The 72089-nt window shown below is 37.0% G+C and overlaps 1 protein-coding gene across 2 annotated transcripts; it reads right to left on the reverse strand.

Moving 5' to 3' along the window:
* Positions 1–6095: 6095 nt before the first annotated feature.
* LOC149805980 (2-oxoglutarate and iron-dependent oxygenase domain-containing protein 3-like) lies at positions 6096–50138 on the reverse strand. Of its 2 annotated transcripts, none has more exons than XM_089950782.1 (9): positions 49988–50138; positions 41885–42114; positions 29897–29972; positions 29211–29253; positions 27204–27268; positions 18443–18499; positions 14662–14815; positions 11898–12021; positions 6096–8041 (listed from the first exon to the last, which is right to left on the reverse strand). In XM_089950782.1, exons 1-9 carry the CDS (start codon positions 50047–50049, stop codon positions 7908–7910), a joined length of 945 nt encoding a protein of 314 aa, XP_089806908.1. In that variant the 5' UTR covers positions 50050–50138; the 3' UTR covers positions 6096–7907. The 2 variants fall into 2 exon arrangements, with proteins under 2 accessions (XP_089806908.1, XP_089806909.1); XM_089950783.1 differs by having other exon boundaries at positions 49915–50124.
* Between the last annotated feature and the right edge of the window lie 21951 nt (positions 50139–72089).

Here is a 72089-nt window from a genome sequence, read left to right on the forward strand (position 1 = left end):
TCTTAGAAACTAAAAAAGAATGCCATAGCAAACAAAAAAAACAGCCCTTTTCAGGGCTACCCCAATACTCTAGAAAAGAATTAACGATCGATTTGCCAATGTGTGTAGGTAGAGTAGTGTGAAAATAAACACTAACTCTTTATTAATAGTGGAAGTGTATGTGTTTGTGTGTTTGTGTGTTTGTAAGTGATAAAGTAGGTTGGTGTGGATAGTAGATTAAAATGATGTTTTTTGCTGTTTGAGGTGTATATTTGGGGTTAGATTGGATTGCCTTGTGTATGTGGATAGTCTATTGAAGTGATTTATAAAAAATTTTAAATAGTAATGGGTAGCATAAAAAGTGAGTGAGTGTTTCTTTTAGGTCCGCGCGTTGTTGTTTTTTTGGTCATGATCTAGGTAAGATGAATTTTATGTTATTAGGGGGATGTTTTCCTTCACGTCCGCGCTTTCAGTATAAATTGAAACTCGTTCGGCAGTCCAGCTACCCTTGTTGATTGATCAACACCAAAAAATGAACACGAGACTTGAGAAACTGTTGGAGCTTCATGTGCATCTGGAATATGCCAGGCGCATATTAAATGAACTGGCCGCGGAAGCCATTGTCGAGGAGGGAAGGATAAGAGAGGAGGAAAGAAGAAACAAAGAAGAGGAGGAGAGAAGATATAAAGAAGAAGAAGAAGAAAGAAGATATAAAGAGGAAAGAAGAAACAAAGAAGAGGAGGAGGAAAAGGAGAGAAGAAATTTCAAAATCCCAGAGAGCGAAAATTGGGATTCTGAAGCGACATATCCTGCCTCTGCTCTCTCCCCCCAAAAGGTAAAAAGTAACTGGGGGATAAGATGTGTATGTGGCGCTAGGCCTGGAAGGTGCCACCATTAACCAGGTGTCCATGAAGTTCCAAACAAAACAGCCCTTTTCAGGGCTACCCAATACTCTAGAAAAGAAATAACGATCGATTTGCCAATGTGTGTAGGTAGAGTAGTGTGAATATAAACACTAACTCTTTATTAATAGTGAAAGTGTATGTGATTGTGTGTTTGTGTTTGTGTTAGTAACTAATAAAGTAAGTTTGTGTGAATAGTAGATTATGGGTTTCTTTATTGTTTCTTAGCGTATGTGGAGAGTATAGTTTGGGTTATATTATATGAAATGAGAAAAGTGGGGATGTTTTCCTTCACGTCCGCGCGATGTTAGTCATGATCTAGGTAAGATCAAATTTATGTTATTAGGGGGATGTTTTCCTTCACGTCCGCGCTTTCACTATAAGAACCCACAGTGTTCGTTGTTCAAACCATTCTGCAAAGAATAAAAAGAAGATGGCGTCAAACCAAATCGACAAAATACAAACCTTGCAAGACGTTTTAGACAACTTAGGAATAATGGAACAGATGCTATTAAGACTGGTTGAAGACCATTATTCCTATAGTCCCCATCGTGTGAAGATGGAAATTAATAACTTAAGGAAAGCAAAGGACAAGATTAGTGGTGTCATGAAAGAGATCAAGGAGGAGAAGGAGGATGAAGAGGAAAGAATAAGAATACGCAATTGGAACGAAAAAATTGAAAAAGAAGAAGAAAATGAAAAGAGGAAGAAAGAAGAGGAGGAAGAGAAGAAGAATGAAGAGGAGGAGAAGAAAAAAAAGAAAGAGAAGAAGAGTGTAGGAGATAAAATAAGAACTTGGTGGAGGAAAAAAAGAAATTAGAAGAAGAAGAAAAACCCAAAGGCCCTTTTCAGGGCCAGCCATATATCTCGAAAAGAGATAGCCTTTCCATTGCCTACCCCTTTTTTTAAAACAAATTTTTTTTTAAAAAAATCCCATGTTAAATTCCCCTTGTACGTAGAGTGACCCACGATTTATTGCCATGTTAAATTCCCCTTGTACGTAGAGTGACCCACGATTTATTGCCATGTTAAATTCCCCTTGTACGTAGAGTGACCCACGATTTATTGCCATGTTAAATTCCCCTTGTACGTAGAGTGACCCACGATTTTTCGCCATGTTAAATTTCCATTGTACGTAGAGTGACCCAGGGGTCCCTGTAATGCTAATTCCCATTGTACGTAGGGTGACCCCTTTCACTACTACGACCAGCTATTAAATTCAAAATAATACATTTATGTCGAACACTTTGTATTCCGCCGCGAACTTCAGTCGTATTCATCTGGAACGCTTCATAATCTTGTAAAAGTACAAGTTATGCAACGTTTCATTGTCTGGTAAAAGGACATGTCCTGGAAGGTTTTATAGTCTGATAAAAGTACAAACCCTGGAAGGTTCTGATAAAAGTGCAAATACTGGAATGTTTCATGGTCCGGTAAAAGTATAAGTCATGGAACCTTTCAAAGTCAGGTAAAATCACAAGTTATGTAATGTTTCAAATTCTGGTAAAAGTTGAAGTCAGGAAACGTTTCATAGACTGGTGAAAGTACATGTCTTGCACCACATGCTAATCCAGAAGCAATGTAACATTGACCAGGATCATATTTATAATTTGTTTCCAGCTTCTATCCACTGACCTTTATGTCTGCACTAATGCCATTAGTGTTTCTTGTTATCAGTTTGGTTTTCTCGGCGATAATCTCCATACCGTATGCTATGGAGGTTCTGTCGAGGTGCTCAACCAAGTCTGCCAGTTCTTTTTCATCACCTGCTAAACCGTTAATATCATCTGCAAAGCGAAGGTTGGTGATTGTTCTTCCTACTATGCTGACAGTGCCTTTGTGGTCTTCCATGGCATCCTCCATGATCATTTCCAGGAAAATTTTGAAGAGTGTAGGTGACAGTATAGATCCTGTCTGATTCCAACTGCTGTTCGGAACCAATCTCCTCTGCTACCATTGATGATGACAGCACTGGTGGCTTTATCACAGAGGTGCTCAACAACCTGCACCAGGGTTGAGCTGACATTGTACTTCCTCATAGTTGCCCTTAAGCCCGCATGCTATACCTTATCAAATGCCTTTTTGAAATCTATAAAGACATGGTATAGGTTTTGCTGATGCTGAAGGTATTTCTTGCAAAGGTGTCTGAGACTGAAAATTTGTTCTGTGGTGCTCCTTCCTGCTTGGAAGCCTGCCTGCCTGTCAGGAACACCTTAGTCTGAATTCATTTATAATTCATGATAATTAGTGTTTACAATGGATGCTGGAGACTTCTATAAGCTCTGTAAAGTGAGATATTTATTTTATTCTGGTTTTCGTGTGTTTTGGTACTGGTGCAATAAGTATCAGTTTTAATTTTTATTTATTTAAATCTAAATATTCCAATATATATGTAACTATTGTGCATGTTTGTCTCGTAAACAGTTAATTTTAACCCTTTCATGTGTTCCGGTCTAGGGAAAGCAAGTCTGTCAACCCTATGGACCGCTTTACCAGTCTGGGACAGTGTTCTTCTTTACAGTCATAGTGCCTGACTAATTAAACTTCAGGATACCTCTAAGAACTTCCTTTTGTAACGTAGATATTATATTTGGATTATCTCATGAGTTAAGCTTGAATACAACTAGAAATCTCAAGGAAAGCAGGCACTTTTTGAGCCTGTATTCAAAATGGTCAATTTCTTTTCAAAATGGCAGAGTTTGAAGCAACATGAGAATGAATTAACAAAATATTTAGCTGTGGTGACCTAATACAGTTGATTGAAAATGAGAGAAAATATCTGGAGAGGCATTTGAATGTGGGTGACAGTGATGACGATGAAGATGAATTTGAAGGTTTTGAACCAGAGGAAGTGTAAACTCCACCACAGGGGCTCGTATCGTTGCATAAAATTGACCTGTCATACATGTACTGATTAATAGTAGTTATCATATAGTACATGTAGAGCAGGCCAATTTTAAGCAACAATACGAGCCCTTGTGAACTCCAAGTACTTTTGTTCTGGACGAAACTCTTAGAACCAAAGGGATTTATTTTAGTTTTCTGGGAGAGGTGGACCCACCATAAGATCCTAACCACATACCATCAGATCCCTGCATGACATGCTCATACCTATCAACCTCAGTTACCAACAATCTAACAATGAACAGAGAAGCTTCACCTGTACACTAGTAGATAACATTATATCTGTTCAATGTGTTGTGCTCAACTCCTTTTCTAAAAATTTTAGCAGGTTAACTATGTAGTGTACGTGTGAATGAGTAAAGGAATGAAATTAGACTGCATCATGCATGCTTTTCATCTGAGGCTTCAGCTGTAGTTGCTAATCAAAGACTCACGAAGTATGCTTGTATTGATGGCAGACTCTCCAAGATTACCCAAAGCCAGTGACATTCACCTACTAAAATCTGGCTTCTAGGGGTGGACAAAAATTAGTTTGTAACACAGATTTAACAATTAAGAAAAAACAAGAAATTAATCCTGGATTTTCTCATCTCACTGGAGACCAATTTCCCAGGAGGCATCATGCATTTACATTACAGGTTTCTCATGTGTCTTTTTGTTTTCAAGTCTTGTATTCTGTGTCAACATATATAACAGCTTGTATTTATTTAGCTGACAACATAGCATAAACAGTTTTCACCTCTGGCAAGAACAAACCAACTTTTCAAACTGTAGCACAATGTATCAAGAATAAGCAGCCTCAGTTACTAAATTTACATGCACAATATCAGATGAAATTTTATTGTGTTCACTGCTGTGCTTGAAGCAAAGCAGCTTTGCTAATCATCTCAAACTGGGTTTTTTTTATTTCATTTTTAAATTTCTCACATGTCTGATTGGTCTAGTGATTTTTTTAAAAAGAGAAGCATGCTATATTTGATTTTGAAAAAGATAATACCGTTCTAAATTTCACTGATCCAAAACTGCCCATTTTAAGTACCACCCATTACTGGTATGTATCTTTGTACTCTAGCAGATCAAAACTACAACAGTAACTAGAGAGTCCTAAAGAAAGTTGCTGTGTTGTCTGCATGGTTATTATGCAAATTAATGTTTGAACATCTTAATCTCCTGAAGAAATTTGAAATGCACTGTGATGATAATGACAAGACTTTATCTTAAATACAAAGACCACTGGCAAACTGGACTGAAACTGGGTAAAATATTAATGAGAAAAAATATTTTGTCTCAGATTTGTAGAAAAAAGAACCTATTATATAAATTACATTAACTGACAAAAATTATCTCGACATAAAAGAGAAAGATATCATCTTGATACAAACAATTCCAACTCCTCCACCCCCAAATGGTTTGTCCCTCAACAAATGCCAAACTAATAGTAGACCATGTTCCAAAACTACTGGTACAAACTGTTGAAACATTTCTGCACTTGTATGTTTAGATTACTGACATCACTTGAAATAAAACATTTACATTTGTCACTGAGAAATTTAAGTAAATGAGCAAAAGTGACTTGTCCGTTGGCAAGAAATATTTTAAGCTCATTGGAAGTTTCTCCATTGTTTTGTGTCACTGAACCTCCTATTAACTGAAAGTACAGATTATATTAACATCTTTCCTTGATGTCCATATTATAATTTTAAAATCCTTAAATCCAAGTCCATACTCTGAGGAAGACCCTGAATTTGTTCTATAGGGGTTTGATTTTTTGACTGGATGGTTCACTTTGCTTACAATGGCCAACTGTTTCTAGTTTTCACTTAAAAGTCTACCACAGTATTTGAACTGGAAAAAGGGGGGTAGGGGTGACCTGAATTATCCAAACACATTATATTTATCATCACATTATGGTAGTTACTTTGTCTCAGTCCTTCATTACCCAATGTCCTGATTGAGCTTAAAATGAGCTACACACAAATGCTGCTCCAAAGTTTGTACACATCTAAAAGATGAAGACAAGCTTCTAATTTCAATCATATGTATTTTCACGATTATTGTGTTTGTCATGTTATATACTATATTAACTTTCATAAAAGCCAGACACATCAGCAAACTGTAGAGACCCAGATCTGCCATTGTGCTGGAAAATCTGGGTATATTCAGATTGTAAGGACTAATCATTAGAACAAACACAGACCCTGATCTGCTGGTGCATTTTGCTAACGCAGTATAGGGTCTAATTTTCTGCAGGTGGACCCTAATTAGAAGCAAGTACACACAATGGCATAAAACAATAATAAATCAAGAACGTCATCAGATTAGACTTTATTATATTAATTTAAATAATAATTTACATCTGAAACATGTCTGTGTTATGTAGCTTTTCAGATCTTGAAATTAATGTAATAAAACCCCAGGCTCCAGCACTGTTATCCACTTATACCATCTTTTTCATCTCTCTCTCTCTCTCTCTATATATATATATATAGTCAACATAATGAAATTATCTTGAATATAAGTCATTGATTATTTGTCTTAGAAATGCCTATATCAGTCATTGATATGTCATATTTATTTGTCTTAAAAATGCCTATGTGTCATTGATATGTCATCCTTATTTATTTCAGAAATGCCTCATTTGCTCAAATTACCTATTGCACATAATACATTTTTCAACATGTACAACAAAAAAGAACCACATATAAACCATGATATATTATGTATAAATTAGGTCACCATGCTTCACTATGTATAAACCAGGGCACCATGCTATATTATGTATAAACAGGATAGACATGCCTTATCATGGCAGATTAATGTGTCTTAAAAGTAATCCTTCTTTCATACATTTTACAAGATGCTGATGTACCAAACTGATATCAGTGGCTTTTTCCAAGGCCAAAATTTCAACTTGGTGAGGAGACATGAGAATGTCCTCACCATGAATACGTAAATAAAATGATGGCAACATAACCCCTATTTGTATAGCTATGTTAAATATAATAGATTTTTAAGAAAAGACATGGTTTAACAGCTATATACTTGTCGAAGATGCAGCTGGAGGTATTCCCGTCTTATCAGTGGCATTAAAATAGTTACCATCATGGTTACCAAGGTTTGCTTGCAGAAAGGAAATTGTAGAATACAACACAGATTGTGCAAAAAATGTAAACCAGCAGACAGACAGGCAAACAAGATCAGCAGACAGAAATGTACATGCAAATAGCTGTTGGCACTAGTGAACACCAGCGGCGATCAAAGTTCACAGATGATAATTCAATGCAAACAATACATTTGGCAGTGGTAAATTTTGGGCTGTTATCTACATATTTTTGCCTTAAAGCTCCTCATATTAGCTTGTGTAATATATTTTTTGTTTGTTTTCATAATTGTTATGCATACTTATTTTGTATGTGTTAATTTTCATTATGGATTTTAGGGGTCATTTAATAATTAAATTTTAAATACTAATATTCTGAATGATTATACTTTAAAATGAAGTCATTCGTAAACACATTATGTAGTTTTCAAGGTAGAGAGCTGTACGTTTAATGTAAGTAAACATCATATGATTTGACTTCAGGACATGATTTCTTTAAAAACCAGGTTGGCCTAGTTCCTGATTGGCTAGTGCTTAAAGTACTTGACCTTGTTTACAAGTTAGATTGATCTAGAATGATCTTTCTGGTTCTGTAATGGCATCTTAACTTTCTATGTGAGAGATATTTTCTGAAAATCAGCTTTGTGCACTTTTTAGCACTAACATCAGCTTTGAGGACAACAGTTTTTATAATGTGTGTGAATCACACAATCATGAAAATACAAGGATAAAGATGAAGTCATACATTCAAATTCATTTAACTTCACTGTCATTCACCTATTTTCACAGCATCTGCTTGACGTGGTAACAAATGCAACAAAACAAAGCTTTAAAAAATTATTTTTTATGTAGGCATTTTGTCTCTGCTTTATTTGTCAAATACACAAAAGTTACTTATTTCATCAAATTTTTGTAGCCATTTTAACTGTATACACTGTGTTCATAAATATTTTACTTTGATTGCCTATATTTAAGATATGATTCTGTATAAAAAATAAAAAATAAAAAATCAATGAATGCAGTCATATTCCTGGGTCATCAATAGCAAATTGTGGATCACAGGTAAATGATATTGTTATAGCATATCGTACTCCATCCTTCAACTTCTCCACATAGTGGACATTCTCTGATCCTGATGTAAAGAAGGATACCCTACCTGAAAAAGAAATCTCAAATCGTGAAAAACTATTTGGCCTGACATCACAAACTAAATTCCCATCTCAAATCAGACATATGAAATAATCTGCATGAAAAAATCTATGACTACATAAAATATGTAGGTATGCATGCATATATCCAGGTATGCAGTTAAAACAAAATGCAGCTTAACACGACTTAACAAATTTTCCCCTGCAATCCTATTTTTCTAACTGTATGCATTTCCAGTTAGTGTGAACTGTACAAAAACCCAATAAAGCGGAAGAGAATTTTTGGTTTGGGTGTAATAGTCACAAATTAAGTTAAAAAATCCTGAAATAATGTAATGAAAAGAAAGATAATCAGCAATGAATGTTTGTCAATACAACTGCATTCTGACCTGCTCTTGCTAAAAGAGACAAGTGTTGCATTTGTGACTCTAAGATGCTTTGTTTAATAAACCAAACAATAACCTCTTTTTTGAGCTTAAATATTTCTTTCATTATAGATATGCAATATAGAAAAAGGGAAATAATCATTTCATTCTACATTAAATATCACTATATCTGCGAAAAATGTGAAATCATTCTACATTAAATATCACTATATCTGCGAAACATGTGAAACTGTCATCACAAAGGATTACAGCCACTATCAACAATTATTGTATTTACAGCATTTATCCAGGTACACTATAAAAAATTACCTTAGTTACAGCCTTTATCCAGGTATATTATCAACAATTATCTTTTTACAGCCTTTCACCAAAAATATTATCAACAATTACCTAAGTTACAGCCTTTACCCAGGTACATTATAAACAATTACTTTATTTACATTACCACACGCTGCTGATAACAGTGTGCACCTGTTTTTTAAGCTTTATTTTATTTTGTTCAAATTCTTAATGGGTGTTGCCAAATTTCATAATAATTTTAATACTGCACTGTGACTTTGTGAGTGATCCTGTTACAAGTCTAGGTCTTGATATAAGTAATTGAAAGAAGGTGAAACCAACAATTTAAGCAAAATCAACAAACAAAATGTATTCAAAGTGAAATTTAGGAAACAAAACAGTATTGTGAATTAAATCACAAATAATCCTAAATGTATTATCAAAGGTCCGAAAGTAAAGAATGTTCCAAATGAAATCCAATAGTTCTGAATGTCCTGATGTACCACAAAAATGCATTCCAGAATGTCTCTGAATGAGTTCACAATAATTCCAAAATAATGTGTTGATCCAAAGTAAATTAACACTGTAATTCCAATGAATAATTTAAATAATTCTCTTTGAATTACATCTAAATACTTCTGATTCTGATCCAAAATGATTCCCACAGGCTGATCTTAAAACATGAATCATTTGTTTATCAAATCCCTAGTTATACAGATTTTCACTTGGCCTATAACATAGGATAATGTGAAGATTTCTAACAGAAAAACCTAGTCTAACTGTAAGCAATATTGATACTGAACTGTTTCTAGAATGTTCTGAACTAAAAAATGTGTCAACATGCTATTTACAACTTATAATCATGGATATAAGTTAGCAGTGTAAATATACTGTTTACAAATGACCATTCTCTTAAAGTACAACCTACAATCATGGACTAAAGTTAAGCACACAATATAGATATACATAACAATAGTAAATTTTATATTTATTTTAATACTGCGTATTGACTTTGTGAGAGATACACTCACTATGATAATTAAGCTCCACTACAGTTTTTCTATTTTTAAAATACTTTTTTATTTTTAAAGTTAAAGAAACAATGTTCAACTACATTGCTTTTGGACTGTTATCATATCAAACTGCAAAAATCCATTATCACAAAAGTTAACCTGGCTAATACAACATAATTTACCTGGTTTCCTGAATTTCGTATAATTTACTGGTCGTACATATATACAAACATACATATATACATACACACACTCAGATTCAGCCAATGTAGATATGTGAGAAAGCATGCCAGTAGCTTCTCGTGGGTCGGTGGTTCTTTCCGGGGTTTTCCCGGTTTCTTCCTCCACCATTAATACTGGCTGCCATATATGGCCTATCGTGTGCTGAAAAATGGCGTTAAACCCCACAACAACAACAACAACAACAACAACTACATACACACACAACTGCTTCATTCTTGTGACATTCATTATAACATGGTTACACATATAATGTGGGGTAATACAACAGACCCCATGACCCAAAAAATTAAATTACCCCTCCCCCTTGTTACATACATCCATTAAAAATTTACATCAAAACCATTGTGCTTTATCTGGACATCATCCTTTTAACAATATGCATTTGTCTCTTATTAGCTGCTACAGTGGTAATCCCCACCCTCATAAACAGATTCCCTTGGCACTGATGAGTTTGTGTTCAAAAATACCCTTCAAGAAAGGCCACCTTTTATTGCAACCAGCACATTTATCCCTTGCAAGTGGCCACATTTTATTACTGTAATATGTGCCCAGAACACAACATTTAATTCATACAGTAAGGTAAGCAATCAGGTTATCTTTACTAATGTCTGTTTCCCAATGCTGGTTTTCATTACTGAAAGTGTTGACTGAAGTATATGTACTAATGTTTACAGGAAATGGAGTCAAAAATATTGTGATAGAGATTTGGACTTCACACAGCAGATGAGTTTTTTCTTTGATCATTACAACAGGACATAACTGTCAAGATCATATCACGGTCAGCATAGGCTAAATATAGATTCTGTAGACCAACCCACATAGAAAAATTAGCCTTGAGCAAAAAACAGGGTACCAGACAAAGAATGAAAATCATGTGTAAATATACGTATCACTTCCCTTGTAAACAAGGCATTTAGTATACTCTACTAAAGTTTCATTTGCATAATTAAATTGCAGCACTGTGCAATTAGCAATATAGGAATAAATCAATACAACACTTTAAGAAGTTATTAGGTAAATGGAAAATTAAAGATTTAGAAGAAAACGATACAATTATTAGACTTGCCAGCAATGGGAGAGTTCATGAGTTCTTGCTGAAAAATTTTATGTTGGGAATACTTAAATAAAAAACATCATAACAGATAAGGATAATATCCTGTAGCAGTGGGAAAATGGAGTAAATGGAAAGATAGTTATTTTATATTACAAACAAATTATGTACCAAGATTTATATGATGTTTTTGAATGGTTTTGCAATGCATATGCCAACAATACCCCACTCACATTTCATGCTTAAGATTAAGAACTGTTAATGAATGTTAACTAGAAATAAGTCTGTTCTCAAAAACATTTATTGTTCGAGTTAATGCTAAATTGTGGGGGCCCCGAGTGGCCGAGTGGTCTAAAGCGCTCTCCGTTACAGATCACTGCCATCTCACCTCTGTCTGCATGGGTTCGAGTCTCGGATTCGGCCAATGTGGATATGTGAGAAAGCTTGCCAGTAGCTTCTCGAGGGTCGGTGGTTCTTTCCGGGGATTTCCCGGGTTCTTCCTCCACCATTAATACTGGCCGCCATGTATAACCTATCGTGTGCTGAAAAATGGCGTTAAACCCTACAACAACAACAAATGCTAAATTGTGCAATTGTTTGAGCTGTGTTCTTCAGAAACAGATCTCCTGTATCAACAATATAATGTCAAATATGTGCCGCATTGATGGTCAGCCATAACCTTCCACTGAAGAATAAGCTGAATCAGCTAATATATGGAAAGACTTGAAATTTTCATCTATCAAATTTGTTGCTGTTAATGAATCACTTTTGATAATTGTTAGAAACATCAAAATGCTTGAGGACAACTTTTCTTTTCTATCTTATTATTAAAAAGGATAAAAAGCAATTAACATTTGCATACAAATTTAAGTTATACAACTAAATTCCTTACCAATTCTGGGTTCAACTGTCTTATTCGAGTCTGTATCTACAAAGATGAAGCGCCCACCACTGAAATCCCTCCCATAAGTGGAAAGGTACAGTAAAGATGTGTAATGGAAGGATCCATATGTCACCTGCAAAGATCAGTTTGGAAAGATTTCAGCTCCGACACACACTTATTGTTACACAGAATTTGTGTGATGTACTAAAAGGCATTCAAATATTTCAGTTCATCTTGGATTCTAAGTAAGAGGATAGGAACAGGAAATTATCTCCCTTGTCTCACAGGTGCTCGACGCGAGCTTGATGTTAAGAAAAAAAATAATAATCTAAAGGAAAAAAATCATACAGAGTGACAAAAATGCCTTAGATTACCCCCATGACCCGTTCTGACATAGGACCCGCTCTATCATAATATATAAGAGAGAAGGTACGGAACTTCCAAATACTTCGCTCCACCCATGACCCTCGATTTCCTTCTGCTATTTCTGTCCTTAAAGGCACGTGACCATACTATATGGCTTGTTTTACTTCTGAGATATTTTTCTATCCATCAAGCCATCATTGACTTTTCTGCGTTGTACCAAACTGAAGTTACGGGCTCTGAAACGTGCGATTTTTGCGAAGTTTTCCTTTGTGGACACTTCCGTGCTCATCTGAAAACCGGTGACAAGAGCGATATGGACAATGTTTTCAACTCCATGGTGCATCCCTTCTTGAATTACAGAACAGCGGTAGATGCAAAAGTAAGTTTTTTACTTACCATTAACTCGATTCAACTTTAGGAATCCTGTTCCACGCAAGTATTATACATTGTCTTCTTCACTGCACAATACATCGTATACACGCATCTCTATTTTCAAAATAGGCGGCACTAACATCAATGCCGAAATATGATTGGCTCAAAAGGTTATTCTTATTATCATAGGAGCACGGAAGTGTCCACAAAGGAGAACTTCGCGAAAATCGCACGTTTCGGAGCCCGTAACTTCAGTTTGGTACAACGCAGAAAAGTCAATGATGGCTTGATGGATAGAAAAATATCTCAGAAGTAAAACAAGCCATATAGTATGGTCACGTGCCTTTAAAGACGGAAATAGCAAAAGGAAATCAAGGGTCATGGGTGGAGCGAAGTATTTGGAAGTTCCGTACCTTCTCTCTTATATATCATGATAGAGAGTGTCCTATGTCAGAACGGGTCATGGGGGTATTTTTGTCACTCTGTATGATTTTTTTCCTTTAGATTATTATTTTTTTCTTCACATCAAGCTCGCATCGAGCACCTGTGCCTTGTCTGAGATGCAAAGACCTGAGTGTTTATTTTCCTTAAAAAGAGTGAATGTGATTGGAGTATGCATGTTATAAGGACAAACCAAAAACCTCACACTAAATCAAGTATTGTGTCTCAAACAATGTTTCACTGAATCTAAAGCTATCTAACATTAGACAGGCACATTTAGCTCACAGCATAGTTGTCTGATCAAGTTTAAAGTTTTAATGCACATGCATGTGTATGAGGAGGGGTTAATGGGACATCAGCACAACCCTGGCTATAAGGTGCTGGCAAAAAGTTCAGTTCCAAAAATGAAAAGGTAAACAGAAACACTGTAGGAAGATAAAACCTTTCAAATAAATAAAAAATTACAGTCCAACAAAATAAAAAAGTAAAAGCGCTAAAATATTTTGAGAGATATTTAAAATAGAAAATAAAAGTATAAAACAATATAATCCTTAAAAAGCCATAAATAAAACAGACAAGAAAAGAAGTAGATTCTCTCTTAGTGTCTGTAAATTTTCACAATTTTTGTAACAGCAGAATATCCACCTTATAAACTTTTCATTAATTAATGATGGAGCAAAGCATACAATCATGCATCACAGTACTGTAAAAACAAATTTCACGGAACAGTGTCCCACTTACATCAGCATGATTGTCCTTATAACAACTGTTTCTTACTATCAACTAATTTACTAATGATTCTTTTGTCAAAGACTCTTTTGTCAGGAAACAATACAAGTATTAGAACTGGGTCAATTTTGTAGACAGAATTTTAGTGATGACTGGCATATATCACCAATGACAATACATGTATATAACCTAGTTTTACAAACCAAATAAAAAACAAAACACCTGAAATGCAACCGGAATTCTTTATATGTAAAAGAAACCACCAAAACATTATGATGAAAGTGTTCGTTATTGGCAAGCAAGGATATAGCACAACCAATGTTACCTATCTAGACCACTTCCAACCACTGACAATCACAATGATAAATATAATTGTTTTGACAATATATTTGGGAAAACAGATCATTTTCATAGGTATATGAATGATCTGGACTGAGATAAATGTAAACTTTTTTTAATGTCTGGATATTTAGGTCAATATCAGTACTATATCTTGCCATATTTACACAGGTGAGACCTCAAAATTAGCAATCCAAACTGAAAATGAATTTTGAATTATGATTACATTGTCTACACATGGATTTCAAGATTCATCATGAATTATAATAACTTGATTACCATGTCCACATGTGGGTGCTGGTACTCCTCATTAATTGCATTACCTTGTTCACAAATATGTACTGGTACTCATCATGAATTACAATAACTTGATTACCATGTCCACATGTAGGTGCTGGTACTCCTCATTAATTGCATTACCTTGTTCACAAATATGTACTGGTACTCGTCATGAATTACAATAACTTGATTATCATGTCCACATACTTATGCCAGTTCTCATCTTGAATTACAATAACTTGATTACCTTGTCCACATGTGGATGCCAGTACTCATCGTGTACAGTCTTGGCCTCTATTGTGTTCATCCGTGAGAAAAATGTGGGTTTCGTCAAATACAACTTTGATAAAGGTATTTTGAATTCCTTGGCAATTGCTTGGTGAATCTTGTTCTTTACTTCTCTAAAGGTAAAAGAAACAAAAAACGAATCATAATGAAAGTTTAATCCTGAAAAAGAGTACCATCTGGGTAAAATGCATCAGAATTAATGTATGCTGATTAGTAATATCTACATAATAAATTGTACCATTTGGGTAAATGCATCTGTATTCATGTTTGTTTGTTAGCAATATTGGAAAAGGTCACACATGACATTATGACTTACCTACCATTTTTTTTTTATGTAGCTTTACGAAAACAAAACAACACAAAACTTTAAAACATTATGAACATTGCTGACACCACAAATCTGCAACGACCCACCAAGTCATATATATCTTGCTATCTGCTAACACATGAAAAAATTAACAAACTAGAAATGTGTTCCTGGAACCCAACTGTGACTGAAATAACTGGAATGGAAACTTTAACTGAGGTGTGATGGATGGACTGCTGGATGAGGGTAACAATATGCCCCTGCCATTATCCTACTGGAGCATAACAATGTTGGTTAAAGTAGAAGTATACAGTAAAACCTGTTATGAGACCACCCCTTCTGTCAACCAAAAGTGGTCTCTCAAGACAGGTGGTCTCTCATAAGAGGTGTGTGAAAATGGACTGGTTTTCAGGGTCAAAAAAATAAATAATACCCATACTCACTGTACATGTATCATATCCTTTATTCATAAATCTTGTTAAATATTGCATGCATTCCTCTCAAAATATCTTTATATAATAAAGATATACATCTATCAAACAATGAGAATAAAATTAATATTTCAACATCACATTAATATGTACAAAAAATGAACAGATATGATGTATATATCTTATTCTATACACTTATTCACTTGTTTTTTAAGAAATCCATTATACTTTTTTGTTGACATGTTTTACTCAGCTGTTTGGTCTGAACATGTATCTCCATTTCTGAGCAAAGAAGCAAAATTTTGGGATCACCATGTTGTAAAGCATATTCTTTAATCTCTTTTAAATGGGAGTCGGTGGTTCTTTCCTGGGTTCTTCCTCCACCATTAATACTGGCCGCTTAAGCTGACTGCTATTTTGCGAGCGGTCTCCCCTTTTTCATTTCTTTCAATGACATTAATCCTTTCTTCCAGTGTTAAAATTTTTCTTTTTTTCAGTGGAGGTTCTGCCGTTGTTATTAGTGTTGACGTTATAAAGACTATCGGTTTTGATCAGGTTTTGGGGAAATGTGGAATAAATATATATTATGTACCAATAAATGAAACCAAAAGACATAATTAACTCATCAAGAAACAATACATTTAATCTGAGACGAAGTTTAAATCAACAGCGTTATAGCTCGATAAACAAAGGTTGCGACCATCTGCACCCAGGTAAACAGATGGTGGCTTGGTGAAACACTAACAAAAGAATTAAAAAATAATTTAAAAAAAATCCAGAAACGATTCTCACTTACTAGTATTAAAGACAATGAGCTCATTCTCCCTCCAGGCATTATGGATTAACTGGAAAGACAAACAATGTACTCAAACCTACACTGAAGCCCTTTCAAACGATTTCTCACTGGGACATAAGGACTACCAGCGTTTTGTGAGTTTTCATAAAGATACAGAAAAATACAAACCTCTAAATTGACTGCGTATATCCATCATTACTAACTTTGACGTTAATCTTACTGGCTATTCACATGACTTCGGCACTACAATGGCAGTTAGTGACATGTACTTTAGTCTGGTTTACTGCAGTTTACAAATGACACTGTACGCTTGAGTTGTAAATTTCACAAAACTGGTACTGTAGCAAGACAAATTCTTTTTAAATACTTTATTAGAGCAATCTTTACTATTTATGCAGTCTTTGTTACAAAGGATTAAATGATGGTTAGAGGTGTTTATTTCCGATATATGGTTGTTCAAGTATAGTATTATTTAATGTGCATTTTGTTTGCATACTACATTTATCCCGCGCTCTAGTGTTTACAAAGGATTAAGTTAAGGTCAGTGGTGTCAATCTGTTTTGTTTGTTTGGCGATGCGGTCGTTCATAGCAGTGTCAAAATGCATATTTTGCCAAGAAATCGTGGTCGCTGGTCACGTTCAGCAGGTGGTCGTTCATAACAGAGCGTTTATATAGTAAAATTGATCCGTGCATTATGATTGTGGTCGGAAATGACAGGTGGTCGCTCATAGCAGAGGTCACTTATGACAGGTTTTACTGTACTCTAATTTATTTGCTGAAATTATTCATACTGAAATATGTAAAAGATATGATTGTAACATGATCCTCTTAAATGGATCTTTAAACAGAATCAGACTGGGTTTGGCCCTATTTGAGATATTATTAGGATGTTGTATCTAATTCTTACATCCAGATTTGTGAAATATTTCAAAATGGATAGTTTGGAAGACACCAACTATTAAAAAAAGAAAAGAAAATTGGCAAATCACCATGCCTTTAAAGCAAATTTCTAGTAAATTATGTTTCTGTTAGATGACTTATCAAATAAAACTAATGTTAGTGAAATAATCTCCACTATTCACCAAAAGCAGCCATCCTGAATAAAGAAAGAAAAAAAAATGTCCCTAATCATCAGTTAGAGAAAGGGAAGAAACTCTTGCATGTTATCTCCCCTTACTACCACCAGGTTGCTTACTATCAACAGGTTGTTTACCAGATTCTAGCTGCGTGATACATGAACAAGTATGCTTGCATTTCAGAGGAGGTATGGTATGGTTTTCAAGTAGTGTGATTGGGTAATTATTCTTAAAAGAAACAATTTACTAAAAAAATTGCTTCCTCCGTTGAAACTTTCCCTAATCATATTATGTTAGAAGATGAAGTAACTGGGTGAGGAAATGCTATGCATCCAACCAATATGAAAGTCACCCTTCGAGAGGAAGAATAGCTGGATTTCCTACACAAAGGATAACCAGCTCTCCAAGCATGAGAACAGCACAAGCGATGGTCATTTAACCCATGATGACCATACATGTTTAAAAAAGGTTGACCAGGGATGCCAGCCGACACCTTCTAATATGTCTCAGATCAAAATTTTACATCTGAATTTAAGGCCTGCAGCATTCGCTCTAATCCGATGAGCTGAAAACTTCATAAGAAATACCTTATCTTTTGAGACTTCCGAGTATGCCGAGTGTATTACCCATGTCAGCCAGGATGGTAGAACCTGAGGGGTTACATCCTCTTTTCCAGCCTTCACCGGCAAAAAAGAGACCTCGCTGTCCTACATGACTTTTCTCTGTGCACTTCATAAAATGCCTAAGAGCACTGTATAATATCAAAATCTCCCCATCTCCATTAGTCTTTCTCCAAACCCATCACAAAAAAAGAATAGCTGGCAATAATGAAAATAAAGAGCGCAAGACCATGTAATACTTTCAGCTGGGGCACTGAGGAATATGTACTAAAACTTTTATGATTCTAAAACTGATTAGAAATTTAGGTGAAAAGTTTTAAAGTGGCAATAGTAAATAAAATATCACCTGTATTGGGCTGCACATCTGCCCCGGCACTCACAACTTACATGTATAGGCCTGTATTCTTTAACATCATCATCTGGAATTTATAGCCAGGTACTGCATAATTCTGTTATTTAAAGAGTTTACAAGAACTCAAATTTGGACTCCTGACACTGTTTTATGTTACCTGTAGATATCAAAGTCGTTCTTGGTGAACACATTTTCATGCATCTCCTCTAAGACCCTGAAACAAGATAAGGTGAGAGATGAGTGTATTTACTCACGTGTCAAGTACTGTAAAATAGCACTGATGTAGAACTTCAATCATAAAGTGCCAACTTGCAAATATACAAAGAACTTCCATCACATAAAGTGCCAACTGACAATGGTCTATAGTAACTAACATGAACTTCCATCACATAAAGTGACAACTAACAATGGTCAAGAGTAACTGTGTAACAAGAACTCCCATCACATAAAGTGACAATGGTCTATAGTAAATGTCTAACATGAACTTCCATCACATAAAGTGACAACTAACAACGGTCAACAGTAGCTGTCAAACAAGAGCTTCCATCACATAAATTGACAATTGTCAACAGTAACTGTCTAACATGAACTTCCATCACATAAAGTGACAATGGTCAACAGTAACTGTCTAACATGAACTTCCATCATATAAAGTGACAATGGTCAACAGTAACTGTCTAACATGAACTTCCATCACATAAAATGACAATGGTCAACAGTAACTGTCTAACATGAACTTCCATCACATAAAATGACAATGGTCAACAGTAACTGTCTAACATGAACTTCCATCACATAAAGTGACAATGGTCAACAGTAACTGTCTAACAAGAACTTCCATCACATAAAGTGCCAACTGACAATGGCCAACAGTAGCTGTCTAACATGAACTTCCATCACATAAATTGACAATGGTCAAAAGTAACTGTCTAACAAGAACTTCCATCACATAAAGTGACAATGGTCAACAGTAACTGTCTAACATGAACCTCCATCACATAAAGTGACAATGGTCAACAGTAACTGTTTAACATCATCATATCTTAATCTTCTGGCAAATAATATTTTTATAGGACTATATGCCCACCCTACTGAAGCCTATTTACAAAACATCAGCAAATAATTACTAAGAATATATGTGTTCAACAATCGTGCCACTGCCTACTAATTGCCAAATTTATTAGACTTCATACCATACTTTTATTTCTACTGGCAACAATAAAATTTTCACTAATCAATCAGCAGGTGTCAGCCATAATAACTTATATTCACCTTAAAAAAAAGCTTGATTAATCTCTGAGGAAAATCTGATCCATCTGTCTAATTTAAAGAATTTTTGAAATTAAACGAATTTCTCTTTTCCAAGAATAAATGATTCCCAGATATAAAACTTTAAAACTGTATGGTTAATTGTTGTACATTCTTCTAAATCTGCCTCTTATTAACATAGCAATATTTTCAAATATAATCATAAGCAAGATAATATAAAATCTCAATTTGATGAAACAGGGGTCTGGATATATGCTGTAATCTGTGTGCATTTTGGAGTGTATAATACTGAAGCAAACACCATATCAGTGTAGTATGAAACACACATACTAATAATACACATACAGTAACTTCAACAAGACCCCCGAGTAGGCTTGATAACACCAACCTGGCTTACCTGACTTAACAGTTGACCATTTACTAAACAAGAACAAAACCTATATTTACTATCTCCCAAACTGTACACATCTCTTCCTTAATAATTTGCGGAAAATGGGATGCAAAAACATAAAGCACACTATAAGCGAAGGTTTTAGTTACTGAGGACCACCTAAATAATAAATGCTGCCATTCCCACTGGACACCATGAAAATTACCAATATTTTCAAGATGCCAAACCTCTGAAGGATCATAAACATTATTCCAAATAGTTTCAACTAACATGTGTGCAGGAAAACATTGTGTATTATGTCACTGTTCTTTGTTGTCATTGATTCACACCCAAATAAGATTCCTTTTACAAAAACTATGGACATTTATTTGATGAAACAACCATCAACATTAAAACTTAATTTTTTTAATTGTTCTGTTCGTAAAGTAATAATGTTGCGATTTCATAACAAGTAACAGTGAAATTTCCCATGCTTGAGGAAATGTCTGAGTGCCAATTCAGGAAATTTAAAGTTACAAACCCTGAAACTTGCTTCTTCACAATGAAATGTATCTTTGAAATAAACATTTTATTACACCAAGTACTCATTTTGTTTGGTTGCCTTGCTATCTTTCATCACATCTGTCAAGTAACAGGCTATTTTTAAGATAGTTTCTTCATATTATGTACACAATAATATTAATACCAGTATTCAACTGAAATGAGTTGACCTCACATGACTGGAGCCGCTAGCTCTTTAGGCTGATGGGACATGCATACCTTTCAACTTTTCTTTTATTCCAAACCCTTTATCTGATTTTTTGATACAAAGATATAATTAATTATATTACAAAGCAGGTCTGCTTTTAACTCAGTGCAACAATACAATCAATATTTCCACAACTCAGATATCAAAAAATGGTCAGCATTTAGAAATAAAACACAAACTTCTCTTGACAAAACTTATTTAATTGATATTTTTTTTAATTAAAGTGCTAGGTGTTAGTGACATGCACATTGATCAAAATTACTGGTATGTGGCAAAGGTAGAACTGCTGACAAGAATGTTGTTTGGAAAGGAAATGTAACAAAATATAAATAAAATTTTTGTTCAGATATAGGCATAATTAATATGGTTAGTGTATTGCTCATAATCCAATAGCTTGATGATGTAAATCCATTTACTGGATTAGAAATATAGGTTACATATACGGAGAGGTAGCAACTTCAGCATATGATATGCAAAGCTTCCTATTGTATGTGCAGATCTCACTTATTATAGAACCTGTGTAAAATAAATGATACTACAAGCTTACTTCTACTGGAATTCAGTCTCCAGGGTGGTAACAAGTTTAGTCAATCAGATACAAACTTACCAAATTAATAAATCAAACTCAAAATCATACTCTAAAAAGATCTGATTTGGCATAGGCCTATTTACCAAGTTTGATCATAATCCTATGACAAATACTGTCTCTGAAGTGGTAAAAGAAAGCTCAGCCAAACACAAACAAATCATCTCATTAAATATGCACTGATCTTGTTCATAATAAAACAAATGGTATATCTTTATATTCATTATATAAGCCTATTTAACAAGTTTGATAAAAATATGATTAGAAAGAGTTGCTAAAGTGTTGACAAGCTCCGCCATTTAGAAGGAAAATCACCTCATTATTAGGAATGGATCTTCTTAAGAAAATCATCCAAGATCTTCATTATTTAAGCCTATTTACCGAGTTTGATCCAATTTGGCTCAGAATTATGACTTCCAGAGTGATAACAAGCCAAACAGATGCAAGATCAGTTAACATTGTGCATTAATCTTGCTCATTATCAAATATGTCTAAGATCTTGATGATGTAAGCATATATTCAAAGTCTGATCAAAACCGGATCGGAAATACGGCTTAAGACAAATTAGATGCAAGATCACACTTGGTCAAGATATTAATGATACAAGAATATATTCTTAGCTTGATCAAAACTGGAAATACATCCTCAAGAGCAAACTTAGATAATAAGATGCAAGATCATCTCATCAATATGAAAGTATCTGGTTCATTATCTAACTTCCTAAGGATCTGAATAATACAAGCAATATTCCAGGTCTAAGCAAAACTCCAATAGAAATATGGCCTTCAGAGTGGAAACCCAATTTTTCCTAAAAAATGTTTCTTTGAGAATTCTTGCCCTATTATAATACCTTGGGAGAACTACTACTACCTTGCAAATCCAGCCCTCCCTGATACTACTTTTAGCTAAAGTGAGCTAAAAGTTGCTATCGACCTTTGAGGTGGTCAGGCAGAGTGATCTCCCATTAGGTATAAGACTTAGTGGCAAAGCCTAAAAACATGTCAGTTAGTACTGGAGCAGAAGGCATGCTCTCTAAGGATGTAACTGTGGGGAGGCTGGGAGGGTGTATGCGTATAATGATTGGGTAAGTATTCTCGAAAAAACAATTATGAAAAATTGGTTTCTTTTTTAAATATGTTACCCAATCATAATACCTTAGAAAAATAGGCAAGAGGCTGAGGGAGGTACATCCTCTTACCCCAGAGATACCATCTCTGGTCCTATAAGGTATGCAAGACAGCTTCTAGGTAACCCGACTGGAGGGGAATCCATCTATCGGGGTGTGGCTTCGAATAGGGAAAAACTTTCCAAAGCAAATCCAGTGGAAGTCATGAAGCCACATATTAAGAAGATGACAACTGAGCTGGAAGGGTGACCTGTTGACCTGAGGATATCGATCCTACCAGATCAAACTGGGCCCTTTGGGATCACAGATCTTGGAGATAAAAGCAAGAAACTGGATGCTCCCTTCTTGATCCCACAGCCTGAATAATGTTGGTTAGTGAACAGTTGAATGCCTGGCTGGTGGCAACTTCTCTAACCTTGTAAGCCTAATGCATAATAAATTCATCTGAGCTGGGGTTATTTCTCTATATGCCAAGCAAATAACCCACTTAATCCAAGAAGAGATAGTCTATTTTGATATATCCTCCTGTCGTTTTATGAGAAGTAGAAAGAGTCATGATCTCCCTTGACACAAAGGCTTTGTTCTTCTAAAGTACTACTTGAAAGCTCGAACTGGATCTTGAAGGTGGCCTTGAGCTGACAAGTTCAGACCAGACAGAAGTTTCATGACAAAAGTCTGGTTACCCATGGAAGGAAGCTGGTTACTGGCAATGAAAGAGAATGCATCCATGAGTAAGACTGACCTGTCTTTTCGGAACTGTATGTAATTTGGGTTTGCTGATACAGCATGTATTTCGCTAATTCTGCATGCAGTCATTAACACCAAGAGAAACACGTCTTGTATGAAAGGTGTGCCAGAGATGCCCTTATTAGTGGTTCCAATATGTCTTATTCAGCCAGTTAATACTCAAGTTACACATTGGGCATATAAGGCTAACATTTAAGGTTGTGTATACTCAAAATTGCAGAATAGGTTGGATTAAGTCCTTGTTTTGTCCAATATCCTCTCTTTTGTGATGATGAAAGGTGTCAGCAATCATGGAGCAGTAACCGTTTATCGTATTCACTGTGAAGTTAGCCATTGTGGTATAGAGCCTAGAGAGGTATGATTTGTTTGTGCATCACTGGGTGAAAATGTACCATGTGCCATTGTATGCTTTCAAAGTGGAGGGCATTCTTGCAAGAGTGATTCTCTCCATGACTGGTTGTGAGAATTGTTTATTTCTGAGGTCCTCTTTAATAGGATCCAGACATGTAGGTACCGTAGCTCTGAGTAGGAATGAAACAAATGCCATCATGGTTGGTTGTCTGATGCAGGTGTTGGAGGGTATGTGTGTGTGCATCCAGGCTGTTTCCAATCTAATGACAGAGTGTCAACTGCTGAGGCTTTGAGTCCAGGACTGGAGATACGAAAGTTGGGAATTTGGTATTCTGCCTTGTCGCAAACAGGTACACAAAAGGCTGGTCCCATCAGGTACATATTGAATGAAAATCGAGGAATGAAGAGATCATTCATCTGTATTAGTTGATTATTTTGGGACAAAGATTCGGCTAGTACATTATGAGTCCTGGAATATTGCGAACTTGACAACACCACTTTAGAAAGTCCCACATCAGGATGTTATGGTCATGGGATTTGGTTTCTCCTTGTAGTTTGAGATAAGTCACCATTGCAGAGTTGTCAGACAGAATGAGAACTCCCTTGCCATGCAAATATTTCTGCAGCCAATGAATGGCTTTCACAATGGCCGCCATCTCCAGAATTTATTGATATTAAGATGTTGTTCCTGGGGAAAGCATGTACTTGCATCAGTACAGACTGTAACCTCAGGTGGTTGTTTCTGTAGATGTATACCCACCGTGAGTCAAGTTAGACTGCCCCAATTCCACAGATGGTGCTTCAAATGTGTGCAGATGGTGACAGTATGGTCCAGTGGGCAAACTTCAGGCTTCCATTTGGGCAGAAACATCATCTGCAACAGGTGCATAGGAAAGTGACCTATGACCATGAAGTCTGCTGCCACTTTAAGTAAGCCTGGTAGGTGAAGGAATTCCTGTGCAGATAAAATTCCTCTAAAGTAAAGGAGCTACCATGGTTCAGATTGCACTGACCAATCATGAGGGAGGTGAAATATGTTGCCTGTGTATTGAACTCCATACCTAGGTGAACAAATGGTTGAGATGGCACTAGGTCAGATTTTTCCTTGTTGATGAGAAGTCCAGATTGGTAACAAGATCTAACACACTGATGTTTCTGCAGAATGTCATCCAGGTAACTTGATATTGCCACCAAAGAAATGGTCCAGACATGTGCCATTACTTGATTCATCAGATGAGTAAAGACCCTGGGGCTGATACAGAGCCATAAAGGGAGTGCTCTGAATTAGTATACAATGTGTTAGGTGAATCACAGGAATGTTCTGCAAGCCTTGAGAACAGGGACATGAAATTATGGGCCATGAAATTCACACTGATGGCAAAGATGTTTCCAGTGAGAACCAGGTGTGAATGAACTTATTCAGAGCACCAAAGGTCAATAGAAGGTCGCAGAGTGCCATTTGCCTTTAGGGACCAAGAAAGGGCTGGAACGAATGACAAGAAGCTCTCAGTGCTATATCCGTTTTGGTATCTAAGAACTGTGGCTTTCAATGGGTAGAGTTTTGATACAATGGTTTCCAGAGGTTCATGTTCTACAAGTGGACCTTGGGTCCTTTTTTGATTTCCCTTACTACCTCTGTAACAAAGCTGTGGTTCTGGGAGGGAGGAAAAATGGGTCTCTTGAGTGGCTTGTTTACGGACGTCTTCAATCTGGCTGTTAAAGGAAAGGTTGTGCTCTTAGCTTGTCTGTATGATGGTCCTTCGGGCAGAGAGCTCGGAGTCACGTTCCACCCAATATTAATTTGTAGCTGTGGTTACAGCATTGGCCGAAGTGTTTTGAGTGGTTCTATTCAGTACTCAAGCAATTCTTGAGACCAACTCTGATGCATGCCCTGAGGTATTGGAAGTGGGAGTTGATAAGCTATGTTCTGCCTGTTGGATGAAAGTCCAACATTGAAACCATGACAACGATATTGCACACTAAGTGCTGAGGGTCATCAATGACCAGCCAGTCCATATGTACTGAGTGTGGCTTTGTCATCCCCAAAGTGGCGATATCACTATCAACTGCTAGGGTTTCTAAATGAAATACTGGTATGTGCCAAAAGTAGAACTGCTGACAAACTGATGATGAAGGCAGGTCAGAATGTCCGTAACTCTCCAAGACTGTGGAAGTAATTGAAGTCAAACTCTTCTATTCCGTCATGAGATTAACAGATGCTGGAGCTCTGGTCCATGTTGTTGATGGAGTGGGAGGTGGTGGACAAAACTCCAGGAGTCAAAGGTGGAAAACGTCCTCAATGGAAGCTTGGAAAGCTGAATCTTCCCATGCCATCAGATAGTGCAGAATACATGACAGCACTGGAGAACAAGCAACATCAACTTGGTTGCATGAGTGAGGCTAAGGTCCCCTGTAATGCCTGAAATTTAGCTGGTGAAGAGAAATGAAGTCATCGCTCACGAAACTCATAGAATGCCCTGAATTAGAAACCATTACTTGGAGACAGTTGGAGAGTAAAGAGTCTCTTCTCAATCAGTGTTGAGAAATTGCAAGTGACATTTGCTGATGCTCGAGGTGGTATGAGGGTTAGAATGATCCTTGCACATGTCTGCAGAAGTCGAGTGCAACATACTAGAAAGTGGGCTGTTAGTGATTGATCCCATAATATCGATATTTTGCCCTTCATGATCCCTAGTATATGGCCTATGCCAGTTACAATGGAAAATGGTCATCCATATGGGGAGGATATTGTTAGGATCATCATTTTGGGATGGGTTATGGGATATTTGATCCATATAACCTGTCCATATATCTGTTGAGAGGCAACTTGGCTGTGTTTTTATAATTTTGATGAAACAAGCCCAAAGTCTAATTCTAATGATACAAGCTCATATTCCAATCTTCATCAAAATCTGATCAGAAATATGGATTCCAGAGTAGTAACAAGCAATTATCAACAGACAGACATGTATAATGCACTATACCATAAACTCACATGGCTTTACAGCTAGGTGCCATGCAAATGAGCACACACACACATATATATACACACACACACAGGCTATTACTACTAAGATATTGACAGTCACAATGATTCCATTAAGTACTAATATCAAACACTTTAAAACAGAGAATATGGCGTGTTCTTGGCATATTTTAATAGATTTTGTGTGTTGTGTATTATCTGTAATCATAACAGAGTTAAATATGAAACTTCAGTGACATATTGAGAAAATTTCAAATCTTTGCATAGTAAAAAAAGTAAATTTCATATTGACTCTACCTTAGTAACATTGGCCCCACCAAGGGAATCTGTTCTGACAACCAACAAAAACCAAACTGGTTAGAAATGTGAGACGTAATGCAATGTTTACATTATTATATTCTGATGCCTGTATTACAAATTTTTTTCCGGGATTGATAAAGCCTTGAATCAACAATGTCAACATTCAATTAATGTACACTATGTTGTACAATATATTTAACTTTTCCATATTCATTTTAATAACTAATGACATGTTCATGCAGTGCATACATCTTTCACAAGGTCAATTTGTTACAAGATATCCCTTTTATATTGACCTCAATCCTGTTTTCTCATCACGTAACAGATTGGACTGAAACACCTGTCAATAAACAGCACTTTTAAGCATAGCTCCGAAGGTTATTTTGTACAAGGCAGTCGATCACAACAACTTACTGGTAAATGTTGATGAATTTATCTCCCTTGGACAAGGCACCTGAATGAAGATCAAGGATGGAAGCCTGAAATATTTAAGGATGTAAATAGAATTTCAACATTCTTAAATTTACATTAAACTTCAAAATTTAGTGTACTTTTAAGACACTTTACATAATAGAAAACATCAGTCAAAAAGCTCTAAAGTGGCTGGTTATTATGTGGCTCCTTAGATTTTTTTTCATTGAAAACAGCAATGCTCAAAGAACATTTTTTTAGACACAGACCCAGAGCTGGTGACTTAAAAGAGCACACAAGCCATGACTGAAATTCTGCAAGCCCAGACTCCAATTTCCAGTATGCCCAAAATTTCCCTTTTTTCTAATATTATTTGTCACACAATGTTGCAATTGTATCAATTAAAATATAAATTCAATTGGGGGGGGGGTTGATGGTAATGCAAGTGTCAATAGTATTCATCACTACACTCACTAGAGACTGGATGGTCTTGGTGCTCTCTAATGGATTCTCTAAATCAGAGACTGATCAGAACTGAGTTTATGTATGTCAATATGTTGTTTGCAGTATGTGAAAATATTTAATTCACCTCCCCCCTTATTTTTTTGCTGGTGTGCTTCACAAAGTAAAAACTCAGTCAACCAAGAGTTCTGAAATTTATTTTTGTTGGGAATTGCTGACAGCTAATTGCTCCCTAAATCAGGTTCATAAATGAATCACACTTGAGAACTATTCTGACAAATGAAATGATCATGCTTTGCATTGCATTTTATATATAAATCAAACTTTAATGAAATGTTGCCCTGTTCATAAATTTGTCAAAGATCTGTAATACATAGGGCTTTAACTTTCTCATTCAAGGGAATGATATGTAATAACTTTTGCTCTCCTACATGCATCTAGCATCTCTTTGATTTAACTATCTTGGGTGTGTCCACTTCCTGATCTTACCTATGCAAATTAACACAATGGACTCACCCAATGCAGTCTTCAAACACATCTCACTAGCTGTTGGCAGCCGATCAAGAAATATGTGAAACGGTGGTCTATACTGGACCTTTTTGTCTTTTAACTGCTATTATTTAAACTGCTCAAAGGATATTTTACATCAGCTCCAGTCGTGACTGTTTACTGATTATACATGCTACATGCAACATGCATATTCTGAAAGTGATGTTTTTATCTTTTTATTTTATTTCTGAAGATTACTGAAAATTGTGTTTCTTGAAACACAGCCATGTTAGAGGATTTGGGAGTACAAGATCGTGTTTTTAGAAATGATATACCTTGATACAATTTCATTAAAATCAGATCTCCATTTTACATAAGAGTGGTGATCTGGTTTTAAAAAGATTGCCCAATCTGAAATTAGAGGGGCCCCAGGCATCAGATTTTTTGAGCACCGAACAAATTTGTCTACTTCAAGCTATAATAATGGATAATTAAGCCAAATAAGATACATGAAAATGTTTTCCAAATAAATTCTTTTCTTCAGACTTAAGCGATCTCAAGGGAATACCTGTTCTTCTCTCAAGTCCAAATATACATATTCTATAGACATTAAATATTTGACGACTATTCCTTTGTGTCTTACTAATGAGTTTTCCCTACTGATAATAATGCACGTGTGTAAAAGTAAGAAATAAACTTCAAAATACTCTCAAAGCATACTGATATAAAAATTTTACTATTACCAGTGCATTTACCAACTAAACATTTGGAGCTTTGGAAAGCAAACTGGCATAACATTTCCTCTATTCCCAGTATATTTATCAGCCATTCATGAATAACTCTTTCATGAAAACACCACTATTCCCAGTACATTTACCAACCTATCAGGAGTAACTCTGGAAGCATGCTGGCTTGACATTTCCACTATTCCAGTACATTTTCCAGTCAAAAATGGGTTAATTCTTTAAATCATACTGGCATAACAGTTCCACTATTTCCAGTACATTAGCCAACCAAAGATATGTAACTTGGAGAGCAAATGCATCAAAGGAAACTTACCCCTCCACTTGAACCTCCAAATTGAAGACCTTTCTTTGCTATTCTAGAAGTATAAAATAACTTTAAAAATTACTTTGATGTCTTATAAACTGTTCTCAACGTTGTGTGCAATATTTATTCCCATATATTTTGAAATGACACTGATTTGATCTTTGAAATAGTATGTGATACAACTCATAATTTTCTATATACTCTAAATATATACATAATGGTTGATGTTCGTATTTTTCCGGTACAGTTACAACAATTTCAAATTCCTAAATTCCAAATTACAGCCATACAAAAAAGTACTAAACTGTTACAAATCAAAACATTCCTTATAACTTTAAATCTAATCAGCAGTAAGCTAGAGTCAAAGCCATTCTATCTAAACATAATAAGAATCACATTTGTATTGTACAGAGAGAAAGACAGGACGAGAAATCTAGAGAAAGGCATTTGTGAATCCCATGTATCTTTCAATGCATAGTGTACACCCAGAATTGCCATCAAAGTAAACAGTCTATATGATTAATTCTACACAGGAATCCAGTCAAACGCTTAGTCCCAGGACTGGCAATCATAAATCTCAAGTACAAACTCACTCTCCGTAGGCCTGATCTGCCAGCTAATTATGCAACATATGTTTCAGGGTCATTATTTGTTTGCAATATGTTAATTAATTTTTCAACAAGACAATATTTTACCCCAGAAGATACGCAGCCTCCTCCTCTGATACCAGATTGTCCATCACCACTCTCCTACAGTGTTTAGGTTTGCATTCTGTAACAAATATTATATGTCCCATCTCAATTGTGCTATAGCTAGTTGCAAAAAAAAAACATGCAGCATGTGTGTATTGAGACAAGTAAAACAAATTGAGATAAATGAATAAAGAATAACAAACCTAAACTTGATGTTGAAGAGACAAGCTCTTGTTATTGTGGACTTAATGCCATTTTTCAGCACATGATAGACTATAAATGACAGCCAGTATATATATATATATATATATATATTGGAGGAAGAACCCCCATTTTAAGTATTTCAATGTATAAAAGAAATTTATTTTATTTATTGATAAACCTAGATAGAAAAGACCCTTTAGAAAGGCATCAGGAGCTCCTCTACTACCAATCTGAGATCTCTGGATCCTAACAAAAGTCCCTTGAACGGACTGGTGCTCTACTGCCTGAACAGAATTTCCAGGAATTCAAGATAAAACCATTTCATTCTTTTTGCTGCGGAGTGTTGAAAACATGATATTCTTCAGCAGCAGAAAGATTTTCAAATTAAAATTAGCTGCTGAGGTGAACATACTGGATGTCAGATTGCCACAATTTTCATTCAGGACCAACAAAATGAACATCCTTTCAGAAGAAACAACAATAACAATATTTTCAAGAAGGTCACTTTGTCGATCATGGATGTCTGGACAGCAACATTTGCATTTAGGACTAATTAAACCAAGAGACGAATTTGTGTGTAAAGTTTCATAGCAATCCTCCAAAGTAGTTCAATTCAAATTTCAAAGACATATAAACATTAACTTAATATTTCTGAACTTGAACAGCAAAGTTAGATCACACAGAACACATAATGCTTAAATGGGAAAGAAAGAAATGTGGATTTGGGTAGATGGAGATATGTCTGTTTGCACAGGGAAGAAAGGAATCCTGATTAGGGTAGACAGAGCTATGATGTCTGTTTACACAGGGAAGAAAGGAATCCTAATTTGGGTAGACAGAGCTATGACGTCTGTTTACAAAGGTAAGAAAGGAATCCTGATTTTGGTTAGGTGCAGCAGTGATATATGTTTACAAGGGTAGCAGATCAGATTAAAGTATACAGTAATAAAGTACTGAAGTTTTAGTTTCATACAGCAACTGCTCAATACTTAAGATTATATGAGTTTCAAAAACCTTCAAATGGTACCTTAACATTGTTGATGATAATGACAGAAATATTGTCACCAGAAAACAATATCTATGTCTCACCATCTGCTAACTAAAAGTAAGACAAAAACTTAACCTACCCAAGGACTGTAACTCTATCCAAATGAGATACAATAAAATGGGCAAGGTCAGATATGGAATTAAAGTGGTATGGTTCTTCCTCTCTATATGTTGCATTAATTAGGTCCCATAACTGCTGATAATTTTTTGTGCTGAATCACCCAAATAATGTAAAATCTTGTAAATGAAGCTCATCCAATAGTTACACTGATGGAAGAATTAAGTTTTCAAGCTCATCCAATAGTTACACTGATGGAAGAAATCAAGCTTTCAAGCTCATCAAATAGTTATACTGATGGAAGAAATCAAGTTTTCAAGCTCATCAAATAGTTATACTGATGGAAGAAATCAAGCTTTCAAGTTCATCAAATAGTTACAATGTTAGAAGAAATCAAGTTTTCAAGCTCATCAAATAGTTACAATGTTAGAAGAAATCAAGTTTTCAAGCTCATCCAATAGTTACAATGTTAGAAGAAATCAAGTTTTCAAGCTCATCAAACAGTTATACTGATGGAAGAAATCAAGTTTTCAAGTTCATCAAATAGTTACAATGTTAGAAGAAATCAAGTTTTCAAGCTCATCAAATAGTTACAATGTTAGAAGAAATCAAGTTTTCAAGCTCATCAAACAGTTATACTGATGGAAGAAATTAAATTTTCAAGCTCATCAAATAGTTACAATGTTAGAAGAAATCAAGTTTTCAAGCTCATCCAATAGTTACACTAATGGAAGAAATCAAGTTTTCAAGCTCATCCAATAGTTACAATGATGGAAGAGATCAAGTTTTCAAGCTCATCAAATAGTTATACTGATGGAAGAAATCAAGTTTTCAAGCTCATCCAATAGTTACACTGATGGAAGAAATCAAGTTTTCAAGCTCATCCAATAGTTACATTGATGGAAGAAATCAAGTTTTCAAGCTCATCAAATAGTTACATTGATGGAAGAAATCAAGTTTTCAAGCTCATCAAATAGTTACATTGATGGAAGAAATTAAATTTTCAAGCTCATCAAATAGTTACAATGTTAGAAGAAATCAAGTTTTCAAGCTCATCCAATAGTTACAATGTTAGAAGAAATCAAGTTTTCAAGCTCATCCAATAGTTACACTGATGGAAGAAATCAAGTTTTCAAGCTCATCAAATAGTTATACTGATGGAAGAAATCAAGCTTTCAAGTTCATCAAATAGTTACAATGTTAGAAGAAATCAAGTTTTCAAGCTCATCAAATAGTTATACTGATGGAAGAAATCAAGTTTTCAAGCTCATCAAATAGTTATACTGATGGAAGAAATCAAGTTTTCAAGCTCATCCAATAGTTACACTGATGGAAGAAATCAAGCTTTCAAGCTCATCAAATAGTTATACTGATGGAAGAAATCAAGTTTTCAAGCTCATCAAATAGTTATACTGATGGAAGAAATCAAGCTTTCAAGTTCATCAAATAGTTACAATGTTAGAAGAAATCAAGTTTTCAAGCTCATCAAATAGTTATACTGATGGAAGAAATCAAGTTTTCAAGCTCATCAAATAGTTACATTGATGGAAGAAATTAAATTTTCAAGCTCATCAAATAGTTACAATGTTAGAAGAAATCAAGTTTTCAAGCTCATCCAATAGTTACAATGTTAGAAGAAATCAAGTTTTCAAGCTCATCCAATAGTTACACTGATGGAAGAAATCAAGTTTTCAAGCTCATCCAATAGTTACACTGATGGAAGAAATCAAGTTTTCAAGCTCATCAAATAGTTACATTGATGGAAGAAATCAAGTTTTCAAGCTCATCAAATAGTTACATTGATGGAAGAAATTAAATTTTCAAGCTCATCAAATAGTTACAATGTTAGAAGAAATCAACTTTTCAAGCTCATTAAATAGTTATACTGATGGAAGAAATTAAATTTTCAAGCTCATCCAATAGCTACAATGTTAGAAGAAATCAAGTTTTCAAGCTCATCCAATAGTTACAATGATGGAAGAGATCAAGTTTTCAAGCTCATCCAATAGTTACCCTGATGGAAGAAATCAAGTTTTCAAGCTCATCCAATAGCTACAATGTTAGAAGAAATCAAGTTTTCAAGCTCATCCAATAGTTACAATGATGGAAGAGATCAAGCTTTCAAGCTCATCCAATAGTTACACTGATGGAAGAAATCAAGTTTTCAAGCTCATCCAATAGTTACAATGATGGAAAAAATCAAGTTTTCAAGCTCATCAAATAGTTATACTGATGGAAGAAATCAAGCTTTCAAGTTCATCAAATAGTTACAATGTTAGAAGAAATCAAGTTTTCAAGCTCATCAAATAGTTATACTGATGGAAGAAATCAAGTTTTCAAGCTCATCAAATAGTTATACTGATGGAAGAAATCAAGTTTTCAAGCTCATCCAATAGTTACACTGATGGAAGAAATCAAGTTTTCAAGTTCATCAAATAGTTACAACGTCAGAAGAAATCAAGTTTTCAAGCTCATCAAATAGTTATACTGATGGAAGAAATCAAGTTTTCAAGTTCATCAAATAGTTACAATGTTAGAAGAAATCAAGTTTTCAAGCTCATCCAATAGTTACATTGATGGAAGAAATCAAGTTTTCAAGCTCATCCAATAGTTATACTGATGGAAGAAATTAAATTTTCAAGCTCATCAAATAGTTACAATGTTAGAAGAAATCAAGTTTTCAAGCTCATCAAATAGTTATACTGATGGAAGAAATCAAGTTTTCAAGCTCATCAAATAGTTATACTGATGGAAGAAATCAAGTTTTCAAGCTCATCCAATAGTTACACTGATGGAAGAAATCAAGTTTTCAAGTTCATCAAATAGTTACAACGTCAGAAGAAATCAAGTTTTCAAGCTCATCAAATAGTTATACTGATGGAAGAAATCAAGTTTTCAAGTTCATCAAATAGTTACAATGTTAGAAGAAATCAAGTTTTCAAGCTCATCAAATAGTTACAATGTTAGAAGAAATCAAGTTTTCAAGCTCATTAAATAGTTATACTGATGGAAGAAATTAAATTTTCAAGCTCATCCAATAGTTACAATGTTAGAAGAAATCAAGTTTTCAAGCTCATCCAATAGTTACAATGTTAGAAGAAATCAAGTTTTCAAGCTCATCCAATAGTTACACTGATGGAAGAAATCAAGTTTTCAAGCTCATCCAATAGTTACATTGATGGAAGAAATCAAGTTTTCAAGCTCATCAAATAGTTACATTGATGGAAGAAATTAAATTTTCAAGCTCATCAAATAGTTACAATGTTAGAAGAAATCAAGTTTTCAAGCTCATTAAATAGTTATACTGATTGAAGAAATTAAATTTTCAAGCTCATCAAATAGTTACAATGTTAGAAGAAATCAAGTTTTCAAGCTCATCCAATAGTTACAATGTTAGAAGAAATCAAGTTTTCAAGCTCACCCAATAGTTACACTGATGGAAGAAATCAAGTTTTCAAGCTCATCCAATAGTTACATTGATGGAAGAAATCAAGTTTTCAAGCTCATCAAATAGTTACATTGATGGAAGAAATCAAGTTTTCAAGCTCATCAAATAGTTACATTGATGGAAGAAATTAAATTTTCAAGCTCATCAAATAGTTACAATGTTAGAAGAAATCAACTTTTCAAGCTCATTAAATAGTTATACTGATGGAAGAAATTAAATTTTCAAGCTCATCAAATAGTTACAATGTTAGAAGAAATCAAGTTTTCAAGCTCATCCAATAGCTACAATGTTAGAAGAAATCAAGTTTTCAAGCTCATCCAATAGTTACAATGATGGAAGAGATCAAGTTTTCAAGCTCATCAAATAGTTACATTGATGGAAGAAATCAAGTTTTCAAGCTCATCAAATAGTTTTACTGATGGAAGAAATCAAGTTTTCAAGCTCATCAAATAGTTATACTGATGGAAGAAATTAAATTTTCAAGCTCATCAAATAGTTACAATGTTAGAAGAAATCAAGTTTTCAAGCTCATCAAATAGTTATACTGATGGAAGAGATCAAGTTTTCAAGCTCATCCAATAGTTACACTGATGGAAGAAATCAAGTTTTCAAGCTCATCCAATAGTTACACTGATGGAAGAAATCAAGTTTTCAAGTTCATCAAATAGTTACAATGTCAGAAGAAATCAAGTTTTCAAGCTCATCAAATAGTTATACTGATGGAAGAAATCAAGTTTTCAAGTTCATCAAATAGTTACAATGTTAGAAGAAATCAAGTTTTCAAGCTCATCCAATAGTTACATTGATGGAAGAAATCAAGTTTTCAAGCTCATCCAATAGTTATACTGATGGAAGAAATTAAATTTTCAAGCTCATCAAATAGTTACAATGTTAGAAGAAATCAAGTTTTCAAGCTCATCCAATAGTTATACTGATGGAAGAAATCAAGTTTTCAAGCTCATCCAATAGTTACACTGATGGAAGAAATCAAGTTTTCAAGCTCATCCAATAGTTACATTGATGGAAGAAATCAAGTTTTCAAGCTCATCAAATAGTTACATTGATGGAAGAAATTAAATTTTCAAGCTCATCAAATAGTTACAATGTTAGAAGAAATCAACTTTTCAAGCTCATTAAATAGTTATACTGATGGAAGAAATTAAATTTTCAAGCTCATCAAATAGTTACAATGTTAGAAGAAATCAAGTTTTCAAGCTCATCCAATAGTTACAATGTTAGAAGAAATCAAGTTTTCAAGCTCACCCAATAGTTACACTGATGGAAGAAATCAAGTTTTCAAGCTCATCCAATAGTTACATTGATGGAAGAAATCAAGTTTTCAAGCTCATCAAATAGTTACATTGATGGAAGAAATCAAGTTTTCAAGCTCATCAAATAGTTACATTGATGGAAGAAATTAAATTTTCAAGCTCATCAAATAGTTACAATGTTAGAAGAAATCAACTTTTCAAGCTCATTAAATAGTTATACTGATGGAAGAAATTAAATTTTCAAGCTCATCAAATAGTTACAATGTTAGAAGAAATCAAGTTTTCAAGCTCATCCAATAGCTACAATGTTAGAAGAAATCAAGTTTTCAAGCTCATCCAATAGTTACAATGATGGAAGAGATCAAGTTTTCAAGCTCATCCAATAGTTACACTGATGGAAGAAATCAAGTTTTCAAGCTCATCCAATAGTTACACTGATGGAAGAAATCAAGTTTTCAAGCTCATCAAATAGTTACAATGATGGAAGAAATCAAGTTTTCAAGCTCATCAAATAGTTATACTGATGGAAGAAATCAAGTTTTCAAGCTCATCCAATAGTTATACTGATGGAAGAAATCAAGTTTTCAAGCTCATCCAATAGTTACATTGATGGAAGAAATTAAGTTTTCAAGCTCATCCAATAGTTACATTGATGGAAGAAATCAAGTTTTCAAGCTCATCAAATAGTTACATTGATGGAAGAAATCAAGTTTTGAAGCTCATCAAATAGTTACATTGATGGAAGAAATTAAATTTTCAAGCTCATCAAATAGTTATACTGATGGAAGAAATTAAATTTTCAAGCTCATCAAATAGTTACAATGTTAGAAGAAATCAAGTTTTCAAGCTCATCCAATAGTTACACTGATGGAAGAAATCAAGTTTTCAAGCTCATCAAATAGTTACATTGATGGAAGAAATCAAGTTTTCAAGCTCATCAAATAGTTTTACTGATGGAAGAAATCAAGTTTTCAAGCTCATCAAATAGTTATACTGATGGAAGAAATTAAATTTTCAAGCTCATCAAATAGTTACAATGTTAGAAGAAATCAAGTTTTCAAGCTCATCAAATAGTTATACTGATGGAAGAGATCAAGTTTTCAAGCTCATCCAATAGTTACACTGATGGAAGAAATCAAGTTTTCAAGCTCATCCAATAGTTACACTGATGGAAGAAATCAAGTTTTCAAGCTCATCAAATAGTTACAATGATGGAAGAAATCAAGTTTTCAAGCTCATCAAATAGTTATACTGATGGAAGAAATCAAGTTTTCAAGCTCATCCAATAGTTATACTGATGGAAGAAATCAAGTTTTCAAGCTCATCCAATAGTTACATTGATGGAAGAAATCAAGTTTTCAAGCTCATCCAATAGTTACATTGATGGAAGAAATCAAGTTTTCAAGCTCATCAAATAGTTACATTGATGGAAGAAATCAAGTTTTGAAGCTCATCAAATAGTTACATTGATGGAAGAAATTAAATTTTCAAGCTCATCAAATAGTTATACTGATGGAAGAAATTAAATTTTCAAGCTCATCAAATAGTTACAATGTTAGAAGAAATCAAGTTTTCAAGCTCATCCAATAGTTACACTGATGGAAGAAATCAAGTTTTCAAGCTCATCAAATAGTTACATTGATGGAAGAAATCAAGTTTTCAAGCTCATCAAATAGTTTTACTGATGGAAGAAATCAAGTTTTCAAGCTCATCAAATAGTTATACTGATGGAAGAAATTAAATTTTCAAGCTCATCAAATAGTTACAATGTTAGAAGAAATAAAGTGTTCAAGCTCATCAAATAGTTACATTGATGGAAGAAATCAAGTTTTCAAGCTCATCCAATAGTTACACTGATGGAAGAAATCAAGTTTTCAAGCTCATCCAATAGTTACATTGATGGAAGAAATCAAGTTTTAAAGCTCATCAAATAATTACATTGATGGAAGAAATTAAATTTTCAAGCTCATCAAATAGTTATACTGATGGAAGAAATTAAATTTTCTAGCTCATCAAATAGTTACAATGTTAGAAGAAATCAAGTTTTCAAGCTCATCCAATAGTTACACTGATGGAAGAAATCAAGTTTTCAAGCTCATCCAATAGTTACATTGATGGAAGAAATCAAGTTTTCAAGCTCATCAAATAGTTTTACTGATGGAAGAAATCAAGTTTTCAAGCTCATCAAATAGTTACACTGATGGAAGAAATCAAGTTTTCAAGCTCATTAAATAGTTATACTGATGGAAGAAATCAAGTTTTCAAGCTCGTCAAATAGTTACAATGTTAGAAGAAATCAAGTTTTCAAGCTCATTAAATTGTTATACTGATGGAAGAAATTAAATTTTCAAGCTCATCCAATAGTTACACTGATGGAAGAAATCAAGTTTTCAAGCTCATTAAATAGTTATACTGATGGAAGAAATCAAGTTTTCAAGCTCATCAAATAGTTACATTGATGGAAGAAATCAAGTTTTCAAGCTCATCAAATAGTTATACTGATGGAAGAAATCAAGTTTTCAAGCTCATCAAATAGTTACATTGATGGAAGAAATCAAGTTTTCAAGCTCGTCAAATAGTTACACTGACGCAAACAAAACTATCCCTGAAGAAAATTAATGTTTTGCATACTCTGAACCCATATATCTGCATTTTATAGGTCCATTTCTCATCACTAATCACTGAAAAGAACAGATTTTCATATGTAATCTGGTCTGTGCTCTTTTCAGATCTAGTTCTTACACTGACTGATATTCACTCATGAAAACATCACTATTTCCATCACTTTCCATCTATCAGAATAGATTACAACACAATAGAGTACACAAACAAGAACCAGCTTGATGTCATCATATTGTATGGACTGTACCTGGGTTTTAAATAATGTAGAATAAAGGTGCCTCATACAGCAGAGAAACTGACCAAAATCAGTGTTTCCCCTTATGCACATTTGTGCATCAGACAGCACACTGGAGAAAATTGGTGTACATATTTTGTTGCCGTGCAAGATTTTCATGCAAGGGGTTCACATAATGCAATCAGGATTTATTTAATATCCAATGCTTAGGATGAAGGATGGCATCATGTACAATGCTGTCGGGCATTTCTGCACACTTAAGGTTTCCGTCTCCAATGTTGAAGCAAAACACACACCGAATTCGACCAATTGATGAAAATAAAATACAGCAATGTTTACCACTTGAAAAGAGGCAATTGTCACCAGAATATTTTGTTCAAAATAATATTAATTTTGGACACAGGGGATACCACTGATTGTGAAGACTGCAAAAGTGAATAATCCTTTCATGACAGGGTTGAAGAATTTTAAATAATCTGCTCTTAATTGCCACAAGATATCCGGAGAACAACATTATCACCCAAGGCATTCTTTCACAACAAAGAAATCAGTAAGCTTGCAGAGATAAATGCATTATTTGGATTACAAAGTCAGGGGGTCATAGCAGATTTTGTTGGTTTCTTAACTTTGCTGCAATAAAAGAAAGATTTAAAAGTTTACATGAAACTTACTAAAAAGAAGATGAATCATTAGCCTCTTTGATTTTTGGATAAATGTACTCTAGGACAAAGTACAATAAAACCGATGATAGCACACACTTTATGACAGGCAATAAATTAACTGCCATTTTGGTTAAAAAGATTTATTTGGGTTTTTGAATTAACTAGCTCATATATATTATACGTAATGTGTTGGTCTATAATATTGCTACAAAATAATTACAAGGAGACTGTTAAAAGTATGAAATTCAACTAAAAGGAAAATGAACTAATAAAATTATTCTCTGAATGGACAATGCATTTGTTTGTTAATTGTGAGTGTGGGTTTATTTGTCTTTTTAGAGAGAGATAGAGTATGTTGTACAAGTTGCAATATCCTATTTTAAGTACAAAAAAACATAAGGGTCAGATGAAAATTTGTCAGTACATTTTTGACCCCCACATTTTTTATTTGACCCCCAGTTCTGACACCAAGGGGATTCTTTTTACCCTTAATTTTACACCCCTGGGGATACACTGCAAATTGACCTTTCTAACTCTTGGTCTTCAGAAGCATACACAGAAAATTACTACAGTATTAAAAGCATATAGGTACATGCTGAGACCCTGACCCAAGGTGACCTATTTTTCTTGCATTTGTCTTCAGAAAAATATGGCACATTACTATTGATAGCATATAGGTACATGCTGAGACCCTGACCCAAGCTGACCTATTTCTCTTGCATTTGTCTTCAGAAAAATATATGGTACATTACTATTGATAGCATACAGGTACAGGCTGATACCCTGACCAGAGTTGACCTTTCTAATTGCCTTGCATTTGTCTTGAGAAGCATAAAGAGTAAATTAATATTAATAGAAACTAAGCCTGAACATATGAAGGTTAATTTACAATCCACAAGTTGGCTTCCAATTGTCAATGTTTTACCAGAGTTCTATATGTTAGCTTTCACATATAATTGTGTGTAAAATATGTGGTTTATGATTACTGTTTTAACAAATTAAATTTGCAATTGTTTATTCATATGAGTGTAATATCCTATCAAAGACATCCTTTAAAATACTGATGTGATATAGATGGGGTCGATACAGATCAACTTGCAAACCTGTCACTGTGGAGCGCTATAACAAAACAGATCTGTATTCTTTAACAAGTGTATTTAAGACACTGAATGTGTAAACTTGAAAGAACAAATCGCTGTTATGAAACAACATCAACAAGAGTTAAGAATTCACAATGCAAATTTACATGTACATTATTTCCTTACTATAAGGCACTTCAGTATGAGGCATTTTCTTTCATAAGGCATTTATGGCCATGAAACCCATTTAATTATGTAACACTGATGTTATGTATTAAATACCTCAGTATAAGGCATTTCCCTTTTAAGGCATTTATGGCAATGGATCACCGAATATTAATTATGTATTTATTATATATTAAATACCTCAGTATAAGGCATTTCCCTTTTAAGGCATTTATGGCAATGGATCACCAAATATTAATTATGTATTTATTATATATTAAATACCTCAGTATAAGGCATTTCCCTTTTTAAGGCATTTATGGCAATGGATCACCGAATATTAATTATGTATTTATTATATATTAAATACCTCAGTAAAAGGCATTTCCCTTTTAAAACATTTATGGTAAGGGATCACATTTCATAACTTAACAATAATATTATGTATTAAATACCTCGGTATAAGGCATTTCCCTTTTAAGGTATTTATGGCAAGTGATCACATTTCATAACTAACACTAATATTATAAAGCCTCTCAGTATAAGGCATTTATGGAAATGGAACTGATTTCATTGTTTAACACTAAAATAAAAAAGATTATGTATTAAATACCCCAGTACAAGGCAACCTCAACTATGAAGCAGTCCATTTTATGGCTCCCATGAGGGGCTCAGACAGCAGAGTAGTCAAAGGGGCTCACCTTTACAGATCACTCACACATCAATCCTATGTTCATGCAAGTTTAAGTCTGGTTCAACCAATCTGGGTATGTGAAAAAGCTTGCCAGTGGCCTCCCTTGAGATAGTAGTTCTTCCTGAATTCTTCCTCCACCAAACTATACATAAATAATGTATTGTCAATTTAGTTTTGTTCTGTATACATATTCTGTGACCTTGTAAAAAATGACATTTTCAGTACTTAAGTTTAAGGATTGGGGAAGACGACCCAATTGTCTTGAAGGATGTGATGAAATTCATTTTGGATTTAAATTTGTTACATGCTGCAATCACAAAATCAACACAGTGTGGCAACCTCACAATAGCAGTTTTCAATATGAATGGCATCAAATGCGGATGGTGGTTGTCAAGACAATTACAGAACTTTGTGGAAATAAAAAAGTTGATAAAATGGAACGCATATATTATAAATGGTTCAACTATTTTTCATTCCCTCTCTCATGATTTTAGGGCATAACAAACCTAAAAACTTTTCATTAGCATAGTCTTTGGAACATGGGATTTCTTGCACAGCTCTCTTTACAATGGTGTCTGCAGCTGCAAACGTGGTGATCTGATCTCCCGTAGACCTGAAGAACATAATCACAACCCATGAGACAACTGCTGATACCACCAATAAACAGGCTATCAGAGCTCCTCTTGTCCTCACTGAACCTTGCTTGACTGATCTGGCGTCTTTTATCCTATTCTTTCTGCAATAGAATAAGAAATTCAGTTACAGAAAATCAACACATTCAAGTCTAATAAGATTTTAGATGAAGTAAATGATATCGGAAAGGAATCTTTGGCCTCAATCAATTTTCTTAAGTAGTACATATATGAAAAGACACTCTACTGTTAATGTCTGAAATTGAGGCTGACAACCCAGGACATCCTTCTAGTACTTGGGACATATTTATCATTAAAAATGAAAAGAGTGCATGTGGAATTATGTAAAATGTTTAGATATGACAAACTATGAATATAATAACCTTGGAAATTAAGATTCCTACTGGCACAGTAAAAAATTGACACTTCCAACTTTCTCAGCATCATAGACTGAAAGTAGCATGTCAGCATCAAAGTGTGATAATAACATGTCAGCATCAAAGTTTGATAATAACATGTCAGCATCATAGTTTGAGATTAACATGTCAGCACCATAGTTTGAGAGTAACATGTCAGCATCATCAGAGGTCTTGGAAACACTTAATCATGTGTATTTGGACGCATATTGTTTTATCTGGGACGCTGAAAATCAATTAGCCGGGAGTCCTCCTTATGCATGTAAGAGGTGGTGGAAAAATTAAAAGACTTGCCAGTCCTGCTTTAGCCACCTGCTTAGTGGGAAAATGTCTTGATCAATTAGCTGTGCTGATATTTGCAATGACAGAATTCAGTGACTGAAAGACTCCTGATGAGCATGTTGCCATTATAAGAGTATATTAAAAGAACATGGTGCAGTTGGTGGGCGGCAAGTTAAAAGACTTTGTCTGGCTGCTGGGTGAGAAAATGTGCTGATATTTACAATGAGTAAACGTGTGAATAATGCAATTGTGGCATATCTGAACAGAATTAATTACAAAATTTTTTAAAATGTACTCTATGAGAAACTGGCTGACATTTTAATAACTGGTGAAACTAAACCTGAGGACTCACTTCCAGAGATGCAGAGTTTTGGGTTCAGGGATATAAAGTCTCACTTCCAGATGCATAGTTTTGGGTACAGGGATATAAAGTCTCACTTCCAGATGCAGAGTTTTGGGTACAGATATAAAGTCTCACTTCCAAATGCATAGTTTTGGGTACAGGGATATAGTCTCACTTCCAGATGCATAGTTAAACTAATGGCTAACACTGTGGTAGAGTACCAATGTAAGATCAGAAGACCATCAAAACAAAGGCAAGAATTAGAATCTGAATTTAGTCTTGAATAATGAGAAATGCCTTAAACAGGATGGGATCAGGGGGTAAACAGATCTCCCCTTCCTTAAATGAATGACCAAATAATTCAAAACATCTTTGTCAAGACTGTTGATAAAGTTTATATGTTTGTCCAGATTACTGCCATTACAGGTGATTTTTAAAAAAAATGGTTAGTTGAAAGGAAAACACTGCATGATATGTGCCACCATTTTTAATATGCAAAATTTACAACATATTTAATTAAAAACAATAAGTCTAATATACTGGACAGCTGCTTGACTACCAAACCACATGCTTTTAGCTATACTGACAGTTTTGATGGCATCATTAGTGCTTGGCATCATAGAATTCTTGCCATTTTTAAAAGTGCAGGAAAAGGTTGTTTTTGAGGGCATGCTAAACTTGCTTATAGATGTCTGAAAAACTTGGGGATGAATTCATCCATGGCCTCAAAACAGTTCGTTTCATGTCTCCTATGTGTCAATATTGCTGATGAAATATACTGGGCACATTAAAGCATTCTTGGCAGTGTGCTTAATCACAGCCCTCTAATGAAAAGATTTAGCAGGAAAAATAACTCAACATACTGGTACAATAACAGTGATCTTAGAAAATCAAAATCAACAAAAGGCCCAAATGAAATTGCTCACATGACTTACATAAAATTAACAACTATTTCATTAAGCAGACAGGCTATACATGGCGGCCAGTATAAATGGTGGAAGAACCCGGGAAAACCCCAGAAAAGATCCACTGACCCACGAGAAGCTACTGGCAAACTTTCTCATATATCCACATTGGCCAAACCAGAGACTCAAACCCATGCAGACAGATGTGAGATGGCAATGATCCGTAACAGTGAGCTCTTTAGACCACTTGGCCACTCGAGGCTCCATTTAGCATTGTAAGAACAAAGCCATCGTAAACTATCTCCCAAACTTCATGTTCATGTTGATACTGAATGATATATCCTGATCAAACTTCATCCTATAGACATGGCATCAAAGTCATCCATATCTTGATAATAATAAACTGAACAGCTGAAGAAAAAAAACATGGTTTCAAGAGTGGAAACAAGGTCAGTTAATCAGATGTAAGATCACCTCATTCATATGCATGAATTCCTGAGATCTTGATGATATAAGCCGATACTCCAATTTTGGATCAGAATTTAGACTTCAAGAGTGGTTATAAGCTCAGCCAATAATGTGCAAGATCAGCTAATAAATATACAGAGTTCTTGCTCATTACTGAAACAATCCCAGAGTGTGATGATTAAGTATAAATTCCAAGTGTGACCAAATTGGATCACAAACATGGATTTCAAAGTAGTAACAAGCTAAACCAATCAGAGGCAAGATTACATCACATGTGTGGCTCTACCTCATTAGTGAACCCATCGACAATCTCTATAAGCTCAAGTTTCAGGTTTACTGGTAACTGAAATATGGCTTCCAGAGCAGCAATAAGCTCATCCAAATCAGATGCAAGATCATCTTAATAACATGCACTCATCTGACAGCTTCATGATATAACCACATATTCCATGTTGGATACAAACTGGATCCAATAATATATCAGACTTCCAGACTGATAACAAATGTAGTCAATCTGATGCATGATCACCTCATTAATATGCATGAAAGCTTATATTTCACTTTTAACAAAAATCTAATCAAAATATGCATTCCAGATGGGAAACAAGCTGAGCAAAATCACCTCATCAATATGCATGAATCTCGCTCATGATTAAATTCATCTGAGATTCTAATGATATAAACCAATATTAAAAGTCTGATTAAAATTGCAACAGAAATATGGACTCCAGAGTGGTAATGAGCAATTGTTGACAGATGGTGAAAGACACGATGCCTGTATGTCAATACTACAAGCTCACCTGTCCTTTTCATAGCCAGGTGAACTAATAAACTGATATATACCTATATTATATATAGTATCATTCATAATTATAGTTCATAAGGGTTATTATCTTTTAATAATATTTTAATATTAAATTTCTTATCAATAGTAAGCTCGCACTATCAGATGAGTCACATATCAAGTGCACTGATTCATTAATAAAGTTCCAAGGTTATTTTTGTATTATAAGTACAAAGAAACACCGTGTGATCCGACAAGGATATGAGTTCTTCTGAGAAACCAAGCTGATATAATTCTTGATTAGCTAGTATAAAAACATGTCTATTTACCTGTAAAGTGATTTCAAATGCCAAGATGATTCATTTAAAGCCTAGTAATGCATTCTCTCTAAAATAATTATCTCATAGAATTAAGCATTCTTAGTAGCACCATCAATCTTGGAAGAGTTTTACTGAGAGGACTGATTCATTTCATTTCATCATTTGTTGGAATTAAAGTGCTCTAACATTCATTTAAAGATTATTTGGATATGTAACAGCTGTAAGGAAATACATGTACTGTGAATTAATTTAAAGACATTTTGGGATTATAACATAATGATTCTTCTGTATTACTGATACATCATTACAATAAAGACTATCATTTGGAATACCTTTGGAACTAATTTGGATTACTCTGAACTACTGGAATTGATAAAACATTTAGGACTAGGAATTCATTCACAATACTGTAAATTATTTTTAATTATTTTACTTTGTATTTTAGGGAAATAAATTATATTTTTAAATTACACAAAACATGTTGGCTTTGTTCTTTCTTGTTTTAAGAAAACAGAGTTATAACAATATTAAAAAAAAGCTCCCTTGGCCTTGTTATAGCCATGTGAGCTAACAAACTATAACAAAGGACAATTTAGAAGACTGTTATTCTCCAAATCAATTTAAAACTGGCATTTATAGAGAGAATAGTGAACCTCTGGCATCCATTTGTATGGCAATTTTGGGGTAAAACTTCAATTTCCATATGTCTGTATGGTTATTTTGGGATAAAACAAATTACTGATAAACTGGAAAAACTCAAATTTGCGTAATGATACAAAGATTCTGACATTATTTACGATGAACTACTTAAAACTAAAAATACACCAACTTTACAATTAAGCAGATCAAGGAAATGGGCTTTTATTGTTGCTGTTGTTGTTTTAGATTTAATGCCATTTCCCAGCACAAGACAGGCGATACATGGCGGCCAATATAATTAGTGGAAGAAGAAAACCTCGGTCAAAACCACTGACCCATGGGAAGTTACTGGCAGCTTTCCCATATAACCACACTGGCTTAGCCTCAGACTTGAACCATTGTGACAGAGGTGTGTGATGGCAGTGATCAGAAAAGTCAAGCACTTTAGACCACCTGGCAACCCAGGGCAATAGGCTCAATAAACACTTATTATATTTACTGACCAACACCCAACTTACTGAGGCAGAAATTAGAAATTAGTAAGATCTTCAAAATATTTATTGTGGCAGCCATATTTTTGGAGATTAACTAAATATCATAATTTCCGGCAGTCTCTTAGTAAAAACCCCATGGAGGAACAGAGATAACAAGATTTCCAAGATGGCTACTGTGGTGGCCATAGTGGATTTCAGATCAGCAAATTTTCATTTAGGTCCAACTGTATATGATGATAAATCTTTTAGTAAAACCCTCATGTTGATATGACTATCCATTCCAGTGAAACAGCGATAAAATTTTCAAAAAGGCTACAATAGTTGCCATACTGGATGTCTGGGCAGTATTGTTTTCATTCAGGACCAGCTAAATAGCATAACAATTCTGGTATAAACCCCATACCAATATGACTTTGAAATTCAGAAGGAGTTGCCATTGCAAGACTTTCTATATGGCCATTGTTGTGACCATAATGGATGGCAAATTGGCATCATGTTAGGTAGGAGAGCATTATGGGTCTTTTAGTAAAAATTTCATTATCATTTATGATAATACCATCCATTCAAGAGGAGTAATGATAGCAAGATTTTCACGCTTGCTACTGTGATGGCCATACTAGACATATGATGTTCATTTAGAGTCCAACTAGACATCATAAGTAACTACCCTTTGTCAACAAGAGTTTCCATTCAGGAGGAGCGGCTATATAATTTTTTTTTAAATGACTACCATACTGGACATCAGATTGGCAAAATTTTCATATAGGACCATGAAGATATTTTTGTGGAACTCTAATGTTGATATGAACATTCATTCAGGATGAGTATTCATAACATTTTCAAAATGGCCACTGTGGCCATAAATACATGTTTACAAGAAAAATGTGTTTTAATGGATATTTTATAGTTAAATCAAAACCTTCATTTTCTTAATAACATCAAAGTATTAGTCTTTCCCACGGCACTGATATCCATTAACATATTTTGACCCATTTCATTTTCTTAATTTACAGACAGTGGTAAGACGGGTTCAAAATTAATACTAATCCGTGTGATTAAAATGGCATATCAGTAAAACCCACAAGGTGGAACGTCAAGAGATTTTGTGTGGCACACGAAGGGCAGTCAAAAATCTTGATTTTAAGTGTTACCCTCTGCGGTAATATACGGTATTAACATTCTGTTGCTACAAATCATCTGACAGTTACAGGTCACCTAAGGTCAGCTCTAGGCTCTCACTCAGTTGTAACCCTATGTGCCTTATGATAACAATGGTGTGAGAAACTAGTGTGCGTGAGTATTCTCCGTTTGGAGTCAGTTGAACCTAGCCATTAAAGAAGTTAGACCAAACCATGTTTTGTGTTATTTAGCAAAACATAACAACCTCTTAATGGTGGCACACATGCATTCATTTTGTAATTAATCCAGTAAAAAGTGGCACGCTGTGTAAAATAGGTTGCCAACTCCTGTACAAATCCAAAGGGGCAGTAAAAATCATCACTGGTCACCTATCATAACTGCTGATAATTGGTAATGAGTTGAATTTCCCTTCAATGGTTAACTCATCTACTTACTGTGTTCACTACCAACATCCTTGACAAGGTAAATAAATGCTTGCTGTGCAAATGGACAGGTTTTAAACCACATGTACACTCATCAAGTGATCTAGTGTGATTATTGTCAATACAGTCCTCATGCACTAGCCTGGTGTACTGCACCCAAAGCACTGATCTCATTATGGTAGTCATACAATGTAAGACATAGCACATGATGGTTTTGTTTTAGTGCTGTCTCACTATCCAAATAACGGCCTTTTATAACGTGTTCCGATGTCATTGACATCGGAACAAGTAGTCAAAATTTCAGGAATATCTCACACATTTGGCAGCATATATCAACACTCTTCCACTAATATATGTGTAATTAATATACTTACTGTGCTGTCTTTATCCTGGCAAAATGAAAATATGACACTAGCAAATGGACACGTTTTCATGTTCTGTTGACATACATTTGAATTTGTTGCAATGCGATGGTAGTCGAGGTATGTTGAACTATGTTTAAATAGGTTCATGTGGCGGATATATTTCTTGAACAAAATGAAATGTTGCTTAAAAGTTCCAATAGGTATAATATATTTTTATTCATTTCATTAAAGAATAATATTTCAACTTAACCCAATTTCAGCATTCTCGGCTTTCATCGCTTTCCAGCCAAATGAAATGTAAGCCAATGAAACTTAAAAACAGGTCCATTTCTTTTGAAGAATTTGAATTTATTAGAGAAAATACATCTGGGTAAGTAAAGTCTGACAAAAACATTATAACTTTACTTTGTAGGAAAGTGTCGTTATTGGCTGCCAGTTGTGTGTGATATTTGAAAAAATTTGACTTTCATTATACTGTTAGTCAACATCAAAACACGCTACACAGTACCATTATTTAGGCAGTAAGACCCATCACCCTCCAGAACAAAAATATCAGGTGATGTATCTTACATTGTAGGACTATCATTATGGATGATAACAAAATGCATAGCATTGTCAGGCTTATACTGACCAATCAAATATGGTCGCATTTGCCAAAACAATAAAAATAATACAGAATTATACTGAACATGTTTTAATAATTATTCAATACATTGTGCAAGTATAGGCAAGGTGCACAGATGCCACCAAAATGGCAGAAATTTGATGACATGAGAGAGCAGGATATGATCTAAAGAACCAAAAAAATGCCACAAATGAATTCAAATTGCTTAAGTGCAACCAGGAAAGGCTGTGATGTTTTGCACTTTCCGCATCTAGAATAATATGAAAGTACTCTGGGTACTTCATTCAACTTTCATAGATCATCCCTGGAATCAAACAATGCAAGCTCCCTATACATAATATGGCAGGAGGATATGAAAACAGTTGATTCCTCAGAAGATGAACAAATATTTGACCAAGAGCAACGCGAAGAAGCTTGAACATAAGTTTCAACTTCTGATGGTGAAGTCTAATTTGCAAATCAAGTATGGGATGAAAAATAAACAAGCCAAATTAGTTGGATCGATGGATCTAGATAAAATACTTTGGAAATAATAATTGTAATTTCGACCGTGTTTTGACACTGTACTTGCAATTTTATGAAATAACTGCTCTTTCTGAGGTATCACAATGAATTAACTATATCTTTGAAAAAGATTAAAGAAAGTGTTCATGTGCGTCAAACCGAGGAATCTTGTGACAGATACATATAACTTAAGTAACCTGTAACTTGTAAGAATAGGATCACTTTGCACTCATATCTCGGACGTAAAGCAACTCATCTCCAAGTACTTGCATTTGCTTCTTTTCGGAATCTGCTGTGCCTTTTCTTCTGTGCAAACTCTTTCCTTCTGACATGATTAATCACCGTACTAACGGATCATAGACCAATGCCAAAAGAGTATACATTTTGTACACGTGGTTGTTATTTTTGCACACTGCTAAATATACTATACACCGGATTAAAGGTTGCGTAGTACAAACGGTGCTGAATCTAATACAGTCATAAAGAAATAACATCCTACAACAAAGAACATCACTAAGCAGTTCGGCATTAAAAGATGAGGGTAGCAACAGCTGGCTTGCTTATATCAGGAATGAAAAGCCTAGAGAAATATTCTCTTCAAATATAGTGACACACCCACCCCCTAAACACCCATGGTTTTACACGGTCCATGGGGTGATATTAAGTACCCAAATCCACACCAAATTCACTCAAATCCACCCAAACCCATATCATATCCACACCAAAATCGCACTGTGTGCACCATCTCATTTTCTGGGTTAAAATGAAATGCGTTCAATCACAAAAGCAATTAGAAATTCGTTGTATGACGTAACGAACATATATGATCGTCAATTACCATTTGCTCGGAAATTATCGACCGAGTCCGGGACAACATATATGTATGGGCAGCCGTCGCCGCCAAAATTACATTAATCAAATGATGTAGTATGAAATCAAATGATTTAACCTAGCAAATCAAATGATAAATCCAGATTCCAAATGATGTGGTGTCACATGAAATGATTTAGCGAACAAAACCGAATGATGAATTTAGATTCTAAATGATGTGGTATTAAATGAAATGATGTAGTGTGAAATGAAATGATTTAATCCAACAAACGAGCAGCAGAGGGGGTGAACAGACCGACTTGGGGAGCGTCAAAAACCCGAAATAAGGTTTCTAACTCAAATATTTTTCGAGCTGAATATTTGCTTGAAATAAATGATTGTCTAAACAAATTGAGGATTCTCCGGTTAATTAGACCATTCGTTTTCGTAAATTGCTTTCCTGATATGAAAACTCGTGAAATTAAAATTACTATTACAAAAAAAAAATGAACCAACTTGAGGTCATCTGCTGCTATTAATTTATCCAAATATTTTATCAAGTCCAATACGATATCTTGTTCTAGGATCGTGCAAATTTATTGTTATAAACCCATGCGGAGTAGCTTGCGCTCGTGAAAAGAAATTTCTGAATTTAATTATATCCATGTCACCGCTGCACCAGGTTTGATGAATATTTCGCAACGTATGTGTATCAACTCCATTAAACACAACTAAAATATTTCAGTTATCTCTGATCACTTTTGGTATTTGTGTGTATCGTTGAGTAACATAAATAACATCGGTACTTTTATGTCTACCACGGGAAAAAATCCTAGCTGGGTTTGATTGTTTGTCCAGCATCACATCGTCGTATACAATTAAATTATTAATAAGTCCGTCTATGGAATCAACTGATGGTGCTTCATCAATATCGGTTATAAACTCGATAACATCGTTATCCGCGTTTTCATTAAAATCCTTAAGTACATTATAACATCGTTGATCATCAACTGACGGGGCTACCAAATACAATTTATCCCATTTTAACCATCTTATTATAAGATTGAGTAACAACTGTGTCTTTCCACTTTCAGATGGTCCTATTATTATCATTCTAATTGAATTTGGTAACGCAGGATGGTGCTTGACAGGTTCTCGTTTTCTTGTCGCTGAGAAATCAATTATATCCATGCTGTATAAAATATCTATGAATTTATATTGCTTACGTTGTAAAGTTAAAACTCCAACTACTGATTTAGCTACGGTTATAAAAAAAAATAAAAAAATAGCGTATGGTGGAAAATATTCTGTGTGCGGTAGAAAGAAATTTTCGTTTTTACCTAATAAGCGCGGTGGTGATATTGCTAATTTGATGTCAAAGTTTCCAGGTACTCCATGGGCTAAATACTCAGAAGAAAAACACCTACCAGGATATAATTATTGCGGTCCTGGTACTCGACTTGATATCAGGCTTGATAATCAGGATCAACCAAAACCAGGCGAGAAACCAATAAACGCTATTGATCGAGCTTGTCATGAGCATGATGTCGCACATAAAAGCAATGATCTACAACATAGGCATATTGCAGATGTGAAATTAATTCATGCGTTAAATGCTATAAAAAATAAAAATATCAAAGAAAAATTAGCTAATTGGTTAGTAAAATCCGCGATGAAAGGTAAATTAGCACTGGGGGCTGGTAATATATAAATGGAATCGATTTATTATTCACCAATTGGATACTGGAAGGGTAAAGCAGCAATTAGTAAACTCGCTGATGCAGCAGCGGTTAAACATTCTACTGCTAAAGCGTGGTTATCCAAACAGGCAATATGGCAAATTTATCTACCACGTCCTAAGCAAATTCGATTTGCTCATTTTAGTGTCAGTGTTCCTAATGAAGTTCGTCAAGCTGATATTCTGTTTTTACCACATGATACTGTACGTAGAAAAACGTACAAATACGCGCTAACTGTTGTTGATGTTGCAAGTAGATACAAAGATGCAGAACCGTTAACGACTAAAACAGCAACTGAGGTAGCCGATGCTTTTAAACGAATTTATCAACGAGGTGGTCTACGATGGCCACAGCTGTTACAAGTTGATCCTGGCAAGGAATTTCTTGGTCCAGTATCATCGCTGATGAAACAACATAATACCAAAATACGACGAGGACATACTGCAATTCATCGTGAGTAGTAAATGGGGATACCCTACGTACAATGGGAATTAGCATTACAAACCACCCTGGGACACTCTACGTACAATGGGAATTTAACATGGCGAAAAATCGTGGGTCAGATTACGTACAATGGGAATTAACATGGGAATAATTCGTGGGTTACTTTACGTACAAGGGAAATTTAACATGGCGAAAAATCGTGGGTCACTCTACGTACAAGGGGAATTTAACATGGGGAATAGAGTTTGGGCTTGTTTAGGGACAAGGGGAATTGAATATGGGATTTTTTTTTTTTAAATTTTTTTTAAAAAGGGGTAGGCAATGGAAAGGCTATCTCTTTTCGAGAAATATGGCTGGCCCTGAAAAGGGCCTTTGGGTTTATGTTAATATTAATATTAACATAGATGGCATCTGTCACATCTTCTTCTTCTTCTTCTTAAACTCCTTCTAACTGTCGGTCCATACACAAGTACCCTCTTGAGACATCCTTGTCTTTCTATGTAAACTCTCCTCATCCATTGACTAGTATCTGTCCTATCAACAACAGTCCACTTGGACCTGACATACATGAGCATGTCCGTCTTAAACATCATGGAAGACACAAGGGTGGATGACTCAACTGTGGTCCACATCTTGAAGCGACGAGAATAGGTGAATCAATGCAGTGAACTGCGCTTATTTATAGGTACAGGAAGGATTGAAACGGATTGAATTCATTCACCAATCCGAACACGCGTTACAAAATTCAGTCAGCTCGCAGAGAGCAGTCTGTGACGTCACGTGGTCTATATAGATTCGTTAGCGCTTGTGTGCAGTCAATCTATACGACAGTGATTCAACATGACGGAAACTCAGAAAACGATCCATTGGGGTGCACCAGCAGGGGAGACCGCCCAAGGGAACCCGGACTTACTTTCAGAAGAGGTACATTGGGATTTTGTGGATTTTCTTACCTCGCAAGAATTTGTTCCGGAACCTTCGTTACCTTCTTCATTACCGCAAGTGGAGAATTTTAGACAGAGACAGAAAGAAGAATTGGAGAAATTTATGCAACGACAAAAGGAAGCGGAACAAGCTTTTCTCCTACAGCAACAGCAACAGCAACAAGAAGAGGTAAGAAAAAAACAACAGCAACAACAGCAAGAAGAAGTAGCAGCAAAGAAACAAGAGGGTGAAAATCAAACGGCTACGGTACTGTTGGACATTTTAGCGGAGTTAAGAAGTCTGAAACAAATGTATCAGACTTCTTTATCACGACCGAAGAGAATACGACCTTCCCGAGCTAAACACGCCAACCCTGTGACTAAGCCTGTCGTTCCACCCTTAGTGATTTCAACCCAATCATCAGAAGTAGGCCTTGGCCATGGCAAAGGCTTAAGGCAGTTAAAGTTGATTGGTTAAACTCACCCCTACACCAAAATAAAAAGGCCCTTTTCAGGGCCACCCACATTTCTCGAAAAGAAATACAATTTCAATTTGCCAATAACTCAAAAATGAACCCCACCCATTTTACCCTTATAGTACGTGTCTGTGTATGAGTGCGTGAGTGTAGCTTCTTATTTTAAAATTAAAACTCAAAGACACTTACCTTATATCATTCATGTATTCTTTTCTCCATTTTTTACAATCCAATTCACAATTCACCACAGAACACTTTAATTAAAAGTTCATTGACTTCTTCTTTCTCCTTGTTTAGTCTCTCTGTTTTTTGAATTTCTTCACCGTTTTTTCCTCATTTTCTTCCCTTCTTCTTTTCTTCTCCTGTTTCTTTGCTTCTTTTAAATAGAATTGTCTTCTTTCTTCCTCTTCTTCCTCTGAAGAATCCCTCTCTTCTTTCGAAGAATCCCTCTCTTCTTCCGAAGAATCCCTCTCTTCTTCTGAAGAATCCCTCTTTTCTTCTGACTCCTCTTGTTTCTTTTTTGGGCAATCTGGAGACCAATGTCCTTTTTCTTTACAATAATAACAGGTATCTTGACTTTTGTCTTTTTTAGCTCCTGTTTTTTTTCTTTTTTGACGGTCTGGACACTCTGAAGACCAATGCCCTTTCTTCTGACAGATATAGCAAGTATCCTGACTCTTATCTCGAAAGGAAGGCGAGTAGTCCGTCGGCTGGTCTGAAGAGAATTTTCTAATGACCCCTCGCAAAGCTCTGACGAAACGTTCCATCTGGGTAGTCTCTTCCATCGTTCTCCTCGGTTTGAGAGTGAAATGAATAGTGAAAGGACAAGACACGCCCTTTTTATATAAGCTGGTTTGCCATGACTATAAATTAGTCTATGGTGTTTGAACTTGAGTCATTTGACGTTTTGCACTCAAGATGAAACGATCCTATTCATTCGAGAAGAAAGAAGAAGAAGAAGAAAGTAAGAGGCAGAAACGTGATCTATCGCCTCGTACCAGGGCTGAAATCTTGGCACAAATTCATGCCAGTGATTTTGAAGAGGACATGAGTGAACCAGAATCCGAACCCTCTAAACCAAGTTCACCACCCTTAGTCAACCCTGAAAAATACTATTCCATTCGAGAGACGGAAAAGCGCTCCTCTAGAAAATTTAGAACCACGGCTTACACCTACACGGTGAAGTTTAAAGATTTCAAGACCGACGTACCCTTGGAGAAAGCAGAAGGGTTTATCACCGAGATGTGGGATTCTTTGCTCACCGCACTCAAGCGACAATGTCAACCCAAAGAAGACGATCGCTTGACACTATCCATAGATCACGACGGTTTGAAATCCCCTGTTTGGATCGAGTTTAGCAGACCCGCAGAACTAACCCCTTCCAAAATCATGGACAAGATTCAACACGTACAACAATCTAATGACCAGTTTGACATCACCGATGGTAAAGCCACACTGAAAATGGCCCACGTCTCTCTTCCTCAAGGGACAGGACGCAAAAAGATGTTATTGGTGGACGACCTTCGCAACACCAAAACAAGTCTCGTCCGAATTAACAACCCTCAAGACCAGATGTGTTTAGCTCGAGCCATCGTGGTGGGACGAACCTATGCCAACAAGAACGACACGGTAGAATGGAAAAGAACCTGGAACACTATTCAACGCTCCTATCGAGCCAAACAACGAAACGAAGCAGAACTCCTGTTACAACAAGCCGGACTGTCCAAAGACACACCCTGTGGCATTCCTGAGATGCAAAAATTGCAAGATGCCCTAGCTCCACGCTACACCTTGAAAGTGCACCCTCAAGAAATGCGCGGGCCTCTGTTGTTTCGAGGCCAAGATTTTAAGGACGGAAAATACATTCATGTCTATCATCACGATGACCATTTCGATACCATTACCAGTATCACTGGATTCCTGGGATACGGTTATTATTGTGAGAAATGTGACTATGGTTATAACAATCGAGAGCAACACAAGCATTGTGGAATGAAATGCCCAGGATGTTTGGCCTCTCCACCCTGTCTGAGCGAAGGACCAGTGTCTTGTTCCACTTGTTTGCGCACGTTTGTCAGTCCTACCTGTTACCAGCAACATCTGAAGACGCAAGGTTCACAGCAGAAATGTGCTTGTCAACTCTTGAGATTGTGCCCTACGTGTAGACAAGGCATACGTACCAATAGTACCAAGGCACACGTATGTTCAGGAAAAAAAAAAGTCACATTTGTCATCACATCGTGGACTTGGAACACCAATGCTACGTGCAAAAATACCAACCCCCACCAGAGAAAGAGGACGGTCACAAGAAGAAAGGCAATTTCATCTTTTTCGATTTCGAATGCATGCAAGAGACCGGCATTCACATTCCTAATTTCTGCGTGGCTCATCGAGCGTGCGAGAAGTGCATTCAAGAACCTATCTTCAGTCATTGCCCTCACTGCAGCAAGATTCCTGGAGGACGTGAAAAAATCTTTCGGGGACTGAACACGTTAGCCGATTTTGCCCAATGGGTCTTAGACCCCATCGACAAGACGTGGAGCCAAGAGGACATCGAACGTTACGGAGATTGTCATCGTCATGCCACGGTGATGGCTCACAATTTCTCCGGATACGATGGACAGTTTCTTCTCAGATACTATACGGAATAAGGCACCGAACGTCCTAAAGTGACTTTGAACGGAGTCAAAATCATTTTCATGCAAGTGGGACAAGTACAGTTTAAAGATTCGATGAGTTACTTGGCCATGCCTTTGAGCCGAATGCCTAAAACGTTTGGAATGACAGAAATGGCTAAAGGGTACTTTCCACACTTTTTCAATACGGAAGCCAATCAACATGCCGTTCTACCCCATTTGCCTGAGGCTCACTATTACGACCCCGACAACATGCGTACCGAACAACGAGAAGATTTCTACGCTTGGTACCAGGCTCACGCCTCGGACCCCTTCGACTTTCAGGAAGAAATGTTAAAGTATTGTCGTTCCGACGTGGACATTTTACGACGTTGCTGTGGAAAATTTCGAGAACTGTTCATGGAACACGGAGGTGTCGATCCTTTGAAAGAAGCTTGCACCATTGCCAAAGCGTGTTCCTTAGTGTACCGCCAACGATTCATGCCTGAAAACACCGTGGCTGTCATCAGTCCTCAAACGACCCACTTTGTCAAACGTCAATACTCGGTCAAAGCCCTACGCTGGTTACATTACTTGTGCGACAAGGAAGACAAATGGATTCAGCATGCCCGCAACGGAGGAGGCGAAAAGACCATCGGAACGTATTCGGTCGATGGCTGGGACTTAGAAAACCCCAAGATCGTGTACGAGTTTAACGGTTGCTTATTTCACGGATGTCCCGTCTGCTACCCTGACCGTGACACTAAAAATCAGTTTTTACAACGGACCATGGAAGACCTGTACCAGGCCACTTGTCAGCGACGCCTAAAGTTAGAACAGGAAGGATACCAAGTGGTGGAAATGTGGGAACACGAGTACGATCACCGTATGAAAACCGATCCCGAGTTTAAACGCCTCGTGGAAAGTTACCAGTTCATGGACCCGCTGAACCCGAGGGATAGTTTGTACGGAGGAAGGACCAATGCCACCTGTTTGCTGTACCAAGCCGACGAAGAGAAAGGAGAAGAAATCAAATACTTCGACGTGTGTTCGTTGTATCCCTACGTGTGCAAATATTGTCGCTTTCCTGTAGGGCACCCGCAATTGCTCACGGAACACATCGACCTGAAAAACATTCGACAATACGAAGGCTTGATTAAGTGCAAAGTTTTGCCTCGCACGAACCTATACCATCCCGTCTTACCTCACCATTGTCAAGGCAAACTGATGTTTCCCTTGTGCCGTACTTGTGCCGAAACGTGCAACCAGGACCAACCTTGCCATCACAGCCAGGAAGAACGTGCCTTCACGGGAACCTGGGTCAGCGTGGAATTGTTCAAAGCTCTGGACATGGGATACCAACTGTTAGAAGTGTACGAAATTTTCCACTTTCCCAAGACACAACAGTACCACAAGGGTGACCCTACTCAGAAAGGCATTTTCGCCGACTACGTGGATGCCTTTTTGAAACTGAAACAAGAAGCCAGCGGCTATCCTTCCTGGTGTCACACTCCCGAAGACCAAATACAATTCAAAGAGAAATACTACGAACAAGAAGGCATCTCTTTAGACCACATCGAAAAAAACGAAGGCAGGCGATCGTTTGCCAAAGTGATGTTAAATTGCTTGTGGGGTAAAATGGCACAACGACCGTGTTTACCCAAGACGGAATATTTGACAGAACCTTCCCGCTACTTCCAGATGATTCACGACAAAACCAAATACATGAAACACGTGGACGTTGTTCGAGAGGATTTGATCTTGGTCAATTACGAAGAAGATCTGGACTTTGTACAAGACGACCCTTTTGGAAATGTCATCATTGCGGCTTACGTGACAGCTCATGCTCGCTTAAAATTGTACGAAGCTTTAGAACTGTTAGAAGAACGCGTCCTGTACTTTGACACGGACAGTTGCATTTACATCCATCACCCGATTCAACAGCACCCTGACATCGAAGGAGACCGTTTAGGAGCCTGGACAGACGAGCATCCCGACGACAAGATTCTAAGTTTCGTCAGTGGTGGTCCCAAAAATTACGGCTACGAATACCGGGACAAACAAGGAGAAGTGCACACGACGTGCAAAGTGAAAGGACTGACTCTGAATCATCGTACCAGTCGAGTGGTCAACTTTGGGGTATTGAAAGAAGCTCTGCAATCGGGAGAGGATGGAAACTTTAAAGTGACCACTTATCAACCGAACAAGATTGTACGTTTACCCACTCACCACATCGTCAGTCGGCCCCTGGAAAAAGTCCATCAAATCGTGTACCAGAAGCGAGTGAGACTTCCCAATCACTTTACGTTGCCGTACGGTCACATCGATATTGGTCAGCATATAAAAAGGGACAACGTCCAAGACCAATAGTTCATTGTTCATTGAAGTAACTTACCATGTCGTTGACGAAGAAGAAACCAGATTGGTTAGGGTTAGGAGTCAAATGTTGGACATCACCGAGACCAGGGTTTTGAGGCTTGGACACAAGAGGTGGCCCAGTATGCACGAGAGTTATTCAAGGAAAAAAGTTACTTTTCAACATGTGTTAGTGACGGTGCCAGAAGAACCCGTCACCCAGGACAGGACTGTCGTGGACAGGCCTGAAAGACCCTTTCGGGAGGACACTTGTGTGACCTTACCCCCTACTATAGAACTGGTTAGAACTTTACCCAAAACATGTGGTTGTTGTACAGACACTTGTTTTTTATTCCACGTTCATGTGCCTTTTATTCTTGTACTTAAGCCTTTGGCTTTTATGTATTTTTGTCTTTCGTATTCATGTTTGATAAAAAACATTCAATAAACGTGTTCTGAAAAAGTATATAAACTCTTGTCTTGTTTGTTTTTTCGTGTCACAAGTGACATTCCTCACACCATGGCTACCTCTACTGTCTCTGCTCCCTCTTCCTCTACTGTCAAAGTCATCGACGAACACTTAGATCGTGCCAGTTGGGAGGCTTTGTATCTTCGCCATCCCTTTAACATGCTCATTGCTGGACCTAGCGGTTCTGGCAAAACCGAATTCGTCAAACGTTTGATCGAACATAAACATCATTTGATCGATCGGCCCCCTCAACGGATCGTGTGGTGTTACAAAGAGTGGCAATCGGCGTACAGCCTCTTGCGAGAAAGTCAAGGCGATTCCATCGTGTTTGTGGAAGGCATTCCTAAAGAAGACGACGGCATCGTCTCTGACTCCAGTCAAACCCATTTGGTCATTTTCGACGACATGTTAGGAGAAGACGAAGAAGAAATTAAACTGTGGTTCACGCGCAAAGGGCATCACCCTAATGCCAGTGTCGTTTACATCACCCAAAATTTGTTTCAACAAAGTAAAGCCCATCGCACCATCAGTCTCAATGCGCATTACGTGGTCTTGTTTAAAAGCCCTCGAGATAAATCGCAAGTGCAAGTCTTAGCCAAACAGTTAGGAACGCCTTGGCTGACTGAGGCGTACGACGATGCCACTCAAACGCCACACGCCTATTTACTCGTCGATTTGAAACCTACGACTCCCGAGGATTTGCGATTTCGTACCCACTTGTTTCACCACTGGTGCCAAGACGGAGGGCCTGTCCTGTACACGTCTCCGTCCTCGACTTCGATTCACTCCCCATAAAAAAATCTATAAAAACCTCAGACCCTTTTTCGTCTGTCTCACACAGTGCGAACATGACGTCCCTTCAGTCGCATCTTCCCGTCAAATTGATTCGTGCCTTGTATGGCATCAGTCGAGATAAAAATCCACAAACACGAGCTCGTGTCTTAGAAGCTAGTCTCAAAGAAGTCTTACGATGGTTCACGGTGACGGCACGTCAATTACTCCAAGGAATCATTCAGATTCCTCATCAAACCAAACGCTTTTTCGATCGAAACAAAGTCGCTTTGGTCCAACTGGCCGATCCCCGCATCGACACTCAAACCAAAAAACAAATCATTTTGAAACCTGGAGGGAGCGGTACTCTAGGAGGGGTCATCATTCGCTCACTCTTAAGATGGGATCCTAATGCCCCCAAAGTTATACCCAAGACAAAAGTCCAACGAAGCCCCAAGAAGAAATAGACCAGGTCCCCAAGTAGAACTTCTCCAGTGGCAGGACCCTCCTCTGACCAGACACCACCACCACCCCGGAAAAAGAAAAGAAGCCCCCAGAAAAAGAAAAGTCCACAGAAAACTAGTCGCAAGAGAGGCACTTCGGCCAGGACGCAACCTTACACTCGCAAACCACGACCTGCCACGGCGGTGACTGCGTCTCCGGCAGCTTAACGTTTGTCCACTTCTCCGTTAATGACACCCAGAACTGAAAAGTACTTGGAGACGTTCATCACACCAAGAACTTCTCCGTTGATGACCCCCAAAAGAACTTCCCCAGTGGCAGGACCTTCTAATTTAGTGGCAGTGGCTGCTTCTCACAAAGTACCTTCTCCCAAAATCAAAGTTCAAGAAAGATCGGGCATGTTACAAAGTTTACTGGATTTGTCCAAGCAAGAACTGGCTCGATTTAGTCCGTTACGTGCCCCTGCACGACGTGTCATGCCTGTCCTCAAACTAATACGACGTAAAGACAATCAGTGGCGACGCGTTCCAGTATAAGAAAGGCCTGTGACCAAGTCGGGTATCAGTGTTTTTTGGTGCTCCTGAAGACTCAAAGATGTCACCCTCCAGAAAACCCCAAGGAAAGAAAAGGAAAGGACTGCCACCACGTTTAGCCAAACATGGGGACATGTTATCTGTCCTGTCCAAAGCTTCTCCACCCCTACGAAAAAAACTCATTCAAACAGCCTCCAAAGAGGTCATCGATACCGTGTGCGAATGTTGTTTGAACGTTTTGAAAGGCACGATCCCTTTGTCCAAACACCAGAAACAATGCTTAGGCAAACATCGTCACGTTCTTCGCCAAATGGTTCAAAAGAAAGTTCCCATTCGTCAAAAAAAAAAAAGATGTTAGTGCAACGTGGAGGTATTTTACCTCTCTTGTTAGGCCCCATACTGAAAGGAGTCTTGGGAACCATGTTGGGAGGACTGGTGGGAGCAAGATAAAAAGGCCTTGGAAGTTCCAAGATCTCAGAATCGACCCCTGACAACCCCATGGAAGGACGAAAACTAGCTTTAGTGCCTTACAAACGATGGATGGAATACCATCGGTGGCAAGAACAACACACCCCGCATTTACCTCCCAATCCCCATTTGAGCGAGATGTCCCAGTTACAACACGAATTGCAGTCCTTGATGGATCGCCAAGATTTGTCCGAAACAGAAAAATCGCAAAAGTACGGTCAACTCTTGCAACGACTGCAACTCTTTCACCAGAAAGCTTTAGACGAAACAGCTCTACCCACTCTGAAAGATTTTAAGACCTTGATGAAAAGTCCAGCACCATCACCAGTACCAGTATCAGTACCAGTACCACCAGTACCCGTGACCAAGACAGAAAAAGGAGAAGAAGAGGAAGGGTTTCAAACTCCACCAGAAAAAGTACGCAAGTTAACAACACCACCTACCTCCAGAATTGGATGGATTAAAAAGATGATGGCCACCCCTTCTTCCTCACAAGAGAAAAAGAAAGTGAAGACAGTAGTGAAGACAGAAGTGAAACAAGAACCGATATCCCCCGCTCAGACATCCTTCTCCTCTTCGACACCTATTGCTGGCCGCACACGCAAAGCATTGCAATCCAAGAAAATACCCCAAGAGAAAAAGAGTAGCATCCTCCAAGAGTGGCTGTCTTATTAACACACCAACCAACACAAAAAAAATGGAAAAAGTCTTAGCCAGCATTTACTACGATCCCTCCCATCCTGCAGGTTACGCAGGAGTTCAAAAATTGTATCGTGCTGCCAAAACGCGACTGAAAAGTCTCCGTTTACCTCAAGTGCAACGATGGTTACAAGAACAAGCTACCTACACTTTACACAAACCCATTCGACGCAAGTTTGCCAGAAGTCGCACCCGAGTGGAAGGCATCGATCATCAATGGCAAGCCGATTTAGCCGATGTCTCTCATTTGGCCAGCTACAATCGCGGCTACAAATATTTGTTTTGTGTCATCGACGTCTTTTCCAAATTTGCCTGGGTCGTGCCCTTGACTTCCAAATCGAGCAGCGAGTTAGTGCGAGCCCTGCAACGGGTGTTGAAACAAAGCGGTCGTCACCCTCTTCGATGGCAAACGGACAAAGGCACCGAATTTCTGAACCAAGCTTTCCAAAAAGAATTAAAGAAACGTGACATTCATTTTTTTACCACCGAGAATCCGGAAACCAAAGCCAGCATCGTGGAACGTTTTCAACGCACTTTGAAAGAACGCATGTGGAAATATTTTACGCATCACCACACTCTGAAGTACATCGACATCTTACCGCACCTGGTGTAAGCGTACAACCAATCTTACCATCGAAGCATCGGACGTGCCCCGCAAGACGTGACTCCCGACAACGAAGTGTTGGTGTTTGAGCGCCTGTTTGGTACGTCCCCGACGAGGGCTGTCCCCAAGAAAAGTGGAGAGTTGGCCGTAGGAGATTGGGTGCGCATTGGCAAAACCAAACGCACTTTCGACAAAGGTTACTTACCTAACTGGACGACCGAATTGTTTTGCGTCAGTGGACGAGTGCATGGCCGTCATCCTGCCGTCTATAAATTGGAAGACATGAACGGAGAAGTTTTATTTGCCCGAGTTACAACGTGTCACCAAAAAAGAAGACGACGTGTACGATATCGAAAGCATTCTCGAACGCAGAACCCGTAAAGTGGGCAAACGACGTGTCAAAGAAGTCAAAGTACGTTGGAAAGGATATCCACCTAGTTTTGATTCTTGGATCGACGCTTCGCAAGTCATCGACTATAAAAAGAAGTGACCATCATGCCCTTTCACACAGCAGACGCAGCTACGTCGACCACTCCTCCTTCACCTAGTTCTTCTGTGCAAGATTTACAAAAACAACCCTTGTGGGTGTGGTGTGGAGAACGTGTGCCTAAAACGCAAATCGTCTTTTTCTGCCAAATCTTCGTGGTGTATTGTGTCATCGGGGCAGCCATCGCCAATTTGACTTTGCAACAAGGAGACAAACAATTGTGGACCATTTTATTGAGCAGCTGCATCGGTTACCTGCTTCCTAATCCCTCCCTGAAATTCACCTCGAACGGGAACCACGGGAACCTTGTGTCCAGTGCCAGTGCCAGTCACCACTTCAATCACAACCAGAACCCCATTTTAGACGGAGACACGCCTCTGACGTCCAGTAACCCCTCGGACAGCCACAGAACTCTGGAATTATGAGTCACCAAAACCAATTTTACTTCACTTTACCCAGTGACAGTTCCATGGAGGTGTTTCCCAAGAACACGTTGTGCTGTTACACGGCCAAATTACCTCAGGCCATCCAGTTAGATCACGAAGCCCATTGGGAAGTGGCTTTAGTATAAATGATTCACCCGACCCAAGTCCTCAATGTCCTTCCCAATCAAAATTTTTTTGATGTGGAAGTTCATGACGAGCAAATGCAACAGTGGATGGATAGCAATGTCAAATATGACAAGAAAACCCGTACACAAAAGTACACCACCTATCGCTTGTTCATTCCCCCAGGCTATTATTTTAGTGGTCAACATTTGGTCAGCACCATAACCTCCAGGTTTAATGTCGTGTTTCTGAAAGCTTTGGAGCATGTCAACAAAAATGTCACCATGGAGTACCACAAAGCATCTCGTCGCTTCTTGATGAAATTTGAACGGAGTAAAATACTGTCCATTTTATTTTGTCCTGAATTGTATGACATGTTGGGCGGAGACATGGACATGAGAAAGAGCATGGTCAAGAAAAACGAATTAGCCATCGTTTACGACAACGAGTCTTTTAGCAAGTTATTTCGTGCCCCGGTAGAACTGAACCAAGGACTGAATTTGATGTTCGTGTATTCCGATGTGGTGGAGTACAACGTGGTGGGACACACCTCCGTACCGTTACTGCGTGTCATTCCTTTCAAAGTGGATTCTGCCACAGATGCTGACGAGGAAGGTGGAAACACTTACCACGTCCACCGCGAATTTGTCCATCCTCACTATTTGCCGGTCAGCAAGTCGTATTTGGACACGGTCAACATTGCTATAAAAGGAGATCTGGGACAAAATATTCCATTCACCAAAGGAAAAGTCACGGTGAAACTCCATTTTCGAAAACGGTTCTCTCACGACTCGTAAGTAAGTCATGTATCCAGTGTACCAAGGGGTTGCTCGACAGCGAGGACACGGTTTAGGAGACATGTTAAAATCGACCTTTCGTTCGGTGGCCCCAGTGTTGAAACCGATGGTGACACGCGGATTGCACGCCTTGAAAAAGAATTTCTCCAAAATGTCATCATCGACAAACAAAACCCCAGAGCAGCCTTCATGAGGGCAGGCAAAAATGTCTTGCTGCAAACGGGCAAAGACATTTTAGGCCAACGAGAAACACCTATAAATGCCCTGCACGCTACCGAGTCAGGCTTTCAGCAAGGACAAGGCAGAAAGAGACGACGAAGAAAACACCCTTTCACCAGACTTCAAGCGAGAAAGGCCAAGAAAAGAAGAACCGTTCGAGACTTAGACGTTTTCGATTATTGAGAAAAGAGACAAAAAAATGATGCACCGAGAATCTTGCGCTTGTTCCAAGGCGGAACTGGATCTGTTTGCCATGCCCCCCACGATGATTACGATGCAAGAATCCCAGTGGGTGGAATTTCACCCCGTCTCCTCACTGACCGATTCCGCTCCCATCGAGTTTGAAATCAAAGGACAGCCCGAAGATTACATCGATCTGAATAGCAGTTACTTGTACCTGAAAGTCAAAATTCTAGATAAGACTGGAGGTGCTATAGACGATGAAGCAGTAGCTCCCGTCAACAATTTCATGCATTCCTTGTTCAGTGGAGTGGACTTGTACTTGAATAACAAACTGGTCAGTATCAGCATGGATACTTACCCTTATCGTGCCTACCTGGAAAATCTCTTGACGTACGGAATAGATGCCAAGAACACTCATCTCAATGCCTGTGTGGTATGGGAAGCTGACGAACCTACCAAGTTTGAAATATTGGAAACTGATGAAAAGAAAGACAACAATGATGGATTTGTAGAACAAAGAAAGAGAATCACGGGAGCCGACACAAGTTTAGAACTGATGGATCGTTTGCATTTGGACATGTGGTTGCAAGAAAAGTATTTGCTGAACGGGGTGGATGTCCGCCTGAGACTGAATCGTAGCAGTGCCACTTTCCATTTGATGGCTGATAGTGACGGTTACAAAACCAAAATCCTAGAAGCCAGACTCTACGTACGCCGTGTGGAAGTGTTACCTAAAGTGGGAAACGACATCAGTCAGACGTTGAGCAGAACGACTGCCAAGTATCCCATACGACGCGTGGAAGTGAAAACCTTCACCATTCCCAAGGGACAGCGATCCATGATCGAAGATCATCTGTTCCAAGGACAGTTACCCAAACGTTTGATCGTTGGTATCGTCGAGAATACAGCCTTCAACGGAGCTGCCGAAAAAAATCCTTTCTACTTTCAACACTTTGGCGTGTCCAAAATCGAAGTCAGTCGCGATGGCAAGACCTTGTGTACCCGACCTTTCGAACCTGACTTTAAAAAGAAGAATTACTTGAGATCGTACTTGTCCTTGTACGAAGCAACCGGACAGTTAGGAACCAATACCAGTCACGGTATTACGTACGAGGATTATGCAGGAGGCTACACTTTGTGGGCTTTCGATTTCACTCCAGACCAAGGCAGCGACGAGGGACATTTCCACCCTATAAAATCCGGCCAGATTCATGTGGAAATTCAGTTTAAAGACCGAGACCCTGATGAAACGGTGAACGTCATCCTGTATGCAGAATTCGATAATACCATAGAAATCAACAGTTTGAGAGAAGTCATCCTAGATTACTAGAAACCATGAAAGACTGTTATCCCTCTTTACCTAGTGGAGAAACTTTTAGTGTTGCATTGTTGTTAAAAAATGTTAGAGTTGTTGTTTAGTGTTAAGTGATTTTTGAATAAAAAATGTTGTGTTTTGAAAAAATTGTTTGATGTTATATTGTTGGATTATTGTTAAAAAATGTTAGAGTTGTTGTTTAGTGTTAAGTGATTTTTGAATAAAAAATGTTGTGTTTTGAAAAAAAATGCCTTTGTCTTTTGTTTAGCTATAAGAATGTTGGATTGATTCATTTCTTACTATCCCTCTCATGACACTCACTAAACGTTGCGACTCAAAAACCGTGTGGGGGATGTTTTCCTTCACGTCCGCGCTTTGACTTTAAGAACCGGGTTGCTTCCAGTCTAACCATCCATTGTCGACTCATCCTCCTAAGAAGATGTGCTCCAAACTAGCTAAACTCAACGAAGCCTACGTGAATTTGCATAGGGTCAGACACAGTCTGATACCGAAGCCAGAAGAAATAGAGAATGTGAGAATGTTAAAAATCACTGAAGACCTGATAGAAGAGCTCTTCAGAGAAGAAATGAACAGGGAAAAAGAAGAATGGACAGAGAAGTACAGACTTCAGAGACAGCAGCAACAACAACAACAAGAGCAGCAGCAGCAACCTGAAGCTGACAGAGGCTTTGTCGATTGTCGTATCGACACCAAAGAGTTCTTCTTCTCTTTCCGAAGAAGCAGACCTATCGCCAGAAAGTCTGTCCTCAGAGGACATCGCATTCTTAGAGACTAAAAAGAATGCCATAACAAAACAAAAAAAACCCAGCCCTTTTCAGGGCTACCCAATACTCTAGAAAAGAAATAACAATCGATTTGCCAATGTGTGTAGGTAGAGTAGTGTGAAAATAAACACTAACTCTTTTTTAAAAAAATGTGAGGGCATGTGTTTGTGTGTTTGTGTTTGTAAGTGGTTAAGTAAGTTGGTATGGATAGTAGATTAAAATGATGTCTTTTTTTGGTGTTTGAGGTGTAAATTTGGGGTTAGATTGGATTGCTTTGCGTATGTGGATAGTCTATTGAAGTGATTTATAAAAAATTGTAAAATAGTGATGGGTAGCATAAAAAGGTGAGTGAGTGTTTCTTTTAGGTCCGCGCGTTGTTGTTTTTTTTTGGTTATGATCTAGGTAAGATCAATTTTATGTTTTTAGGGGGATGTTTTCCATCACGTCCGCTCTTTCACTATAAATTGAAACTCGTTCGGCAGTCCAGCTACCCTTGTTGATTGATCAACACCAAAAATGAACACGAGACTGGAGAAACTGTTGGAACTTCATGTGCATCTGGAATATGCCAGGCGCATATTAAATGAACTGGCCGCGGAAGCCATTGTGGAGGAGGGAAGGATAAGAGAGGAGGAGGAAAGAAGAAACAAAGAAGAGGAGGAGAGAAGATATAAAGAAGAAGAGGAAAGAAGATACAAAGAGGAGGAGAGAAGATACAAAGAAGAGGAGGAGGAGGAAAAGGAGAGAAGAAGAAGAAATTTCAGAATCCCAGAGAGCGAAAATTGGGATTCTGAAGCGACATATCCTGCCTCTGCTCTCTCCCCCAAAAAGGTAAAAAGTAACTGGGGGACAAGATGTGTATGCGGCGCCAGGCCTGGAAGGTGCCACCATTAACCAGGTGTCCATGAAGTTCCAAACAAAAAAAACCAGCCATTTTCAGGGCTACCCAATACTCTAGAAATGAAATAACCATCAATTTGCCAATGTGTAGGTAGAGTAGTGTGAATATAAACACTAACTCTTTTTTAAGATAGTGTGAGGGTATGTGTTTGTGTGTTGGTGCTTGTAAGAGCTAAGGTATGTTTGTGGGAATAGTAGATTATGGGTTTCTTTATTGTTTCTTAGCGTAGGTGAAGAGTATAGTTAGGGTTCTGTAAGCGCTCACGTACGATTGTGTGGATAGTAGATTATGGATTTTGTTTATTGTTTCTTAGCGTATGTGGAGAGTATAGTTAGGGTTTTGTAAGCGCTCACGTACGATTGTGTGGATAGTAGATTATGGATTTGTTTATTGTTCTTAGCGTATGTGGAGAGTATAGTTTGGGTTTTGTAACCGCTCACGTACGATTGTGTGGATAGTAGATTATGGATTTTGTTTATTGTTTCTTAGCGTATGTGTTTGTGTGTTTGTGTTTGCGTGTTTGTGTTTGTACCCGCTCACGTACGATTGTGTGAATAGTAGATTATGGATTTGTTTATTGTTTCTTAGCGTATGTGGAGAGTATAGTTTGGGTTTTGTAAGCGCTCACGTACGATTGTGAGGATAGTAGATTATGGATTTTGTTTATTGTTTCTTAGCGTATGTGGAGAGTATAGTTTGGGTTTTTATTATATGAAATGAGAAAGTATAGTTTGGGTTTTATTATATGAAATGAAAAAGTAAGGGATGTTTTCCTTCACGTCCGCGCGTTGTTTGGTCATGATCTAGGTAAGATCAATTTTACGTTTTAGGGGGATGTTTTCCTTCACGTACGCGCTTTAAGTATAAGAACCCACAGTATTCGTCGTTCAAACCATTCTGCAAAGAATAAAAAAAAGAAGATGGCTTCTAACCAAATGGACAAAATACAAACATTACAAGACGTTTTAGACAACTTAGGAATGATGGAGCAGATGTTGATAAGACTGGTTGAAGACCATTATTCCTATAGTCCCCATCGTGTAAAGATGGAAATTAATAACTTAAAAAAGGTAAAGGACAAGATTAGTGGTGTCATGAAAGAGATAAAGAAGGAGAAGGAGGATGAAGAGGAAAGAATAAGAATAAGCAAATGGAACGAAAAGATTGAAAAAGAAGAAGAAAATGAGAAGAGGAAGAAAGAAGAGGAGGAAGAGAAGAAGAAAGAAGAGCAGGAGAAAAAGAAAGAGAAGAAGAGAAAGAGTGTTGGAGATAAAATAAGAACTTGGTGGAGAAAAAGAAATTAGAAGCAGAAGAAGAAGAAAACCCAAAGGCCCTTTTCAGGGCCAGCCATATTTCTCGAAAAGAGATAGCCTTTCCATTGCCTACCCCTTTTTAAAAAAAATTTAAAAAAAAAAAAATCCCATATTCAATTCCCCTTGTCCCTAAACAAGCCCAAACTCTATTCCCCATGTTAAATTCCCCTTGTACGTAGAGTGACCCACGATTTTTCGCCATGTTAAATTTCCCTTGTACGTAAAGTAACCCACGATTTATTCCCATGTTAATTCCCATTGTACGTAATCTGACCCACGATTTTTCGCCATGTTAAATTCCCATTGTACGTAGAGTGTCCCAGGGTGGTTTGTAATGCTAATTCCCATTGTACGTAGGGTATCCCCATTTACTACTATCGTGATCAGGCAATTGTTGAACGATTTAATCGAACACTTGCTGAGCGGTTATTTGGATATCAATACGCGAAGGAATTTATTCAGGATACGAGATCTCGTGAATGGGTGGTAAGATTACCAAGTGTGATAGCTGCATTAAATAATGAGATTACTCGAACGACCAACATGAAACCTATTAATGCAATTACAAGCGCGCACATGCCTACACAACAACGTGATTTTTCAGCACAACCATTATTAGGTAATATCACTGTTAGGTATTTATACGAGCCCGGTGAACTTGAAGGCGGTACAAAAAGAGCAACTGATCCTATTTGGAGTGTTACCACACATAAGATATCCACCGTGACAAGATCCTCAGGTAGACCCGCAATCTACAGACTGGATTCAACTGCTCCTCAACGTGGATTTGTACGTGAACAATTACAGATAATTCCCGATAACACTCAATTACCACCATTCTTGTAAAATCTCAAGATAACACTCAATTACCACCCAAATCACTTAACTAGCGTCGATTACATTCAAGGCAGGTCAACATGATATTTTCTCGTGTATGACCAAGATTGTTATTTTTTCTATCTACGGTGAATTGCACAATGATTATTCTGTTGTTGTTTCAGCGCATTAATAAAATCAACATCAAGATCAAAGTCGCGTTTGTTTTTTTATCACACTGTTTATAACCAGATAATTTTTTTCTTATTATATCACCGTCAACATTATCATCACTAATTACTGACTAGTCCATGACGATTCGTCTCAGTTGAGATATTTTTCTAACTCGAGACACTGCGAGATAAACCAAGTTCGACCATTCGATACGATCATCAACGATCCAAACAGCTGTATCAGTAATAGTTAATCCCTGAGATGAATGAATCGTCATCGCGTATCCAAGCGTCCACGGGGATTTATCAGCACGTAGAGCATCTTCAACAACATCAACATCAACTGCAACAATATCATTCAACACAAGATTCTGTTTCCTCTTTGACTCTCCTGGTATATCAACGTCGATATTTTGCCGTCGCGTATCTGCTGGTCGATAACATAACGGAACTGACAACGTTGGAAACTTTTCTCGTTGTAACTGAAACAACTCCCGTTGAAGTTTATAACGAACTATCTTTCTACTTGCAACTATCAAATCGTTTGGTCGCCACGTTTGCAGAAAGTCTTTAATGGGTGTTTCTGAAATTATTTCACGCATTACTTCACATTGAATTTTATTCGGTTGTAGTCTGATTAATTTTTTAAATTCCTTTAACGTTGCATGAAGTGCTCTATGATCATTAGATACTTCGTCATAGCAATCAACGAAATTTTTCAGCCAATCATGTGGAGATGGTCCAGCTACGGGTGGTGGTTGACCATGATAGCCGCACATTATCACAGCAGTATTTCTTGTTAACAACCAATCAAGAAATGTTTTTAATGTTTCTAGCGGTACAGTGCATATTTCATCCCATATTATGATCCTTGGAATGTATTTCTCTCCCATCCTTAAAGATGTCCATGTATCACCCTTCCATCGGAAAAAACTGTGATAAGTACAGGAATTAACACCGCGTTGTTTCATCTCTCTCGCTAGTCTGTGTGTAGGTGTTAGCACAATCATATCTGAATTCTGAAATAGTTCGATAGCTCGAGTGGTTTTACTAGAACCGCCAGGTCCATTTAGATAAACCGTTTTGTGTCTAGTTATTGGATCGTATACCGATGGTAACGACGAAGTTGTCAACGTTTGATATTTTTACAGTAAATATCTTTAACCGCAACATCAGCGGATTCTGAATAATCGAGCATATATTCATTTTTTATTTTCCACGAACCCCACGATGCATAAGTGCCTATGTTTAATCCTTCTAACAGTCTTGAATGTTTTTTACTTATATAAAACGAATCAGTAGCAACTCTGACGGCGTGCGTAGAAACCTTATTTATCATCGATAATAGATTTATTGAAACATACGCGAGCATCGATGATCTTAAATGAGTATACTGAGGTGACTCACCGTCCATGTAGCTCACAATTGTACCTAGTTTATTTCCATTTGACAAGAAAACTGTTTCTC

Source organism: Sinohyriopsis cumingii, chromosome 2 (genome assembly GCF_028554795.1).
Source record: "Sinohyriopsis cumingii isolate HCF-2022 chromosome 2, ASM2855479v2, whole genome shotgun sequence".
Lineage (NCBI taxonomy): Eukaryota > Metazoa > Mollusca > Bivalvia > Unionida > Unionidae > Sinohyriopsis > Sinohyriopsis cumingii.

What these genes read in the sequence shown, in the direction of transcription:
- LOC149805980 (XM_089950782.1), bottom strand. Translation starts at nt 50,049, where the DNA reads ATGTCAGAAGGAAAGAGTTTGCACAGAAGAAAAGGCACAGCAGATTCC. An exon ending in GATTCCGAAAAGAAGCAAAT is followed by an intron (nt 42,115 to 49,987) that starts GCAAGTACTTGG and finishes ATTCTATTGCAG; the next exon opens with AAAGAATAGGATAAAAGACG. An exon ending in GGCATCCACATGTGGACAAG is followed by an intron (nt 12,022 to 14,661) that starts GTAATCAAGTTA and finishes TGATCTTTGCAG; the next exon opens with GTGACATATGGATCCTTCCA.